This window comes from Haliotis rubra, unplaced genomic scaffold, assembly GCF_003918875.1.
Source record: "Haliotis rubra isolate DU_JTF1 unplaced genomic scaffold, ASM391887v1 Scf17, whole genome shotgun sequence".
Taxonomy (NCBI): domain Eukaryota; kingdom Metazoa; phylum Mollusca; class Gastropoda; order Lepetellida; family Haliotidae; genus Haliotis; species Haliotis rubra.
In genome coordinates, this window is record NW_025765669.1 from 54,670 (window position 1) to 114,664 (window position 59,995).

Genomic DNA, 59,995 nt, shown 5'->3' on the forward strand with positions numbered 1-59,995 from the left:
GAAGATGGGGACTGAACAGAAAACGAAGGCGTTGACGTTGATGTTGACGTTGTGGAATTTGGAAATCCAGAAAATACCCTTACTGCACAGCCATAGCTGTTTTGACTCCTCCTCTTAGACCCGTGAAGACCCGGGTTCTAATTGATCTTCAGCAACCCATGCTTGTCGTAAGAGGCGACTAACGGGATCGGGTGGTCATGCTCGCTGACTCGGATGACACATGTCATCTTATTGCAATTGCGTAGATCGATGCTCATGATGTTAATCACTGGATTGTATGGTCCATACATTGTATGGTATTGCCGAGTGTTGCTTTAAACAACAACTAAACAAAACCACGCCCTCATACTCCAACTTTTAAATTTGAATGTGAAGTATTGTACAATATCCTGTGTGTGTTTTGCAATTTAAAAAAAAAATTATATCTCTCTCATATTTGTGCATGTTTGCATTTTGTTTAAATTGTGGCTTAAAGAAAGGAGAACTAATTCTCTCTTCGTGTCTATGAGTATGCTCTTTTCATTAATATTCGTTCAAGCTTAAGAGCTGTCTGCACTTGTTTACATTCCGCCGCCGCAACTATTGGGGAAAAATGCTAAACTGAATACCCTGACAGATACACTCCTAGTAAAGTTTTACTTTCTCTAGTTATTTAGCTGTGGATGTTTCGTCAAATTATGCTGACTCATGACACAGTCAACTTGTCATACTGGTCTGGTCTCATGAATATTCATACCTAAATCCCTGCAAAGAATTGTTGTATTTCGTGAAGTTTTAGTGTCAAAATATAGCACCAACTAAGACTCGGGGAATATAAACTAATACAGAGGGTACGCCAACCCCTAGAGCTCGAGGAATTATTGTTATTATTAAGGATTCTATGAACTAACACAGAGGGTACACCAACACTTAGGGATTAACGATTCTATGAACTAACACAGAGGGTACACCAACACTTAGGGATTAACGATTCTATGAACTAACACAGAGGGTACACCAACACTTACGGATTAACGATTCTATGAACTAACACAGAGGGTACACCAACACTTAGGGATTAACGATTCTATGAACTAACAAAGAGGGAACACCAACACTTAGGGATTAAGAATTCTATGAACCAACACAGAGGGTACAGCAACCCTTAGGGATTAACGATTCTATGAACCAACACAGAGGGTACAGCAACCCTTAGGGATTAACGATTCTATGAACCAACACAGAGGGTACACCAATCCTTAGGGATTAACGATTCTATGAACTAACACAGAGGGTACACCAACACTTACAGCAACGGATTAACGATTCTATGAACTAACACAGAGGGTACACCAACCTTAGGTATTAACGATTCTATGAACTAACGATTCTATGAACTAACACAGAGGGTACACCAACACTTAGGGATTAACGATTCTATGAACTAACACAGAGGGTACACCAACACTTAGGGATTAACGATTCTATGAACTAACACAGAGGGTACAGCAACCCTTAGGTATTAACGATTCTATGAACTAACACAGAGGGTACACCAACCCTTAGGGATTAACGATTCTATGAACTAACACAGAGGGATACACCAACCCTTAGGGATTAACGATTCTATGAACTAACACAGAGGGTACAGCGATTCTAAACTAACAAAGAGGGAACTTAGGGATTAACGATTCTATGAACCAACACAGAGGGTACAGCAACCAACTTAGGGATTAACGATTCTATGAACCAACACAGAGGGTATAACCAACCCTTAGGGATTAACGATTCTATGAACTAACACAGAGGGTACACCAACACTTAGGGATTAACGATTCTATGAACTAACACAGAGGGTACACCAACACTTAGGGATTAACGATTCTATGAACTAACACAGAGGGTACACCAACACTTAGGGATTAACGATTCTATGAACTAACACAGAGGGTACACCAACACTTAGGGATTAACGATTCTATGAACTAACACAGAGGGTACACCAACCCTTAGGGATTAACGATTCTATGAACTAACACAGAGGGTACACCAACCCTTAGGGATTAACGATTCTATGAACTAACACAGAGGGTACACCAACACTTAGGGATTAACGATTCTATGAACTAACACAGAGGGAACACCAACACTTAGGGATTAACGATTCTATGAACCAACACAGAGGGGGTACAGCCAACCCTTAGGGATTAACGATTCTATGAACTAACACAGAGGGTACACCAACACTTAGGGATTAACGATTCTATGAACTAACACAGAGGGTACACCAACACTTAGGGATTAACGATTCTATGAACCAACACAGAGGGTACACCAACCCTTAGGGATTAACGATTCTATGAACTAACACAGAGGGTACACCAACACTTAGGGATTAACGATTCTATGAACTAACACAGAGGGTACACCAACACTTAGGGATTAAGAATTCTATGAACCAACACAGAGGGTACAGCAACCCTTAGGTATTAACGATTCTATGAACCAACACAGAGCTAGGATAACCAACCCTTAGGGATTAACGATTCTATGAACTAACACAGAGGGTACACCAACACTTAGGGATTAACGATTCTATGAACTAACACAGAGGGTACAGCAACACTTAGGGATTAACGATTCTATGAACTAACACAGAGGGTACAGCAACCCTTAGGTATTAACGATTCTATAAACCAACACAGAGCTAGGATAACCAACCCTTAGGGATTAACGATCCTATGAACTAACACAGAGGGTACACCAACACTTAGGGATTAACGATTCTATGAACTAACACAGAGGGTACACCAACACTTAGGGATTAACGATTCTATGAACTAACACAGAGGGTACACCAACCCTTAGGGATTAACGATTCTATGAACTAACACAGAGGGTACACCAACACTTAGGGATTAACGATTCTATGAACTAACACAGAGGGTACACCAACACTTAGGGATTAACGATTCTATGAACTAACACAACACAGAGGGTACACCAACACTTAGGGTATTAACGATTCTATGAACCAACACAGAGGGTACACCAACACTTAGGGATTAACGATTCTATGAACTAACACAGAGGGGGATTAACATTCAACACTTAGGGATTAACGATTCTATGAACTAACACAGAGGGTACACCAACACTTAGGGATTAACGATTCTTAGGGATTAACGATTCTATGAACTAACACAGAGGGTACACCAACCCTTAGGGTATTAACGATTCTATGAACTAACACAGAGGGTACACCAACACTTAGGGATTAACGATTCTATGAACTAACACAGAGGGTACAGCAACACTTAGGGATTAACGATTCTATGAACCAACACAGAGGGACAACCAACCCTTAGGGATTAACGATTCTATGAACTAACACAGAGGGTACACCAACACTTAGGGATTAACGATTCTATGAACTAACACAGAGGGTACACCAACACTTAGGGATTAACGATTCTATGAACTAACAAAGAGGGAACAGCAACACTTAGGATTAAGAATTCTATGAACCAACACAGAGCTAGGATACACCAACCCTTAGGGATTAACGATTCTATGAACTAACACAGAGGGTACACCAACACTTAGGGATTAACGATTCTATGAACTAACACAGAGGGTACACCAACACTTACGGATTAACGATTCTATGAACTAACACAGAGGGTACACCAACCCTTAGGTATGAACGATTCTATAAACCAACACAGAGGGTACACCAACCCTTAGGTATTAACGATTCTATGAACTAACACAGAGGGTACACCAACACTTAGGGATTAACGATTCTATGAACTAACACAGAGGGTACACCAACACTTAGGGATTAACGATTCTATGAACTAACACAGAGGGTACACCAACACTTAGGGATTAACGATTCTATGAACTAACACAGAGGGATACAGCAACCCTTAGGGATTAACGATTCTATGAACTAACACAGAGGGTACACCAACCCTTAGGGATTAACGATTCTATGAACTAACACAGAGGGTACACCAACACTTAGGGATTAACGATTCTATGAACTAACACAGAGGGAACAGCAACCCTTAGGGATTAAGAATTCTATGAACCAACACAGAGGGTACAGCAACCCTTAGGTATTAACGATTCTATGAACTAACACAGAGGGTACACCAACACTTAGGGATTAACGATTCTATGAACTAACACAGAGGGTACACCAACACTTAGGGATTAACGATTCTATGAACTAACACAGAGGGTACACCAACACTTAGGGATTAACGATTCTATGAACTAACACAGAGGGTACACCAACCCTTAGGGATTAACGATTCTATGAACTAACACAGAGGGTACACCAACACTTAGGGATTAACGATTCTATGAACTAACACAGAGGGTACAGCAACCCTTAGGGATTAACGATTCTATAAACCAACACAGAGCTAGGATAACCAACCCTTAGGGATTAACGATTCTATGAACTAACACAGAGGGTACACCAACCCTTAGGATTAACGATTCTTAACACAGGGGGATTAACGATTCTATGAACTAACACAGAGGGTACACCAACACTTAGGGATTAACGATTCTATGAACTAACAAAGAGGGTACAGCAACACTTAGGGATTAACGATTCTATGAACCAACACAGAGCTAGGATAACCAACCCTTAGGGATTAACGATTCTATGAACTAACACAGAGAGGGTACACCAACCCTTAGGATTAACGATTCTATGAACAACAGAGGGTACACCATTAACGAACGATTCTATGAACTAACACAGAGGGTACACCAACACTTAGGGATTAACGATTCTATGAACTAACACAGAGGGTACACCAACCCTTAGGGATTAACGATTCTATGAAGAGGGTAACACAGAGGGTACAACCAACCCACTTAGGGATTAACGATTCTATGAACTAACACAGAGGGTACACCAACACTTAGAGGATACAAACCAACCCTTAGGGATTAACGATTCTATGAACTAACACAGAGGGTACACCAACCCTTAGGGATTAACGATTCTATGAACTAACACAGAGGGTACACCAACACTTAGGGATTAACGATTCTAATTCTATGAGGGTACACCAACACAGAGGGTACACAGAGGGTACCAACACTTAGGGATTAACGATTCTATGAACTAACACAGAGGGTACACCAACCCTTAGGGATTAACGATTCTATGAACTAACACAGAGGGTACACCAACACCAACTTAGGGATTAACGATTCTATGAACTAACACAGAGGGTACACCAACACTTAGGGATTAACGATTCTATGAACTAACACAGAGGGAACACACAGAGGGTACAACCCTTAGGGATTAACGATTCTATGAACTAACACAGAGGGTACACCAACACTTAGGGATTAACGATTCTATGAACTAACACAGAGGGTACACCAACACTTAGGGATTAACGATTCTATGAACTAACACAGAGGGTACAGCAACCCTTAGGTATTAACGATTCTATAAACCAACACAGAGGGTACACCAACCCTTAGGGATTAACGATTCTATGAACTAACACAGAGGGTACACCAACACTTAGGGATTAACGATTCTATGAACTAACACAGAGGGTACACCAACACTTAGGGATTAACGATTCTATGAACTAACACAGAGGGTACACCAACACTTAGGGATTAAGAATTCTATGAACCAACACAGAGGGTACACCAACACTTAGGGATTAACGATTCTATGAACTAACACAGAGGGTACACCAACACTTAGGGATTAACGATTCTATGAACTAACACAGAGGGTACACCAACACTTACGGATTAACGATTCTATGAACTAACACAGAGGGTACACCAACACTTAGGGATTAACGATTCTATGAACCAACACAGAGGGTACACCAACCCTTAGGGATTAACGATTCTATGAACTAACACAGAGGGTACACCAACACTTAGGGATTAACGATTCTATGAACTAACACAGAGGGTACACCAACACTTAGGGATTAACACAGAGATTCTATGAACTAACTAACACAGAGGGTACACCAACCCTTAGGGATTAACGATTCTATGAACCAACACAGAGGGTACACCACAACCCTTAGGGATTAACGATTCTATGAACTAACACAGAGGGGATACACCAACCCTTAGGGATTAACGATTCTATGAACTAACACAGAGGGGATACAGCAACCCTTAGGGATTAACGATTCTATGAACTAACACAGAGGGTAGGGGTATTAACGATTCATGAACCAACACAGAGGGTATTAAGGATTAACGATTCTATGAACTAACACAGAGGGTACACCAACACTTAGGGATTAACGATTCTATGAACTAACACAGAGGGTACACCAACACTTAGGGATTAACGATTCTATGAACTAACACAGAGGGCACACCAACCCATAGGGATTAAGGATTCTATGAACCAACACAGAGGGTACAGCAACCCTTAGGGATTAAGAATTCTATAAACCAACACAGAGCTAGCATAACCAACCCTTAGGGATTAACGATTCTATGGACTAACACGGAGGTTACACCAATCCTAAGGGTATTTGGTATTTGTGAAAACCCTAAGAGTCTATGGTATTTGTGAATTAACACAGTGGGAAGGCCAACCCCAAGGGTCTGAAGTTGGTACGTCAAAAGGTTGCGATGCTACAAGCTGTGTTGGTAAGCAGGAAAATAACATCGTTATAACGCGACTCGGACTTGCTGTAGCCGCACCAGACCATGTTTCACGACAAATGATCTTGATAGATATTGTTTCTTTTAATTCATAAACATACTCGCAGTTAGCAATCCCTATTATCAATCACTATTTTCAAGTATCTCCCACTTACTACTTCTGCTTCCTGATAAACCCGATGAGCAGCAGTAACACATATATCATTACCAATGTGGACATGCAGGTTCTCGCTTTCCATGGCGCCGGGACAACTTAGAAGATGCTATTTCCACAACAACTAATGATATGAGCAGATAGGTTTGCATAGCGGCGTGAAATGAACGTCACCATTATATCTGATTACCCTTGTTTTTGTTACCCGTGACCGTTTTGTTTCGATGACAGACTGTAAAATAAATAAACAAACAAAACACATCATGTGAGAAATATGCAGAATAATAATAACAGAATGTGTTGGCACCAACAATTAAACAACATATTAGTATATCACACACATGTGTGTCTCCCATCTCTCAACACGCACGAGCTAGGTAATATGAAGCCACTTTTTGACAACGGTAACGTCTTCGTCAGCAAATGAACAATACAAGACGCACTGTGTCTCGAGTCTTTGTAGCATATGACGATCGACATGGGTAATTGTCCGTGTCTATAATGCACAAAAAGCCATAATATTGGTTACACAAAACCTAATGTTTTTCCAAAGGATTCTGTCGCAACGTTAGATTTTTTTTAAAACGATAACCAAACTTCCCACAGCTATAACACGTGTGCACGTTCAATCTGCATCAAAACCAAGAATTTGACAAGCTTAACCAGTACATTTCCGAGTACGGATCGCAGGTTCCGCACCAAATGTCATCTCCTGAAAATATCTGTAGTCACAGCGAACATAGGTCATCATGTTCAAGACGACGGCACTATATACCGAAACACATGGACCGTTTTCGTTGCTTGATGGACGTATGAATACACAATGACATTCAGAAAGTGGTCAAATGTAATATACTGTGTATTATATCTAGGATTACACTTTCTCAGTCAAGTACCGATTCTAGTACTGTAGTTAGGTTGAGTCTCTGTGTCTAAAACCAACAAACTGTACATAAAGTAATCCAAACACAGCTGCCAGAATGTTTTAATCTTCACTGTTTCAACGCCTGATTCTGATTTGTAGAACCACTAACTAAAGGGCATCCTCATTAACACGGCCTGATTACAGGCTCGGGTACAGCCTTCCCATCAGTGAGCAGCTATTTGTGTCTCTGTCTGTGCTTCTACCCCTGTCTTCCCATCTGTCTACAGTCCCCTGTCTGTGCTTCTACCGCTGTCTTCCCATCTGTCTACAGTCCCCTGTCTGTGCTTCTACCGCTGTCTTCCCATCTGTCTGCAGTCCCCTGTCTGTGCTTCTACCGCTGTCTTCCCATCTGTCTGCAGTCCCCTGTCTGTGCTTCTACCCCTGTCTTCCCATCTGTCTGCAGTCCCCTGTCTGTGCTTCTACCGCTGTCTTCCCATCTGTCTTCAGTCCCCTGTCTGTGCTTCTACCGCTCCCCTGTCTGTGCTTCTACCGCTGTCTTCCCATCTGTCTACAGTCCCCTGTCTGTGCTTCTACCGCTGTCTTCCCATCTGTCTACAGTCCCCTGTCTGTGCTTCTACCTGTCTTCCCATCTGTCTGCAGTCCCCTGTCTGTGCTTCTACCGCTGTCTTCCCATCTGTCTACAGTCCCCTGTCTGTGCTTCTACCCCTGTCTTCCCATCTGTCTACAGTCCCCTGTCTGTGCTTCTACCGCTGTCTTCCCATCTGTCTACAGTCCCCTGTCTGTGCTTCTACCGCTGTCTTCCCATCTGTCTACAGTCCCCTGTCTGTGCTTCTACCCCCTGCTGTCTTCCCATCTGTCTACAGTCCCCTGTCTGTGCTTCTACCCCTGTCTTCCCATCTGTCTACAGTCCCCTGTCTGTGCTTCTACCGCTGTCTTCCCATCTGTCTACAGTCCCCTGTCTGTGCTTCTACCGCTGTCTTCCCATCTGTCTACAGTTGTCTGTCTGTGTTTCTACTTCCGTCTACTCGTCTGTCTACAGTTGTCTGGGTTTCTACTCTATTTGTCCATCCGTCTACTTTGGGCTGCCTATGTCTATACCTATGTCTATCTCTGTCTTCCCATGAGGACCTGTCTACAGGTCTTTGTTTATGCTTCTACCTAGATCGTCCCATCTTTCTGCTGTTCTCTGTCTATGTTTCTACCGAGCTGTCTTTCCATCTGTCTAGTGCTGTCTATCTGTTCCTACCTTTGCCGTATCATCTTTCCACTGTACTCTGTCTGTTCCTACCTCTATCTCCCCATCTGTCTAATGTTCTCTGTCTGTTCCTACATCTGTCATCAAATCTTTTTAACTGTACTCTGTCTGTTCCTACCTATCTCTTCCCATCTGTCTACAGTTGTCTGTCTATGTTTCTACCCCTGTCTTCCCATCTGTCTACAGTTCTTTCATTCAATCTACACAGCTTTGTTTTAGATTTTGTTGTTTTGACTATCGTCCCAATTTGCTACTCCGTGGCATCCTTTACTCAACAAAGAAAACAATAAGGTGTTCTAATGATCGCATTAATGGTTATTGAGTGACACTGTCAGTGTCTTGCGTTAAAATGTCTACCTGAACGAATTTACGAATTAACGTTCCCGCTGTAGTAATAAACCATTACTTAAACCAGTAAACCATTTCTACCAGATCAAACAGAGAACACCGCAACAAAGTAACCTACTAACAGGGCACTAGTTGGTCATTGTTATTGAATATATAGAGAATTACATTCCTAGAAGGTATGAAACGAGAACACACTAAGGTCTGGTTTCTCAGGAACAGAGAAATTCGTTGAAATCCCTTTTCCACGAGAAATCCAACTATGCATCAAGTTCATATTGAACGCAGTGAAGTGTTGTATTTATTGTCGGTTAACGTTGCAATAACCCGGCTTTATGACGGTGGTCAATATTCGAACTCCATTTGCGACGACTGATCCACGTCATCAGGGTACGATGACACACATTGATCAATTAAACCATTCGATCCCTTTTCTCGCATCTTAAGAGAATCTAGAAACCTCGTGGTACCCACAATTCGTATTGAGATACTAGGTAGGGCGAGTGAGTGAGTTTCGTTTTACGGCACTTTTAGCAATATCCCAGCAATATCACGGCGGGGGATTCCACAAATGCACCACATTGTACCCATGTGGGGAATCGAACCCGGGTCTTCGGTATGATGAGCAGACGCTTTAACTGCTTGGCTATCCACCGTATAATACATGTGAACAGGTTGACGGAAACATTCCTTTAACGGTGCCAGGGTCGGTGGGGTGGCGTAGTGGTTGAAGCGTTCACCCCTCACACCAAAGGCCCTGGTTTAATTCCCTGAACAGGTATATCTGTTTGGCCCATTTCTAGTGTACCCAGTGATAATTCTTGATGTTTCAAAAAGCGGCGAAAATAAATCTCAAACCGATATACAAGAGCGCTCACACTAAACTGTATGCACAGCCTGATGTCCCTCCCCGACAAACCAACAACATAGCCCAGCCACTTTACCCCATCAATCAATACCCAGATACACAAAAACTCATAATCCATAGAAAACGCCCCCAACAGGAATTGCTAACTTAAACAGACCTTAGAAAAATGAAAACGGTTGCCTTGAAGAGAAACTATTCACACTCGTTTTACCCGAAACTGCCATAGAAACCAACATGTATAAGGGTCGTCACATCCACGTGCAGCAGAAAACACGTCAAGTGCCCCTTTATATTACGACCAAACACATATAATGTCCTATTTCTGTGACACATTAACATGATATAGCTTGCTGCAAACCTTGATAGTCTTCGCAACATGTTTCTAACTCGTTTCCCATTCACATTCACCGACAATTCGCAAACTCTCCGTTGTTATTAAAATATATTCGGGGATGTTCTGAGGAGAACTATTCACCGCTACAAAGACGTAATTTTATGTGCATTGACTTTTCAGGGAAACGGCCTGTATTGAACAATCAGCGTTATTATGATATGACGTTCACCCAGACACTGATCGGTTCTATAAATATCAATTGTGATCGTGTGTGTATTCAACTGCTCAACTGGTTGATGCACATACAAAAAATCGATGAATATATTTTACTTTTTTTAACACACGGTTACTCAGTGGGTATGTTGAATCTTGCTCTGCTATAAACCTCATGATAACACAGAATGGAGTGTTTACGGTATACTCGACACAGTAGAACCGTTCGTTCTGGCGGATATATACAAAGACGGTACAGATCATGAAGTATTGGGTTCAAGAAGTTAAATAAATTTCAACGGTTCAACCCATTCTGTATCCACAGTTATACTAATCCAACAGGAACTTGAACTGGCTTGTCGAATACTTGACATAAATATGTAGGGAACCATGACAACGGTCATAAACAAACTTCTGTCACAAGGAGCGATTTGAATCCCATTTTAAAATATGTGTATTTCAGTTTTACTATCCAACGAATTCGAAGTTAAAGAACACCCGGTGTTTTGATATGTGAGTGGAGTTGATATGTCAAGACAAAGAAAGAGTAACGATGGTCATTTGAAAAAATAGGGTGTTCTTAACCCTTTTGTGAGTAACATACGTGCAACATTTTTAATGAATATTTCTACTTATGAGCATATTTCATTCGGACTTTCTTGAAATCGTTACCACACAACATAAAGTGTTGGTATATTCATGCGTTGTTCATTTTTTTCCATTTCATGTGATTTGCGTTAAGTTATAAATTTGAACGAGGTAAGCTAATATTTACTTGTATGTGCGTTTGTGTGTATGTATGTGTGTGAGAGAGAGAGTATGTGTATGTGTGTGAGGGTGCGTGCGTGTGTGTGTGTGTATGTGTGCGCGCGCGAGTGTGTGTGCACGTGCGTGCGTGTGTGTGTGCCGTTATACTCCAAGTTATCATCATATAAGGGATCGATAGCTATCGTGTTGGTATGGTAATCGCCACACAATAGCATCACTCTTGACATCGTGAATTTCGGCAACACTGTTAAAGTTTAGAAGAATGAAGCCAGTTGAAGGAAAACGTTTTGAAATAGTCAGCGGTACGTTAGGAGCATGGAGTTCATGATACAACACCTGTGAGTAATCAAATCATATACCGGGCAGGAAAATTGTCTGCATTTTGTTTCTGATTTAACATAGTTAGCGTTCAACAACAATCAAAACAAGAACTCCTATACAAATAAAGATGGCAGCCGTAGATACCCACCTCACGTGGGAGGGGATGTTAATACATGCATGTTTATATGCATTATATCGCTCTATGTATTGGCACGTGCATGGGTGTAGGTTGTGTGCATGCAAGGTTATAATGAACTTACACGTTCATGTCAATTGCACTACCATAACACTGTGTATAAACTATGCATTCGCAGATGCAGGGTTATTCAAACGAACAGGTAAAGGACTGTTTTACATAACATCTAAGGGGGCATGGCTATAAAACGAGTGCAGGGTTGTATTTTAGCATGTGCAGACTTCCAAGCATTAGGAAGCTCAGCGTTGTTTGTGTCAACACGTGCAGGGGTATACGTACTAACACATTGAGGGTTATATGTATTAGTACGTGGGGAGTTCGCTATATATATTAGTACGTGCAGATTTATATGCATTTGCACGTATCTCGTAATATGCATTAGCACATGTCTAGTTATGTGCATTAGTACGTGCAGAGTAATGTTCATTTGCACGTGTAGGGCTATATGCATTGACACGTATATCGTAATATGCATTAGCACATGTCTAGTTGTGTGCATTAGTACGTGCAGAGTAATGTTCATTTGCACGTGTAGGGCTATATGCATTGGCACGTATCTCGTAATATGCATTAGCAAATATGTAGTGATATGCATTAGCAAGTGCAGCGTTATATGCAGTATTACGTGTAGGTTTATATGAACAACAACGTACTGGGTTATAGACAACTGCACGTGTATCACGACAGTAGAGTTGTATATATCAGCAAGTGTATCACGGCGGTAGAGTTGTATATATCAGCAAGTGTATCACGGAGGTAGAGTTGTATATATCAGCACGTGTATCACGATAGTAGAGTTGTATATATCAGCACGTGTATCACGGCGGTAGAGTTGTATATATCAGCAAGTGTATCACGGCGGTAGAGTTGTATATATCAGCAAGTGTATCACGGCGGTAGAGTATGTATATATCAGCAAGAGTTGTATATATCACACGGCGGTAGAGTTGTATATATCAGCAAGTGTATCACGGCGGTAGAGTTGTATATATCAGCAAGTGTATCACGGCGGTAGAGTTGTATATATCAGCAAGTGTATCACGCAGTAGAGTTGTATATATCAGCAAGTGTATCACGGCGGTAGAGTTGTATATATCAGCAAGTGTATCACGGCGGTAGAGTTGTATATATCATATCAGCAGAGTTGTATATATCAGCACGTGTATCACGGCGGAGTTGTATAGAGTGTATCACGGCGGTAGAGTTGTATATATCAGCAAGTGTATCACGGCGGTAGAGTTGTATATATCAGCAAGTGTATCACGGCAGTAGAGTTGTATATATCAGCAAGTGTATCACGGCGGTAGAGTTGTATATATCAGCAAGTGTATCACGGCGGTAGAGTTGTATATATCAGCACGTGTATCACGGCGATAGAGTTGTATATATTAGCACGTACATATCTATAGTTGTATTAACACGTGGGGAGTTTTGTGTATTAACACGTGCGGAGTTATAAGTATTAACACTTCTAAGGTTATTCAGCTAGTGATGTTAACACGTGCTGAGGTGTATGCATGAGACCTTGCTGGGTTATATAACTCATGTACCAAACATGTGCAGTGCTGTCTTCTTAAACCGGGTCATGTGTATTAGCAGTGAAGGATTACAGGTATCAGTAAATACAGGATTGTATGCATGAACACAAGTAGGAATATATGCTTTGAGTGAGTGCGTGAGGTTTTACGCCGCTTATAGCAATATTCCAGCAATATCACAGCGGGGGACACTACAAATGGGCTTCACACATTGTACCCATGTGGAGAATCGAACCCTGGTCTTTGGTGTGAAGAGCCTACGCTTTAACCACTAGGCTACCCCATCGTCGATTGACATCTGGAGAGGTATTTGCATTAGTCGGGTCAACTTATAAATATTAGCTTGAAGTATGATATCAACACGGGTATGGATATATAAATGATATATAAAAGCCAGTATTCTTAAATTCTGCTGATATACACATACAAACAGGAAAATATTATATTAATTATATATCAACACACAAACTATTTCATTGCTAAGAGTTATTTAGCAGTACCCTACTACACTTTTTCAATTTACATTGCGCAATATTTCTTATACATTTCATTCATTCCTAAACTGAACATGGACAATTAAACATGCACAATGAAAAGGTGGAAAGTTGAATATTGTTCAACAACTATTGGCAGTGTACAAGGTCTTTCAGGATACAAACGGTTTTTTAGCAAGTTGTTTACTTAGCAGCTCTTAAGCAAGATAGTTAGTCCAAGGACATGGAGGGACAATAACATTATCTGAATGATCTTTGAATATGAGTATATAAAGGAGATTATGATTGCCACAAGTACTAGTAGCTCGATGTAAAACACGTTTCTGCTTTGGGACAAGTAACAACATGAACAGCATGTGTAGAGCATGATCGTCTCCGTTGTATTCACAAAGAAACTAAACGAAATATAATGTACAGTTTGTACAAACTCACGTAAAAAGGTTACGTACAAACATGTGAATAGCGACTCAAGCATGAGGCTGTGTAATATAAAACTACATCCACAAAGAAGTGTAGTACGGAATTTCAGTTATGTCGTATACCTGATAAGGGGACAGCAGTTGATTGTAGGATTGGGGTATTTACTGCAAAATTCAAACCTTTGTTTTGACCGCCTTTAGGAAAAACTTGTGTACTTGCTGACTGAGAAAGTGAGTGAGTGAGTTTGGTTTTACGCCGCTTGTAGCAATAATCCCGTAATATCATGGCGGGGGACACCAGAAATGGGCTTCACTCATTGTACCCATGTGGGGAACCGAACCCGGGTCTTCAGCGTGACGAGCGGACTCTTCAACCATTAGGCTACCCCACCGCCCCGACTGAGAAAAATACACAGTTCTATATTTCTGTGTATTTAATAACAATAATCTCATCACTTGTCTGTGTTAGAAGCAATGGTTAAACTCCGTAACATTACAAATTTAATTTACGAAGTAACTTCCCGTTCACAATTTTAGGAAGTGTCTCGTAATATAATTCCACTCCATACAACCAGTTTTAAAGTGCCGTCCTCAAAACAAGTGAACATAGTTTTCGGTGAATGTTATCAGTTTCAAGTTGTTATCAGTTTCAAGTTCAGAAAACATACCCAGGTTTTTTGTATTGGCTGTCGTCCTTGATTGACAGGTGTCACCTGCAAATGAGTTGTCAATATACCAGTAAGGACATGTCGTCATGTTGCGCCTGAAAAGAGGGGAATCCCCTTCAGTGCTAAAAATAACCATGAAGCTTGCATTGAACGCCTGCCTCAGACTGGCTTATTGCTTGAAAGACCGTGAAACCGACAAGGGAAGGCTAAAACATGTCGTAAGTTGATTTCCGTAGTTTTTCTTACGTATTATTACTTTTGTCAAACTTGTTAAATTATTCTGCTTCTAAGATTTATAGGAAATGGTGAAGGAAGCGGTATTTGATCATGTTCAGTAGACAAAGAGCGTTGCCTCCTACTGCACGGGAGAAATGGTATATATTGCTTGTCATGTGGGAACGTGAATGCATGCTTGGATGTGGAGCCCCGCATTGCGGTTTAATACACGGGCACACGCCTTATCGCTCGAAGCGTTTTGACAGTAATGAAAGAAAATACAAGAATTATTTAACGTTGTCTGATATTGTTTAATTCCTTTTTTCTGTACGCTTTCGTTCATTTTATTTAACGCGAGTATCTTTATAAATATTTTGATTGTTTAGTTTCATTTATTTAAATATTAGATATCGTTACATTGACGACATGTCATTTAGGGTAATGCATTTCCACATCCGAGCATATGTCATTTTATGCATTTCCTGCGATGTTAGCATCCTTTCAGGTGCATGCTCAAGCACTGAGTAAAATGCTGGGATTCATTACGTTGTCTATTCCCGTACTACATGAATAGCACATCTGCCCATGCGCACAATACACTGAGAAAATATACAAAAAAATTATTAATATATCTTCCATGTCATAAATTGGTTTTCTTGACATGTAGAACCATAGACTTATCATAGCAGCGTCTCCGTCCATGCGATTCTGTATTGAAAAAATTGATGCGAATGCTTACATAAAGAAAATATACTCATGCCAATAATGGTTGTCACCCCCCTCCCACCCCCCTCTCCAATTGAAAAAATTGAAGGGGGTGACAACCATTATTGGCATGAGTATATGTTCATGTTAAAACATGTATTTTGTTACATGCGCGTACAGTGATCGATCTATGTTACTGCATTTCCTCTCGATGTTTTATTTTTATATACATGTTAGTAATTTTTCACCTATGCTCTGTCCCTATGTGGTATTACGTTTGAGATGTGCTCTGAAGATGCTCCGGAATATGTCAAAGGTCTCGATAAATAACGAATCATGGGACTCGTCTCACGATAAAAATACGCAACCGTCCACAAAAAATCCTTTTTAACATCTGGAATCGTTCGTTTCCTGTTCGTTTCTGAATTTCTTACTCCTTCACCTTCTCTTACAATCTGTTAATAATTTAGAGTAATCTTTCAACATACATGTGCTATACTCATTACAACTTCCTACGTTTGTTAGCGAACATGTTACTATCCTCACGACAAATAACAACACCGACAGGCAAGAAAGATATTATCTTCACGACAACTCAACATTTAGTTGTCTCACCGAAGATGAGACAGACAACGGTAAATACACGTATGGTGTACAAAAAGATACCAGTGCTTGAAATAATGCATGTATCAAGTTACGTGTTGCAGATGAAAATGCAATTTCCTGTTTCCCCACAATACCTGAACACCTGGCTGAAACAGTTGAAAAAGAGCAACACACACAAAACACTGATATAACGATCAAAGTAGAATAACCTGACGAGGTAATGTGTTTACGTACAGGTAACATTATATCCTTTGAACTTAGTTCAATCCTACGTGTATTTGGAAGAGTTCCGTAAAAGAATATAACTTAAGCAGTAACTCGAATGTTATACATATAATTATTCCACCACCTTTATAACGAATAGACCCGTGAAGATCCGGGGTAGAATAGGTCTTCAGCAACCCATGCTTGCCACAAAAGGCGACTATGCTTGTCGTAAGAGGCGACTAACGGGATCGGGTGGTCAGGCTCGCTGACTTGGTTGACACATGTCATCGGTTCCCAATTGCGCAGATCGATGCTCATGCTGTTGATGACTGGATTGTCTGGTCCAGATTCGATTATTTACAGACCGCCGCCATATAGCTGGAATATTGCTGAGTGCGGCGTAAAACTAAACTCACTCACTTACGCACTCACTTATAACGAATAGAAGTGAACACGGCAAGAACGAATCGAGATAACCGGTTTTGATAATAGGGGGATGTAGAACGGCCTTGGATAACATTTAACACGTATTGGCTTCAATAGCTTGGACACTAAAGTGCAAAATGACGTACTGGTTTAGTCCGATAGTTAAAGTAGCTAAACTGGGCCCACGTCTTTGATGCGATCTCAGCCCGAAGTCGATCATTACTCTCCTTCACCGTTACAGTTACAGTAAGCTTTTAACATTACAACTGAACGTGTTCAGTGTGTTTTGATGGACACTTGCCGAGTCCCATGTCATAAAGTCCCCGGCAGATTGGTCAGATAGAGATGTCTGAAGCAGATGTATTCCCAGGGGATTTTACGCCGGGAATATGGCCGGGACTAACTTGCAACTTTCCATACTTTGATCAATGTCGTTTGGTGGTCCAAACTGGGGATGTCAGTCTGTACTGTATTTTAAGCCATCGGTCAAAACTTAAGAAACAATGTATAATGCTGATTAAAAAAACAAATAAGAAATGGTCATTCATAGGCGATTTGATACAAGTATTATACATTAATTGTTTGTGTTTGGGTCATTAAGTCACTGTTTTGGAGACTATTTTCAGCCTTATTATGTTGGAAGGTTTTCAGTGAAATCCAAGTTTTACTTCTTTTTCCCTTGCAGTTTTGTCTAATGTGCATTCAAATGTAAGTTTTGGCATTCAAGAATTACTTTCGTTTTGGTATCAAAACTAACATTGTGTTTGCAAGACTCATGCTAGTTATGTAAAAAAAAAATTGCAATACAAACGGAAGAAAATATTTCTTTTCTAATGATCATAGGGACGTCAAATTGACCTACATCCTGCTACCACGTGACCATTTGGCATTTGTGGAACAAATATTACAATAATAAATGAAAGCAAATAAAGATCATATGAAAATACTACTGTTCTAAAAATGACATCCACACACGGCTTGACTGAAAACATTTCAATGGGCGGGTCTTTGAGGCTAACACGTTTACGTTGCGTAAACAAAAACACTCGTCTCTCGGAACCGAGTACGCCCTCAACAAGACGGAAGTTTTATCGTATTTTTTGAAATCTCATATTTCTGCTCATCTGTCCCTATCGTTGGAATCTGCCGTCAGGGGTCAGCACTCGGCACGTGCGCTAAGCCAGCTGTTACGTATGTTGCGCGACAGTGAGGATAACCACAGCAGTTATCTCCCTTTGTCTTACGTGTCTTAGTTATTAACCATTTAACGAGACGTATTTTGTAATGTTTTAATAAGAACAATCTTATAAATGTAGCGTAACAACTCTTAACCTCCCGATATTGGAGTATCTAGTAAATTAAAACAAACGACATGGCGTCTCTTATTTGAGCCTAGCACCATCACGTTCAACATGGCCGTATCCGGTTTCAAGAGAAATGTCACTCTTCTGTGTGTACGACCATATTCTCCAGACGCGCGAGCCTGATTCAGTATCTCCAAGTCGGGGAGCCTAGGCATGTTATCGCAACAGAACATTCCGGTCTCAATGTTTACCCGTCCTCGGCGACACAGATTTACCAGAGAATAGTTTCCTTGGTTTATAGTAGGCAAGCAAGACAAACCCATCTGAAGCATATGACATTGATACACGTAGGGTTGCATTGCAGTGAGGCAAAAGACTCAACATTATAAACATCTTTAGGAAACTTCACGTATCTTTATGACGTTTATCAACCTGGCCTTCTGTGTGCATGTTTGGAAATTACTATTATGAACTTTCCTTAGCTATCTGTCTGGGCGTGCCTTATGTTCAGAGTGTTGGGTTTCCAGTTACCATGCAATATGAGCACACTCTAGAGAAAGTCTAAAGCCGTACACTGTGCCTGTTCCTGCTGTTACATGGCAAGATACACAGATGTACAACAGGCGACCTTTTCTGGATCAGTATCAGGACGCACTGAGGGAGTAGTTGTCTCTTATTGTTGGGGTTCGTAGTTTGTGGGTAGATGAAGTTAATTAGTAGGAGGGATTGCTGCTGCTACTGCTACTGCTACCAAAATCACAACATCCCATTACTACTTCGGCTACAGCTGCTACTACTACTACCAAACTAGTACAACTACTGTTGCTGTTTTAATATTACTCCCACTACGACTACTACTACTGCTGCTACTACTGCTGCTACTACTACTGCTGCTGCTACTACTACTACTGCTACTACAACTGCTACTGCTACTACTACTGCTACTACTACTATTACTACTACTACTGCTGCCGCTGCTGCTGCTGCTGCTACTACAACTGCTACTACTACAACTGCTACTAGTACTACTGCTGCTGCCGCACTGGTATTGCTGGTGTTTCTGCTACGACTACATACAAACGCTACTCCCCCTACTACTTCGGCTACCGCTGCAGGTACTACTATCATGCCCCTATTGCATCTAGTACTACTGCTGCCGCCGCTGCTTCTGCTACTACAACTTCTACTACTACGTACCAATGTTACTACCACAAATGTCACTGCTGCTACTACTACCAGATCGACTACCATCACTACTACCACTACAACAACGTTTTCATTTCTTCTACTTCCTTTCTTCGCCCGTCAGCATTGTAGGTTTACACCTTATATTTGTTCGTTGGCGAGACGCCATAACACAATTACGACATCAACGACAACTAACCCTTGACAAACGAACTCCAAGAAACCAGAAAATTAGTACGTGGTAACCACCTTGACACAAAACATTAATTTCAGCTGCTTTGGTTAGATTTACTTCCCTATACGAGCAGGGTTTACAGTTTGGACCAGTCCCAAGATTTGAACCCAGATCCTTTGTATGACGAGACCATTCTCTATCATGTCCTGACAGTCATTCAAAACACGTCATCATCTCATTAGGCTGCAGGTATGTGTTGTAGACCCGGGAACGCCTTGTATTGCTCTACGTGTAGCCTCTGTGTATTACTATCACCACGTGGTCAGTAACAACGTGACTGTTACGTTCTATATTTACACACACATCACCCATGGCGATGTTAAAGTAAGTGTGTATTCCCGAGAAATAGTAATCAAACACTGAAAGTTTTTTCTCTGTGATCCAAACACACACCACATAATACCTGAACTAACCTTGAACAAGATACTTGTATCTGATATAGGTGCGTGTGTAATGCTAAAAAATACCCAGTTCGTCCACAATCAAAACAGTTCGAATACTTGTTCCGGGGGCAGGGTGTGCCGCTTATAAATGTATAGCTTTGCTAATATGATCCAACGATGGTGACTTGGAATACCGATTCCTGTTGATAGCTTGGTATGTTAGCGATAATTTCTGGTTCTCTCATGTGACAGACGTAAAATAGTTTCACCATTTCGGGTATTTTTTTAAACTGGCGTTAATCCAGGCTCACTCTTTAATACTGATGAATATGCATTCAACATATGCTGCAATCATATCCAAAAGATAGGTCAATGTATTTAATTCTTTCCGATACCATTATGAACTTGGCAAGTTTACCAGAGAATCACACAGAATTAGAAAAGACCTGTAACATAAGATGGCGGTACATCTACGTCCTTCACCTTGAGGTGACGTTATTTGATAGTATGTGTAACGTTACTGTTGTCTGAAATTAACTTGAAACATAAGACCAATATTGCACTGTAATGATCGTAATCTTAACATCTGAGAAAATTCCAAGTTCTAATATTATGATGATTTGGTAAAACCGCACCTTTGCGAATTTCTGTTACTCAATAAATTACTCGATCAACCATATTAGTAAAGTTAAAACTCATCAACCCGATCCTCACTGTGGTGAGTGTAGTCTGTCTCACAGTCCCTGAACCACATTATTTTCCCTACTGCCAAGCCTTCCATGCAGTGCTAAAGCCCTAAATAAAGCAAGTCTAGATTTCCTCAGGTTTCCTCTGAATCTCTGGTCTCCCTAGGGCTCTTTTTCAATTTAAATGGACTTTTTTGTTACTATCAAAATTATATATATTCAGAGACTAAGCATTAGTCTATGTTGAATACTGTGTCTCGTCCATATTAAAGACCCGTTTCAGTACCACATCGCTACAATATACTTCATTTCAAATTGCCATTTCTCTCGAGAATAAATTGTAGCATTATGGATAAACGCCACGTAAGACCAACTGATGTCGTTCCTAGAAACAGTTTCCCGATTAACTCCGAGTGTTACGATGCTATCTGATGTATGTGAGTCTTCGTTAAGCCATGTCGCTTCAAGCCAAAATCAACATGTAGAACTGTTTCAATTAGCGCATCTTCGACGCTGTCAATTCCCCCTGGTATGCCATCTACCTTCCTTCTGGCACAGACAAGTATAAAATGATACTCCTGTATCTTTATGGGAACATCCTTATATTTACGTAGGTGGTGCACTGATAAGGGCTGCCAGAGAGACATCTGTGATGAAAAGAGCAAGGTTGTCTTCATGAAGTCCGATCGTGACTCTGTCTCACATACGTATACACAGGACATCTCGATATCTGTAACTCCATTTTATTTACATAATGATATCTCTCACAACATCTGGTTATCTGGAGCTCCACTATCTCCATACATCTCTCACAAACCGTCTTTATCTGGAGCTCCACTATCTCCATACATCTCTCACAAACCATCTTTATCTGAGCTCCACTATCTCCATATATGTCTTACAAACCGTCGTTATCTGAAGCTCCACTATCTCCATATATCTCTCACAAACCATCTTTATCTGGAGCTCCACTATCTCCATACATCTCTCACAAACCATCTTTATCTGGAGCTCCACTATCTTCATATATGTCTTACAAACCGTCGTTATCTGAAGCTCCACTATCTCCATATATCTCTCACAAACCATCTTTATCTGAAGCTCCACTATTTCCATATATCTCTCACATACCCTCGTTATCTGATGCTCCACTATCTCCATATCTCTCTCGCATACCCTCGTTATCTGATGCTCCATTCTCTCCATATATCTCTCACATACCCTCGTTATCTGATGCTCCACTATTTCCATATATCCCTCACATACCCTCGTTATCTGAAGCTCCACTATCTCCATATATCTCTCACATTCCCTCGTTATCTGATGCTCCATTCTCTGCATATATCTCTCACATACCCTCGTTATCTGGAATTCCGTTATCTCCATATATCTCTCACATACCCTCGTTATCTGAAGCTCCACTATCTCCATATATCTCTCACATACCCTCGTTTTCTGAAGCTCCGTTATCTCCATATATCTCTCATACCCTCGTTTTCTGAAGCTCGTTATCTCCATATATCTCTCTACATACCCTCGTTATCTGGAAGCACTACTATCTCCATATATCTCTCACATACCCTCGTTATCTGAAGCTCTATTATCTCCATATATCTCTCACATACCCTCGTTATCTGAAGCTCCGTTATCTCCATATATCTCTCGTATACCCTCGTTATCTGATGCTCCATTATCTCCATATATCTCTCACATACCCTCGTTATCTGAAGCTCTATTATCTCCATATATCTCTCACATACCCTCGTTATCTGAAGCTCTACTATCTCCATATATCTCTCACATACCCTCGTTATCTGAAGCTCTATTATCTCCATATATCTCTCACATACCCTCGTTATCTGATGCTCCATTATCTCCATATATCTCTCCCATACCCTCGTTATCTGATGCTCCATTATCTCCATATATCTCTCACATACCCTCGTTATCTGAAGCTCTATTATCTCCATATATCTCTCACATACCCTCGTTATCTGATGCTCCATTATCTCCATATATCTCTCACATACCCTCGTTATCTGATGCTCCATTATCTCCATATATCTCTCACATACCCTCGTTATCTGATGCTCCATTATCTCCATATATCTCTCACATACCCTCGTTATCTGATGCTCCATTATCTCCATATATCTCTCACATACCCTCGTTATCTGAAGCTCCATTATCTCTACATATCGCCAACAAGCCATCATTATCTTAAAACTAAACTCACTCAATATCTCTATCCATAAAACATTTGGAAAGCTTTGCTGAGAGCTGTAGCGTAGTAATCATGATTGAACACATATTGACTTATATGACGCTCTTCGAAATCTTGGTAATAAGAGTGTGCTCGAGTTTAATGACAAAGGTGTGAAACGTAAATACCCCAGCCTGGAGCTGTTTGAACATTACTCGACATAAAGTGAGTGAGTTTCGTTTTACGCCGCACTCAGCAATATTCCAGCAGTATGGCGGCGGTCTATAAATAATCGAGTCTGGACCAGACAATAGAGAAAGTTGACAACTGGGAAGCCGAAATCTTCCTTGTTGTCATACACAACCATGAGAAGAATTATTTGTCACTCTGAATCTTTATGCACAGATCGAAATATGAAACACATGAATGTTGTAACCCTTATCTTTAAAATCGTCAGTAAAAGAGCACTCTTGTTTGTACCTAAAACGTGGAATACATACGCCAATGACGCAACCTTATTCATAATCGATAACATCTCTGTCACAGAAACAGAGAAAGTGTGTTGAAATTCTATTCTACCAGAACAAGTCCAGCGAAAGTAAGCCACACCAAATGTTGACAACATGCATTCCTATGAAGTTTTAAACAATTGTCATCATATAGGGTGATATAGATATGAGTAAGTGTCAGACAAATCCAGTAAAGGAAATCCAGTAAAGGAATCCAGTAAAGGAAATCCAGTAAAGGAAATCCAGTAAAGGAAATCCAGTAAAGGAAATCCAGTAAAGGAAATCCAGTAAAGGAAATCCTGTAAAGGAAATCCTGTAAAGGAAATCCTGTAAAGATCGGACATGGCCGGAAATATTCTCTTTGTATATTTCTTGGTACTATTAACCCAAGAGAAGTACCTTCAAATCGCAGGTACACAAAGCTATGTCTGTTACAGACATGTCATCGTATCCCGTTTGGGTAGATCGATGCTCATGATGTTGATCACTGGATTGTCTGGTCCAGGCACGATTATTTACAAACCGCCGCCATACAACTGGGATATTGCTGATTGCGGCGTAAAACAACAAGCAAACAGACTATGTCAGGTATATATATATATATATATATTTCCTTTGGCACTGTTCCAGATAGTACGTTTACAATATATTCTGCCTTTGAAGTCATTGATATGTTGGACTTAACTAGTCGACAATACCACTTGTCAAGTTTTCCCAAGGAATGACTCTTTCGACATGTTTTAGCTTGCAACAAATGCCTCTTAATGGGCGTACAGGTCACAGTCATGAGTGCATGACTGTGGAAACATTGTCAGTTGTTCCCAATGCATCTGAGCCATAATAAGAGCTCATATGAGACGCTGTAATCTATGCATCAGAATCATTGTTTTGTATGCAACGTATGCATCTAATATACATAGAATGTATACCTTGTGGACATCTGAGACGCTGTCACAAGTGTCCCTGGGCAAATGGGATATTGTCAGTTGTGCCCCGTACATCTGAGACGTTGTCACAAGTGTACATGGGCAAATGGGAAATTGTCAGTTGTGCCCCTTGTACATCTGAGACGTTGTCACAAGTGTCCCTTGCCAAATGGGATATTGTCAGTTGTGCCCCTTGTATATCTGAGACGTTGTCACAAGTGTTCCTTGGACAAATGGGATATTGTTAGTTGTGCCCCTAGTATATCTGAGACGTTGTCACAAGTGTCCCTTGGCAAATGGGATATTGTTAGACGTATATCTGAGACGTTCACAAGGTGCCCTGGCAAATGGGATATTGTCAGTTGTGCCCCTTGTACATCTGAGACGTTGTCACAAGTGTCCCTTGGCAAATGGGATATTGTCAGTTGTGCCCCTTGTATATCTGAGACGTTGTCACAAGTGTCCCTGGCAAATGGTATATTGTTAGGTGTGCCCCTTGTACATCTGAGACGTTGTCACAAGTGTACCTTGGCAAATGGGATATTGTCAGTTGTGCCCCTTGTACATCTTAGACGTTGTCACAAGTGTCCCTGGGCAAATGGTATATTGTTAGGTGTGCCCCTTGTACATCTGAGACGTTGTCACAAGTGTCCCTGGGCAAAAGAGACACTGTTAGATGTTTCTCGTGTACATCTAGAAAATCATGTGTGCAATATAACGGAAACATTCTGAATGTGCCGCGTCTCCTACATTGTTACGTGTGCCCCGTATTCATCAGAGTCATTGTTACGTGTGCCCCCCGTATTCATCAGAGTCATTGTTATACGTTCATCGGAGACATTATACGTATTCACCCGCGGGCAACTGGCACATAGCAACCTGTGCCCCATGCTCATCTGTGAAATCGTTAGGTATGTATTCGATACGTAGTGCATGAAACCCGTAAGCATCTACGACAGTGTACGTGTGGTCTCTATGCATCTGACACATCGTTATGTGGGCCCAGAATGGATCTGAGAAAATTATTCGTGTCTGTTGTGACGTTTCGGTCGGAGAAGAACGGAAGAAACCTGTTGAAATAGACGAAAAGAGCTTGGCCATTTGACTAACAAGATCCTATAAGACCTTAAAACTGTCAACGGCATCTTTAAAAGGTATCAGCCTACCACTGTTTCTGCCCAGGAAGTGGACATAGAGCGTGTACATCTCCTTGAAAATGCTTTTGCTGTACAAATTCCTTGCAAAGGATGACACTTTGTATGCAGCAAAACTGATATCTCATCTTATACTAAACCGTGAAATACGCGAATCTCCACTTGTCCCAGCGAGTTACATTGTGCGATTTTCTGACAACTTCAAAACATCCAATGTTATAGGCACAATGCGTCTCGTCTGTAAATTCGTACAACGAAACATCCTTTGCTTTTCTGTGGTTCTGGTTCATCCTGGTGGTGATGTATGGCTGCTGTACGTGTTTGAGAAGATCAAAGATCATAATACAAACGCAAATGAAGGAACGTTTACTCGAAACTATCCACCTACAGATGGTGTTTGTCCTGCAGATGCTTGACCATTAACATCGACATTGAGATGCTTGTGATGGACGTTCTGAAATCTCTGTGAAGGAAGTTCCAAAATTTTATAGACTAACAACGACGTTTAGTTAAACCTTGCTTCAGTTCATACAATATGGGTGAGTGAATGAGTTTGGTTTTACTCCGCCTTTGGCAATATTCCAGCAATATCACGGCGGGAGACACCAGAAATGGGCTTCACACATTGTACCCATGTGGGGAATCGAACTCTGGTCTTCAGCGTGACGAGCCAACGTTTAGCAACTGGGCTACCCCACCGCCCTCATATAAGATGATATATTATATCATTGAGCGAGGTTAGTGTGTGCACACATCTATAAATTACGCATATGATAGTTATGACACAGTGCTGTCTCTAATTTGAAGTTGAACATCCACAAAGCGGTTATCAAATAGCTATGTTTCGGCAGTTCACCCTTAAAGAGAATCGCATAATGGACCCCTTTAATTTCATGTGATTATGAAAGGGTTTAAACGATTGCATTCGTTATTATGTATCTGACAACAGTTACTGAGCGATTCATAATGGTAACGTTGTATGGTGACCATTGCAGGTAACGATCTAGGTTAAGTCAATTCAACATCACTGGTTCTTACTTCTAACCAATGGATATGACTATGACTATGGGTATCAGTTACGCAAACCCATACAATTATACCACAACAGCAATTAACCTTGATTTCGTTGAAACGGGGTGTGCTTCAAGGAATTTACATGCATTGATATCCTGCTGTATGTATCTACATGTATCTCTTCATTCTCATGTAGGGGGCGGTGGGGTAGCCTAGTGGTTAAAGCGTTGGCTCGTCACGCCGAAGACCCGGGTACAATGTGTGAAGCCCATTTCCGGTGTCCCCCGCCGTGATATTGCTGGAATATTGCAAAAACTCATGCAGTCAGTCATTCTCATGTAAATTCAAGGTAATCGTGAGACTAAACAGGAATGCGTATTTCCGAAGAACACAAACTCACAATGAATACTTGGTGTAGTGTTTCTCTATGTTGCATAATCAGTGACACATTAATACATCACGCGGGAGGGTTTTAAGGAAACACTGAAACATTCATGTAAAAAATAAAACGTAACACGAGTGTGCCAAGGCCAGTATCATACACACCGCTCCTACTTCAGTTTATAGATGACTGGCGTCTTACCTAAATACAATGTCTCAATTGGTTGGCTGGTTGGTTTGACGCCGCACTCAGCGATATTAAAGCTATATGGCGGCGGTCTGTAAATATATGTAATCGAGTCTGGACTAGCCAATCTAGTGATCAACATCATAAGCATCGTTCTACGCAACTGGAATACGATGACATGTGTTAAACAGGTCATGGAGCCTGACCACCCGTTAGTCGCCTCTTACAACACGCATGGGTTGCTGAAGACCTATTTTACCCGGATCTTCACGGGCACAATGTCTCACTTGACAATGGTAGGCATGTAAACCACACCACCGTAGGAATAATGTGACCACAAGGTTTACGAATGCTAGTTTAGAAGTCTAGATTGAGTATTGGTCTTTTGGAGGCCTTTCATGTTTGATTATACACGACTGGTCACCGTACTGACAATATCACGTTGCTAAATCACGTATTGCACCGGTGAATTATCAGATGGTATGAAGAGGGGGAATTCTGAATCTAGTTAGGGCGGTCATAAAAAGTGTTGGAATGGTGGGGTAGCCTAGTGGTTAACGCTTTCGCTCGTCACGCCGAAGATCCGGGCTCGATTCCCCACATGGTTACAATGTGTGAAGCCTATTTCTGGCGTCACCGCCGTGATATTGCTGGAATATTACTAAAATAGGCGTAAAGCTAAACTCACTCACTCACTGAATCTATCTGTTTTGATTATTACTAGGTTCGAGTTGGGTCTCATCACCCTTCCCAATATCGAGGTGTTCCCAGTATACTCTGATGATGACATCACAGACAGGCTATACCACAGATGGACGGTGATTCTACTGGTATTGTTATCCGTAGTGGTGATGCTTGTCAACCTCGTGGGGGACCCAATCCACTGCTGGTGTCCAGCAGAGTTCACGGACTCTCACTGCAACTACACCGAGGCTTTGTGTTGGATCCAAAACACGTATTTCGTCCCAGCTAACGATTACCTACCGGACAATGTCCTAGAAAGAGAAGAGTTGGAGATAAAATACTACCAATGGGTTTCTATCATCTTACTTTTCCTAGCGCTGTGTTTCAAAACTCCAAATATGTTTTGGAAGATGCTGAATGGGAGGGGTGGAATAAATCTGGAGAAGATGATTTGCTATTGCAATTCAAACCAGATTGGAGACAAGAGAGAAGAAAGTGTTCAGGTTGTTGGAAGGATTCTTGACCGTTGGCTGACGACATCAAAACGAGCTCATTATGGATTGGTACATACCATCATTGAAAAGACTTCCACCTGTTTCTGTTTCTGCCTCGGAGGACGTAATGGGACATATTTAGCAGGACTGTATTTATGTGTCAAATTTAGCTACGTGTTTGTGTCTATTGGCATTTTGTTGTTACTCAACAAATTACTGGCAATGGAGTATACGGTCTTTGGAGTAGAAATGATTGATAATCTCATTAAAAATAAGGAAATGAGAGAATCTCCGCTGTTTCCCAGAGTCACGTTGTGTGATTTTGAGATACGCCGCCTTCAGAATATTCAACGATACACGGTGCAATGTGTTTTAGCAGTTAACCTATACAATGAGAAAATATTTGCTTTTCTTTGGTTTTGGTTAGTAATTATAACTTTAATTGGACTCTACAGTTACATTACATGGATTAAGAAGTTAATGATTCCTTCGGGAAGGACCTTTTTCGTTCACAAATACCTGCACTATGTCGACAGAAAGCTTCAGAAAAATCACGCTAGGGGTAAATTCATACGAGACTATCTTTCCACGGATGGTGTATTTGTGTTGAGGATGTTGGAGTACAACACAAGTGAAATGCTGGTGGTTGATATAGTGAAGGTCCTGTGGGACAGTTTTGGGGAGGGCGTCATGGTCTAACACTGGAAACGTTTGGGTTGATTGTTGTGATGTCGTGTCACGCCAACCTGAATAATCTGGATGTGAATTATTTTTAAAGCTGTAAATGAACATAGGGATTTTCAAAGAAGTGGTGACCGGGTGGAACTTTTAAAAGGCTCCTGATGTGAATTATTTTTAAAGCTGTAAATGAACATAGGGATTTTCAAAGAAGTGGTGACCGGGTGGAACTTTTAAATGGCTCCCGATGTGAATTATTTTTAAAGCTGTAAATGAACATAGGGATTTTCAAAGAAGTGGTGACCGGGTGGAACTTTTAAAAGGCTCCTGATGTGAATTACTTTTAAAGCTGTAAATGAACATAGGCATTTTCAAAGAAGTGGTGACCGGGTGGAACTTTTAAAAGGCTCCTGATGTGAATTTTTTTAAAGCTGTAAATGAACATAGGGATTTTCAAAGAAGTGGTGACCGGGTGGAACTTTTAAAAGGCTCCTGATGTGAATTTTTTTAAAGCTGTAAATGAACATAGGGATTTTCAAAGAAGTGGTGACCGGGTGGAACTTTTAAAAGGCTCCCGATTTTGATCACGTGAACCATTAGGCTACTATTTCATGGATAGGGTGAGTAAATATTGTTTTAAGCCGCATCATTAGTATTGCAGCTATCCGCAGCTTATCTAAGGATAGGGTATAGTTGGAATCGCACAGTGGACTCCACTTTCAGCAACGATTTCTGATAAAATTGATTTTGAGCACCTGAAAGGTATTTATTTGGGAATTGTATTAATGTGTTACTTGATGTTTCCTTCAGTTTGCAAGACACTGAGATGTATGTCAGTTTTCTGTTGGTGGTTTCTTAAGGACAAGAAATCGGAAATTAGATAAATTTAGAAAGCGTAAACGTTTTACATATCAATTGTTAATCCTATATATTTGTTTGTTTGCATTAATCCACGTCATATTACAAATTAACACTATTATAGACGTATCAAAATCTGTTTAAATGTTACGCACTACACATTTAAGTTGAATAGATGTTTCTTTTATTCAAACGCTTAATCAGAACTATTGAAGCACTATGCTAACGCTCACCTGTGTCTGAGTAACAGACTCCCATAAATGTGTCAGTTGCGATATGCAGGTATATGTTTGATATTTATAGATGTAATGCATAAATCATGCATTAAAGTGATGAAATAGATTATATGTACATGCTCAAAGTGCATTATAGAATGCTGTCGTTCGAACTTGAGCTGTTATATATATATTTAAAATGTTATGTTATATTTATTTAAAATGTTATATTTATGTTAGATTTATTTAAAATTTTATGTTCTGTCAAACGTGACACAAAATAAAAAAAACTTAATACAAAATACATTAGCCCATTGGCGGAACCCATATATGGTAAATATTCAATTATGGGGTATGGATTTGAGAAAAAGTTACAATAGCATTACCCACAGCTCAATCTGAAAGGTCCAGTTTAAGAATTCGTAGTCTTTTTAAGGTGTTCTCTGTCTCATATCTGTCTGTCAGATATATACCGCTAGCTTCTTTTCCGCATTCACTTCGGTACTAGTATTATATCTATTTCAGGACATGTTCCAGAGTGTGTTATTTCACACGAAGGTAGACGTCGCCCAATGGTTTATAAACTCTCAGTAGTGTCACATTATTTTGAGATAATACGGTTTTTGTTTCTCTCATGTATATATTAGCTGTAAAATCCAAATGGATGTTTTATAGCTTAATGATTAAGATGTGAAATATTTTTTCATTGGTCACATTCCAAGAATTCCATTTATTGAGTATGATACATTTGACGTGTTGCTCTAACACTGTTAAACATGTATTGTGAATTTTATAATAAATTATGCCGTCAAATATTTTGTTCTATCTCGGTAATCGTGTACATTGTGACTTAATATGACTTTTCTATATCAAATCGAATATTAATACAACTCATCATCAGGTTAAGGCCTTGGTTATCACGGCAGAAATGGTTGCAGAGGGATGATGAGATGAACGGCGATAAACCATCTGTTCACAGTATCATCTGCATGATCACGTCATCGAGCGTGGACATATAACATTTAGCCGTCTTGCATGGAAAGTGTGGTCTGGTTTCAATTGTTCCACATATCATTTAGCTGTCCAAAGTGTGGCTTGATGTATGACAGATGAAATGAGTCAACTGCACAAAATGAGAGAATATATTAGCATGGTAAGAGCATGTTGAAAGAGCAATGAGATGGCAAAATCCTTTCCACTTTCGTAAGAAATCTCTGCTAAAAGCAGAGTCGATAGCACAATTGTTGCTGTATCAGGTTGTGTTTGTTTGACGCCGCATTCAGCAGTATTACAAGTTTACGAGTCTGGACCAGACAATCTACTGATTGACACAATGAGCTATGATGACTGAGCATGTTTCTATGAGTCACTATCAAATAGTGATGAAATCAGGTGTTCGCGAAAAAGTGAGCGTATCGTGCCCCACCGGTGGCACCCATGTGTCTAAATCCTTGTTTTAAGACACGGCGTGTCTGTTTCATATCCTATACGAGATCAAACATGCTGGTCATTGACTTTTGTACCTGGCTGTGCAACAATTGAATTGCAAAGAGATGTACCTCTGCACAAAAGCATGTGGCAGTTTTGTATACATAATACCCGGTAGAGAGGGGGAGAGAATACGAAATATTGAAATGATAGCATAATGTTGCTGAGAGAGGAATAACCAAAACGCCTGGTAATGCTAGCATGTATTTATTTAGAATGAGTGAGTGAGTTAATATTTAACGTCACTATTTATTTAAATAATCGAATACAATATGCATGAGGGCGCAATTGTCACATGTGTCAGTCAATCAACAGTTGACATCCTTATGTGGTTAACTTGTTAAAGGGATCAACCACTCTGGTCATTTGGACAAGGCGTCCGACCTCGGATCTGAATCCCATCAGTGGTCCGAATCCTGTCATGGACTCGGACTTTTTATGACTGGTACATTGAAGCAAAATATGAATGTGTCTAGCCAATACTTCAGCGGTACGTTTTGAACATGGTACACTTCATTAAAATGTATCTGTTGATGATGATGAAGATGCTGATGATGATGTCAGAGATTTAGCGAACGTATTTTCTGGTCTACATCTGAACTCGACAAATGCAGGTTGTTTGTTTGTTGTGTAACGCCGCACTTCTATCCAAAGTAAGCGAACTAATCCTAAAGCCGTAGAGCGTGAGGAAATATGAGGGGTGAGTTTAGTTTTACGCCGCACTCAGCAATATGCCAGCTATATGGCGGCGATCTGTAAGTAATCGAATTTGGACCAGACAATTCAGTGACCAACAGCATGAGCGTCGATCTACGCAATTGGGATTTGATGCCTTGTGTCAACCAAGTCAGCGAGCCTGACCACCCGATCCCGTTAGTCGCCTTTAACGACAAGCATGGGTTACTGAAGACCAATTTCAACCCGATCTTTACGGGTACGAAAACGCTCCTGCTCAAGTGGTCAGCAGACGCGAGCAGCAATGGCATATTATTCTGTTTCTTTGTGTCACTAACGGTACATGTAGATGTAGTCAGTGCATGAACTAGACTAGAATGCATGCTGAACTTTTATTTTGATTATTATTAGGTTTGGTAACATCGATCCTCCTTCCATCCGTGTAACACCTCAAAACTCCGACGACGACATCGCCGACCGCCTCCACCACAGATGGACGGTTATGTTGCTGGCCCTGCTGGCCTTGCTGGTGACGTATCAGGAATATGTTGGCGACCCCATCCATTGTTGGTGCCCGGCTCAGTTCACCGATTCTCACTGTAACTACACCGAGTCTCTTTGCTGGATCCAGGAGAACTACTTCGTCCCCATTGATGAAAGTCTCCCGACAGACGAGGGCAATAAGAATGCTAAAGTCAAGTACTACCCATGGGTGCCCACGATTCTCCTCTTTCTGGCACTTTGCTACAAAGGTCCAAATATCATCTGGACAATGATGAAGACGGCAAGTGGGGCTAACTTGTATAAGATGATCTGTCGTTGCAATGATTGCCAGATTGGTGACCAAAGGGAAGTCGCTATAGAAGAAGTGGGAGACTTCTTACATCGTTGGTTGACGACATCTAAAAGAGCAACTTACGGAACTGTTCATACTATCATTGAAAAGATCTCTGCTTGCTTCTGTTTCTGTCTTGGGAAACGGACTGGAACGTACTTAGCAGGCCTGTATCTGGGAGTAAAGATCTGTTACTTGGCAGTGTCAGTTAGTATGATACTTCTGTTGAACAAATTCCTTGCCATCAAATATACGTTTTACGGATATGAAGTTTTAGAAAGCCTAGTTGCTAACAGAGAACTACCTGAATCGCCGAGATTTCCTACCGTGATATTGTGCGAGTTTGATATTCGTCAACTACAAAATATTCAACGGTTCACCGTTCAGTGTGTGTTGTCAGTGAACTTGTACAATGATAAAATATTTGCCTTTTTGTGGTTCTGGTTTGTGATAATGATGATGTCTGGCCTCTACAGCTACATCATGTGGATGAAGAAAATACTCATCCCGTCAATCAGGCGTGACTTTGTGAATAAATACCTTGGTTACATTGATAAAGAGCTTCTGAAGAAAAAGAATTCGAAGGTCGTGGCAAAGTTTACTCGTGATTATCTCTCAACGGACGGTGTATTTGCTCTCAGAATGATTGAGTATAATACAAGTGAAATGGTGGTTATGGAACTCATGAGACTTCTTTGGGACAAATCACAGATTTCACTTAAGGCCTAGAAATAAGCGTCTGACAGAAACGGTTGACAAAAGATATGGATATATGGAGCCATTGTTCCAACTTTACCTTTTATTTGGAACATTACATTATGATGGAAATACCTGGTTACCGAAATTTGCGCAACAAGGAACCATGGTAAAACTTCCCCATAGACCTGCCAGACCGATCAGTACCGCACAGAGACCCGTTCATGCTAGAATCAGTTTATTATTATTTAAATAAATAATTCTCAACAGTACATTACAGATGAGGGCCGGTCGGATAGCTTTGTGGTTAAAGCATTCGTCCGTCACGCCGAAGACCCGGGTTCAATTACCAACATGGGTAGAATGTTTACAGCCCATTGCTGGTGTCCCCCGACGTGATATTGCTGGACTATTGCTAAAAGAAGCGTAAAACTAAATTCACTCACTCATCATAGATGTGATATTATAATAAGTTCAGTTCATTATACATGACATGTTATATAAAGAACATGTCATGAATAATGTTCATATTACCAATTGTGGTTTATAGCGTCACTTTAATGTGAATTAGTTTATGTTACGTTTATGTTGTATTCAGATTTTCCTTATTTTTGTTTTATTTATATTTTGTTTACGTAGCAGCCTATTTTGGTAAATTAGTTTCTTCCAACGTTGTATTTCCATTCCCAATAGTAGTTTTACAATCAACATTCCACGTATTTCCCATGTTCATATGTAACACTAGCTGCCTACGTCATTGCCATCTATGTTAGGATCCCATGCATCAAGTATCTTAACGTTGCCATAAACAGGGAATAAAGACTGGACAATAGCAAATTTACGTCCTTGCAAATTTGATACGTATCAATCAAATAGCACACTGATTATCTCCAGTTTAATGATAGGCCATCAATCCATAATTAACTAAGATCTGAGTTACCTAAAGAATAAGATACTATGACATACGACATTAATGAGGTATATGCTTAAAGTGGGAACCAAAACATTCCTCAGTTCCTATTCATGTCGAAACTGATAAATCGTAACACGGTGGGCACCGCCTGTCAGCGTAAAACGTGTCAATCCAAAACTGCGCGCAGCCATAACGTATCTATTTAGAATTTTCACATTACCTTTTCTTGAAATGTTGACGATGACCCAGTAGGTTGAAGTCTATAACAAGAGGTCTCTCTGTATTTTATGCTACACCCCACCCCCACACCCCATCACCCCACACCCCACACCCCATCGAAATATAAATCATGTAATCAACTGAAATGATTGAAATCAAATGGTCGTCACATGATCCGACATGATCTCTACAGCGTACTGTGATACTCTACAGATTTGTATGAAAAGTTATTTGAATTTTGGTTTGTTGTTGATTTAAAGCTGTGATACCATATCCGTCTATTGGATATTGGATATTTGAGGTGCGGCATTTTACGACTTTTGTGGAGTTACGCCCCTTGGGTATATCAGGAACCTATGATCGTGGGTCAAGGTCCCAGATTCGCACTGATATATTGCTTGGTATGCCGGCATGTTACTCAAGCATTTCCAAAGCATTAAGTAGGCCTGACTCATTTGGCGTGGTATAAATCACTGCATAAATAATACCGTTCAAAGTAACGTTAACACTAATTTTCTTATGTACATTCCATTACGTCACGCGTTAGAATTTCTTTTTTTTAGAAAGTACTGATAAATTGTGGTCCCTATATGATACTTGTTTTAGTTTTGGATATATTTACGTTTGTTTCATGGATCATTTTTGTGAATTATATTCATGAGTTACTGTTCATGGTTTATATTTTTATGAATAAACTTTAAGACAATTATTCGTTCATTTTGTCTGATATAAGGGAACCTCGGTACTCCAGACACCGTTTTACTAACCACACACACATAACCGAGGACATCCACTTCAGACGGGTCCGTCTCCGGGTTATGTTTCTGCATGTTTCATAAATAATAATTTGAACCTCGTGAAATCGAATTTAAAACAGATTATATATAAAACGGTACGATGAAATTACGATGCACATAAAATACGATTTTGCGTTGTGTTGAAACTTAAAACGTTAACACTAGAAAATAACCAGATTGGAGTGTCTATCATTGGTTGTAAACAACAATTTAAGAAATGAAAGGAGACAATTAAATGAACCCGTAAAGACTTGGTTGACACATGTCATCGTATCCCAATTGCATAGATCGATGCTCAAGATATTGATCACTAGATTATCTGGTCGATTCACTCGATTATTACAGACCGCCGCCATATAGCTGGAATGTTGCTGATTGCGGCGTAAAACAACAAACAAACAAAACAAACAATTATACAGATCGTTCACTGAAAATCACTGATAATATCAGGTGTTCGAGAAATAGGTGGACATGTAACTCCTCATCATATTTACACAATTTGAATACAATGCAAACATACTAGTGATGGTTTGTTTGCTTTCTTACGTCACCCAGCATTTCTCACAATGTGTATGTACACAAACTTGGCCATGACATACATGTGTCCTATGCGCTTCCCGCGAAGTCGATCAAATTCCTTAAGAATAAATCTATTTATTACGCATAACAATCAATATTGTAAGTCTTATATAATCTTTATTAATAGATACAAAGAGAGTCACCAAGTATAAATAAACAAACAGTTTGGCCCTAGAAGGTCCTGCAAGTATGCATTGCGCTACTGAACTGGCCTTTCTTCGCGGACATTTCCACGTGAATAGTGTCCACGTGTCAAATTCTGTTTACAACATAATCCTTTCGTAAACAACTTTTTCCAGTTGTGGGTATAGAAATACAGCAGATATTAAAAATACAGGGTATTCATTGCATTGTGTCGTATTAATACTGAATGGACTTTTTTGCAATTTATTGTTCTCATTTAGAGACAAACGGATTATATGTGTATATCGTATACAAGTGTCATTGTACGTTCATGAAAGCTTTATTTGAACAAATTTTATGAGTGAGTATTCTCGTAGCTTCAAGGTATGGAACAACTGCAAAAAATACAACATTAACATATCTGCGTATATGTATATGTGTATGTGTACAATGACAACATAACACTTTATGATACAATTGCTATGATTTATTTTTGTGAGCGACTAAATATCCTTGTCACTACCAAACAATGGTGACACCAGGTGTTTGAGTGTTGTGTCTTGGCAACCATCACAGACACTTGCAAAGGCAAGTCAAATATACACCTGAAACAATGGTAAATGTGGTACATAATTAGGAATTGAATCATCTTTGTCGATGTGTCAAGTTTGAAAATGTCTTCTAAGCGCCCAACAAATTAAACAGTGTGGAAACTAAGCTCCTAGGCTTCGTGTTTCGTAAAGCTGAGCAAAAGCATTTTTAGACAAAGCCACGTGGATCTCTTTAAAATTTTCGTAAACCCCCAATAGCTAACTCTGTATGTGTAAATGTATACTTTGTTTCAACATTTAACCATGATGTTTCAGCCAGTTCTTGAAATAAACTGTGGCATTGCTAGCCTAGATGTGAAGTAGTCTTTGTATAACCATTTACATGTAAAGTCCCCATAAGCCTCTATACATTTATACTTATGCGGACTTCCAATATAGGAGGGGCGGTGGGGTAGCCTGTAGTTCGATTCCCCGCATGGGAACAATGTGTGAAGCTCCTGCCGTGATATTGCTGAAAGCAGCGTAAAACTAAACTCACTCCAATGGGAGATATATTGTAATATTTCTTTCTTTCCAGGTATGTGGTTGGAGCTGACCTTCCGTTACGGCTATTCCCTCCACATTCCGATGACGACATCTCCGACCGCCTTCACCACAGATGGACGGTACTGATGCTTGCCATCATGGCTATAGTGGTTGGCGTGACCGAGTACGTGGGAGACCCGATCCATTGTTGGTGTCCTGCAGAGTTCACTGACTCCCACTGTAACTACACCGAAGCCATCTGCTGGATCAAAGACACCTACTACATCCCCCAGACTGACTACGTACCCACCGACATACACCGACGGGAGGAGAAAGAAATCAAATATTATCAATGGGTTCCGATAATCCTGCTCTTCTTGGCTCTGTGTTTCAAAGCGCCTAACCTCTTCTGGAAGATGCTGAACACGAAGAGTGGTGTGAATCTTGAGAAGATGATCGCGCTCTGTGATGACTGCCAATTTGGATCCGAACGTGAGCATCACATTGAAATAGTAGGACATGTCATAGATCGCTGGCTCAGAGCATCAAAACGGGCAACGTTTGGTATCCTCCACGTCATCATTGAAAAACTCTCTGCATGCTGCTGCTTTTGTCTTGGAAGAAGAACTGGAACCTACTTAGCTGGTCTCTACCTTGGCATCAAGATCCTCTACATGTTTGTTTCCGTTGGCATGCTGTTCCTGCTGAATAAATTCCTTGCGATGGACTATTGGGTATATGGAGCGGAGGTGATCGAACACCTGTTGACGAACAGCGAATTGAGGGAATCGCCAAGATTCCCAAGGGTAACATTATGTGACTTCGAAATTCGTCAAATGCAAAACATTCAACGCTATACGGTACAATGCGTGCTGTCCATCAATTTGTTCAACGAAAAGATCTTCGCCTTTCTCTGGTTCTGGTTCGTAATCATGATATTCTTCGGGGTCTACAGCTACATCATGTGGCTCAAAAACGTCATCATCCCATCCAAGCGGATCTCATATGTACACAAATACCTATGCAGTATTGATCGTAAGTTGCAGAAGTCTCACGCTGAGGGTAAGTTCACGCGAGATTACCTTGCTACGGACGGGGTGTTTGCTCTGAGAATGTTGGAATACAACACGAATGAGATGGTAGTGTTGGACGTCATGAAGTTCCTGTGGGGAAAATTCGGAGAAAGTGTCGTCGTCTAATTGGTCACATGGAACTGGAATGGAAATCTTTCACCGGTGCTAATAAACTGTTCCCATGAAGTATTTTTGAATCATATATTGATTGAAATCATTGGATCATGGCATTTATACATTATATCGGTACATTCAGCTGGCACACCAGACATGATTTTACCCGTCCTCTAAGTCATCTACATCAATAAGTCGTGTATCAGATATTACGTCTTCTGTTCATCCAACTTTCTAGAGGGACGCCTACATACATGCAAAGAACTCATGCATTCCGTAACACATTCGATATATAGAAATCTAAATCTCTACACTTTTCACTATTCTTTTATCTGGAAAATAAATTGAATGTGATTCAAAAATTAAATCATATCATGACAGTGCAACGTCTTTATTGTACATTCTCTCTGTGACAATATTGCACATATACAGTCAATGTATCGTACTTTCATAAATATTAGTAATTGTTTTCTGTTACAGTTATGTTTTGTTAACATCTTTGTAATTATGTATACCTTCATTCTCAAACCTATAAAATTGCACAAATTATAGCACAAATATATAACGCTCAAATTGTCAGTGGAATAATTATTTTTCATATTTATTTGACAAACACTTCGGCGTGTACGTTTGCGTGTACATAAAATATCATATAACATGTGGGGCGGTAGGGAGGTGGGGTAGATGGTTAAAGCGTTGAAGACCCGTGTTCGATTCCCCACTTGGGTACAATGTGTAATGCCCATTTCGGGTGTGTCCAGCTGTGATATTGCTGGAATATTGCTAAAAGCGCCGTAAAACCAAACTCACTCACTCATAAAACATCTTTGTCAGGGATCCAGAAGAACACTATAGAAGACTATCAATGCCACCCTGAGGATTACCAAAGACGTTGGACAGTAACCGAAACGGTTGTAAGAACTGCTGTCTTTTGGCAGCATGAACTCTTAAAAGTTTTTTCTTTGCCATGGGTTTTTCATTTACTGTCAGAACTGCATTATTATGACATTTATTCAAGAATTGATAGTTTTTCCCTGGTTGTGTTGCATTTTTAACAGTTTTTACCCCACTATATTTTGCTGTGGTAATTTTATAGTTCCATGTTTTTATGTTGTGATAGTGATGTTAACTGGTTGTGTGTTATTTACGTATTTTGATTCAACCCATTTTACTGTACATTAAGTTTTTCACCATGCCCCACTTTACGGGAAATATTCCAAATATTACGTCAAGTGCAACTGTACTTTACCCAAATTATAAAAAACAAAGGGCAGCGCTTACAAGGCAGCATTGAGCTCGAGGGACAGAAGGAAGTTATATTTTCGGGTAGAACGACTGGGGAAGAAATATACATATTAATGGTGCGGACTTCAAAGGAAATGTGTTGCACGTGTTATGCAACAATATTTGGGTTTTCATAGCATCTCTATTCCTGTTTCTAATTTGGACTTACTGGGAGGTATATAATCGCAGAGAGACACGTTTTCATCATATTTTTTGTTTATTTATAGCAATTATTCATGATTGTTGGGGTTTTTTTGCTTTATTTTTGGGGAAGGTATCTTTCAATGCTGGCATAGGTTGAACAAAACTCCAACCCCGCAGAAAAAAAGGTTTGAAGATAGTATCCTTATTTATGAGTGACGGGATTTTTATTTATCATATGATATATATTGTTTGCTCGTGTAATCGTGTCTTTTGCTATTATAGAAAATAATACAAGCATTATGATATATAATATATATGTTTACCTACATCTGTCTATTTTCATATTTATATCAGTCAGTGCTAATTTATCAACAAAACAATGAATAAATCGGTTTATATACGAATGTGTTTTATCTTTATTTGTATTTCCAATGGCACTTCACCGGTTAATGACTGGATAGGTAAATATCGTTAAGCACCCTCTCATGAGACCCGTGAAGATCCGGGTTGGAACTGGTCTTCAGCAACCCATGCTTGTCGTGACTAACGGGATCTAGGGGTCAGGCTCGCTGACTTGGTTGACACAATAACATCGTATCCCAGTTGCGTAGATCGATGCTCATACTGTTGATCACTGGATTGTATGGTCCAGACTCGGTTATTTATGACCGTCGCCATATAGCTTGAATATTACCTAGTGCGGCGTTAAACAACAAACTGTCATGAAACATCATGATTACTCTTACTTTGTAGTAGCATGAGTCATGTACGGGTAACGGAAACCAAGCTATGTTTATCACTATGTTTAACGACATTGGGGTGTATATAATCTCGTTTACTCACGTCATTTATAGCCAGTACATTGTGCAGACACTCTGAAAGAGAAAAAAATGAATCACGCTCATGAACCAGATCGTATGAATCTCTCCTGGGAAATGTTGTGTTCCTTGAGAATGAGACTACACATTGTGTACACGTAATAATAATCTACTAAACCTTTATTTGACTGCACTGAACGCTACTTAAAATTATGGACACTCTTGGTTTGGACAGGAGCCAGACTAGTTGTACCAAGTGACTTCATCGATCACCTACGCGTGATTACGCTCGAAGACAAAGATGAGAGTGTTGCATTCTGCTCTTACTCTCAATGTCAGTCACTTGATTAAATACACACAGGAATCTGCCATACAGCTTGATTATTCCTATTTTGCTTATTTTACGTCAAATATGTTTGGTGGAAAGGTTCCAACTGTTTCCTTACCCGTATGTCAGTGTATTTAAAAAGTAAACACATGTATTAAAATTTCAGTCACGTTAAGAACAGCATCTGGTCTACTAAAATGAGTTAAAAATCAGTTCAAGTAGTCTTAAAACCAGTCTTAACTATCTCAGAAACAAATTCCATTTGGCGTAAAAGGAAAACAAAGCTGTGAAAACTATTTGAATGGATCCCTGAACATCAGAGTTGGCATCAGGTGTTGACACCGGGTGTTCGCGAAAAGGGAAACTACCAACCGTTCTCAAAATGTTCCGAAAAATATCATGTTTATGCATGTGTGAGTGAGTGAGTTTAGATTTACGCCGCGCTCAGCAATATTCCAGCTGTATGGTGGCGGGCTGTAAATAATCGAGTCTGGACCAGACAATCCTGTCTGAGCATGAGCATGGATCTGCGCAATTGGGAACCGATGACATGTGTCAACCAAGTCGGCGAGCCTGACCACCCGATCCCGTCCGCGGACGAGGAGTACAGGGTTATACAACGTCGGCAGACGCTTGCTATTAATGATACCGTTGTTTTTGTTATTGTACATTCATATGAGACTTTAATTAAGAAGGGTTATGAGGCCTTTTATTAACGGGGTTGGCGGGGTAACCTAGCGTTTAAGCGTTCGCTCGTCACGCTGGGTTCGATTCCCCACATGGGTACAATGTGTAAAGCCCATTTCTGATGTCCCTCGCCGTGATATTGCTTGAAGATTGCTAAAAGCGGCGTAAAACTAAACTCACTCATTCGATCATTTGATCAACAATAACGACTATGCTAACAACTCACCCACAAATGACCACTTTCGTAAGTGTCAAGAGAATTTTAGATCAGATCTTAATAGGCAGACCTATTGTAGCAAGGCATTTTTGGCAAAGTAACCCACCTTATAGTTTGAGGAGTCATTTAACATAGAACGTTTATGCAAAAGAATACCCAGTCGTGACGATCTCAGGACTAAAATGTTTATGGAGTAAGGGGTAAAAATAGTTGTGAAAACTAAATGAATGGATCACTTTCCCCACAGGAGCTTTGCCCACGAGGACCTTTCACCACACGAGCAAGTAACTCCCCACTGCCCACACGTACCTGATTCGGAGTTGAGCAGCAGACATGCGTATGAGGAAGTATTGCATAATCATATCTTATCATGATCCACACGTAAATACACCTACAGAAGCGTGCTTCCTCGAATTCAGCCAATACAACTTGCTGAACTGTCACTTAATACCTTCTCGCTTACACCTTACATTATTCCCATTGCTGTTGTCATGTAAGTACACATTTCATTCCTTTGCTCCGCCGTATATCTTTAAATGAACAGTGACTTAAAAATGTACAGTTATATGAACATGGTGTAAACGTATTGATTTTCCTCGCCAAATTGGGAAATGGTATTTTCTAAATATATCAAAATTTCAATAATTGTGTAGGATAAAGTTATCTATGAATTCTTTTCCCCTTGCATAACTTTGATAAGTGGTCACCGCTCACTTTCGTGGAATATGCAATATGCATCAATGCCAAATTCGTTAGGGGCATTTTCATTTAATTGTCGTGGTTCACTGGTCGACCTATTGCTGAAACAGTTTTATCGGAATTCTTTTCTTCCTTCTTTGCGTCGTTTTTAAGCCGACAAGCATTTATGGATATTGGACATGCAATAATGTCCAAGTTAAGTGATTTCAATCTGTAACAGTAGAAATTTAATATAAATTCTCTTATAGCCTTGTGAAACTTTATATCCATTGTGACCCGTGAAGGTCCGGGTTAGAATTGATCTTCAGCAACTCATACTTGTCGTAAGAGGCGACTAACAGGATCGGGTGGTCAGGCTCGCTGACTTGGTAGACACGTGTAATCGTATACCAATTGCGTAGCTCGATGCTCATGATGTTGAACACTGGATTGTCTGGTCCAAGCTCGATTATTTACAGACCGCTGCCATATAACTGGAATATTGCTGAGTGCGGCGTAAAACTCACTCACCCACTCACTCATATCCATTGTGTGTGTATAAAATGATGTTTCATTTTAGGAACGTGCGGGGCATCAACACTGTATTCGCGTCGGTTATGTTTGCATTCACCTTGCATGCATGTGTCAGAACACTCTGGCACCGTCTTCACTGTCAGTGTCCATCTGAATTCAGCGATGAGCAGTGCCTCTTCATGAAACACAGCTGCAACATGCATGGAACATTGGTCAGTGTGAACACATCTCTCTTGCATGGACATTTACTGGACAGCAAACAGAGAGCACAATATGTAACCGATAATAAAATAGACCTTCAGATGTTCACACTGTACTCAGTACTTAGTGTGTTGATTACTAGTACTTTCTGCATGGGGTACAGAGCTTCATTGCGTCATCCAACACGTATTACACTAGTGATGTCTGCGTTGTGTCTAGCAATCCTGATACTCCTACTAGGCTTCCAACCAATTATGGCATCACTGAATCCGTTTACGATCCCTGAATGGAAGTCCTTTCCCAACATGGTACTATGTCCATTCAATCATCCTGAACAGCACCAGACTCAGCTTGTCCTGTGTGTGATACCAGCTAGTGATGTCATACAAACAGCAACGCCTGTTGTTATTGTCATGTTAATTACCATCATGGTCTTGGACTGGAAACACATGTACTCCAGGCTTGTTAACCAACACACCGAATAAACGATTTACCTTTTACTGGTGCTATTGTGAGTGCATATGCATGAACAATATGTAAAAATAAGCCCCAAATCCGCAAATAGCAAAAGGCACCACCTCAGTATCTGTTTAATATATCTGCCAAGTTTTGTTGATAGATATTGAACGGTTTGTGTGTTTTGCTCCGGAAACGAAATCCACCACTTTTTGAGACTAAGTCCAAATTGTTTCCATGGAAATAAATACCAAAAATCTGTAAATAGCAAAAGGCACAACTTTAGGTTCTGTTAAATATATCTACCATTTTTTTGTTGAAAAGTATTAAAAGGTTTTTGAGTTATGCTCCGGAAACGAAATGATTACGGACGGACGGACGAGGCGTTGACTTTATGCCCCCGCATTATATGCCGGGGGAATAACAGAATACATGTTTGTTGCAATTGGCTATAGTGGTAAACGTATGGTTAAATTACATAATAACTGGACAGTTAACATTGACATAGGCACACACCTGTATGATACTACTTAAAGGCACAATATCACATATTTTCGACAATATTTTGGCCTATATTATACATATTGGGGCATATGCACTCACTTTAGCTTCTTATTGTTGCAATAAAAGACTTGCCTGAAATCTATAACTAAAACTTCGAGGCGAACAGCTCCCTAACAGAGAACACTAGCCATATATGGAATGTAAACAATTGCCGAACTCTCCAAGGGACATAACTCTATGGGATCGCTTGAAATAATGTTCGGACGGCAGAGGGCGCGAGAGTCGAGTTAATGCGACGTTGCATTAATTCATTCAAACTTTTGAATTTAATACTGTAATCTAAATACGTAATTGTTTTTGGAATAAATTATATGGTAGCTTCCCTGAGGGCTTATAGTTTAATATTATTGAGAGAAATGCATTATTTATTTTTAGAGATTATTTATTTCTAGGTGTGTGGCATAGTGCCTTTAAATAGTAATCAGTGTTAATCAGTATTAGTCAGTGTATCAGCCTTCAGTGCAGACCAGGCTGTGATTGGGGGATTTTGGGTAAGAGTTTTATGTTTTTTAAATGTACCTCCATCCAGAATACCCCAAAATCCAAGATGGCCGCCAAAAATCAAAGAGTGCTGAAGTCCACCCAGAATGGTCGCCGACTATAAAAAATATTCATTTGTTGCAATATGTGAGATATATTCGCCGTTCAAAGGGCTATTTTTATACTTTCAAGAAACAAGATTTATGTGTAGTAGTAAAATATATAATTCATCATCCAATTAATGAAAAAGTTACTGTTTTGATCTGTCACGTGACATCAATTTGTCAAACATCGATCTCTGTGATTCTGAAGTCTCCTTTAACAGTTCCCATTGAAGTTACAGAGCGATGTGCATAGAAGTTGAGAAGATATTCTCTTTGAACATAGAGGTTGAGACTTGTAGCCAAATTTTCAACAACTTCGTGAAGCTTCTGGCAGTGTCATCCACACCGGTAGCTATGGGTTGTTGTCCTTTGTCCAACCAAATAAATCTGGCTCTGATGCTTTCTGTCTGAGCAGTAAACAAGTAAGCCATATGCTGGCCTGGTACAAGCTCCTGTTTGTGTGCTGTAGCAGAGCATCCTGAGTGGGAGGAAGGTTCTGCATCAAACTTCATCTTGCGGCTTTGGCAGAACATCTCCTGTCGCAGTTCGTTGGCTGTGTTCACTGATGTAGTTTTGTCAGACAAGATGCATGTGAATCGCTCAACTTATGAAAACACTTCTGAGTCTTTGTCCACAGGTTGGAATGGATGCTGTGCAGGAAAAGGAAATCTCTCAGTCACATCCTCATAGGATATCCAAGTCTTCAAAGCAGTTGCCTTTTTGCCTTTTCCACTGAACTGTGATGTTGTGTCAGAACCAGTGAATGCATGGAAAAAGGGAAGCACCATTCATCTTCGACAGCCAAGATTTTGGAATATTCTGTTTATGTGATAACATCTGGCGTTTATCCCGTTTCCTAATGACACCCACAGCTGAACAGCAGACTTTAGTTCAACCAGTTTGGACAACAACATTTGTGTCGACAGTGCTAAACCACGATGTTTGTAGCACCTTTTTGCAAAGCATCTTTGACATGAAGGCAGATTCTGATATCCGCCTCTTCCTGATCAGTGCACTGCATATCCTCTTCACTTCCTACTGTAACCACTGACTCCACATCTGTTAACACAACCTTTCATGGTTTGTAAGAGCTGCTAGCCACATCATCTGCTATGAATGCAAATAGTTCTTCTTTGTCCTTTGATTCTTTTAGAAAAGCTGCAAAGATCATTGGTAGTCTAGTATGACGGGAAACTTTTCTTCTACTGCGTTTCTTCGCTTTTCTCGTGTTGTCTCGAGCAGAGTCATAACCAGGTGATGCAAGACAATCTAAGAGCTCTGATTTGCAGTTTGGTAAATGAAGTTTTCCATGAATTGATATGGATGGTGGCCACGGGTGGTTTTCATGAGAAAAGAATCGGTTTAAATTAGGTTGACGTACCTGGCAATCAATGAACATCTGACTGAAGAGACTGTAGCCATTTTTCAGGTCATTCGTTTGCTGTATGATTTAGACTGAGGGTTTGTTTGTGGTGGCTTGAAAAGGTGATTTTTCTTAATGGGGTTGTGAATTGACTCTGTCCTTTACAAACTTCTCATATTTGTATTTTCCTGTCTTCTCCATTGATTTCATAGATGCTACGACAGCTTCACCAACACATTGATGATCATCAAGGGTCATCAGTTCCGGAGACTCTTCCATAAAGGGATTTCCCATCGAAGCAACTGTGCCACATAAGTGGTTGACTTGAGTCTTAAATGTCTGCGGTGTAGCAAAATCTTGTTCATTGCTTCTAGTATCCACCTTCTCAAACTCTTGCAGAATTATTACTTGTTCTGGTCCAAATATCATCCATCTAGTTAAGGCAACATTTTCTGTTAATGCAACTGCACCACCTGAGTGTTTTACAACTTTGCTGTTTTGCTCATGAGCTTGATCCAAATGCATGGCAGCAAATGTGTTTGATGTTTGGGGGAAAACCAAACCTCTGTGAATGGACTCTCTTCTGTCAATAGGAAAGGCTTTCATATCTCTGATGTAAACTGACAGCCTGCGTGCATAGTTGGTGTGATCAAGAGCAAAGAACCAAGGGACAAGTTGTTCCATTACCTGGATGTACAGAGACATGTTCTTTCGCGATGGGACCTCACACAGATTGGTATCGTTGTCTCGAGATGAAGAATCAAATCTCAGTATTTGAATGTTGGAATGGGACATGAGACGCTGAAATGAAAGATTCAGCTGTTCCACTTGGGCAATACCCGCTTCTGTTGGTGCTGAAGTCCATCCAGAATCTTCAAACAAGTCTCCAACCATTTTCCATAAGGCTATTTCAATGTGAAGACCTCCAAGCTTGATAGAGTACACAACTTCACCAAACACATTAGGCCATCTCCACTGAACATATTTTGCTAGCGCAAAATGTGGTTGGGGTATATCCATGACTGGGAGTTGTCCTGGATTGCAATTTTCTGTGACTGTCTTGATAATAGACATACCATGCCTAACCATGGCAAGACTTGCGGCTTTGTCCTTAAAGAAGAGGAAGAAGAGAACTTATTCCTGCTGCAACCTGTTCCTGGGATTGACGAGAAGCATGAAATGCACCAGGCAACTCAACCTTTTCCAAATGTTCTTCAGCAAGAAGTCCAATGCAGTGCTTGATCCAAGATTCTTCTTAGCTTTGGTGATCTTGTCTTCGACTTGATGATGAGTTATAGGCACATTAACTCTCTCCACATTGCAGGCTACTGCAGGAACTATACAACTGCCTGGAAGTGTAGGTTTGGAAGAGCTTGAAATAGTGTCTATAGAAATAGGTTTTCGCTGGTACCATTATCAACAACATTATCAAATGTGGCTGCAAGTCTCAACCTCTATGCTCAAAGAAGTGCATTTGTAAATCTTCTCAACTTCTGTGCACATCGCTCTGTAACTTCAATGGGAACTGTTAAAGGAGACTTCAGAATCACAGAGATCGATGTTTGACAAATTGGTGTCACGTGACTGATCAAAATAGTAACTTTTTCATTACTTGGATGATGAATTATATATTTTACTACTACACATAAATCTTGTTTGTTATATTTATTGAAAGTATTAGAATAGCCCTTTGAACGGCGAATATATCTCACATATTGCAACAAATGAATATTTTTTAATAGTCGACGACCATTCTGGGTGGGCTTCAGCACTCTTTGATTTTTGGCGGCCATCTTGGATTTTGGGGAAAATAGGCCCAAACATTCGAGCACACCCCAAAAATATGCTTTATCACGATGTTCCCTAGCACTGTGCAAGGTCTTCTGCTTCAATCCTGCGGGGTAAAGTCACAATAGTGTTAGAATTGGAAATCCTTGCTTTTAGGAGGCCATCTTGGACGCCATCTTGGATTTTTCGGAAAATTGGCCCATAAAACCGGGCACACCCAAACAATATGTTTTATCATTACGTTCCCAAGCATTGTGCAAGGTTTTCTGCTATAATCCAGCGGGGGAAAAGTCATATAGTGTTAAAATTGGAAATCCATGAGTTTTGGCGGCCATCTTGGACGCCATCTTGAATTTTTCGGAAAGTGGCCCCCAAAAATCGGGCACCCCAAAAAAATATGTTTTATCATGATATTTCCCAGCACTATGCAAAGTTTCATGCTTTAGTCCGCCAAGTATCTATTTTCACCCTAAGCCACTGCACTAGAACTGATCATATTTATTTTAATATCTTGTAGTGTTTTCTTTACATGAATGTAAACACAATTACTGTCAAGCGGTTGACAGTTTGTGCGGAACTGGGGTTGATCTGGTTATATTCCTGTACTTCGAAAAGAAGCTGGCCGAGGTGATTATTTTATATATTGTGTAATGCTTCTTTAATTCGTCAGACTGTGCACACATGTACATTTAATAGCTGTTGGTTTCTTAGATTCTTTTTAAAATTAACGTCACTATTGAAGTAAATGGGAAATTAATTGTTGTTGTGTAACCCTGAATGGCGGGTTAATTACACTATATATTGCTCAGTGTTAGTGCTGACTGTATGAGGTGGTTTGTACATCATCGAGTATGTTCCCGACACTCCAGTGATTGCTACAATAACCTTCCTTTTGTTTTATTCAAGATTTTGGAAACCCAGATTAAACCTGTTTTACTCTTTATATGTTTTACTGAATATGTCGAATATTTTCATATCAAATTCTGTAAATACGTTTTAGGTGTTGGATATTATGTTTCTAATACTACTGCGATAGGTAAATGTGGTATATATGAATTATTTCATAATTATCACAAGAAATGTATTCAGATTTTCATAAAAATGCTATCTATGCCCAATGTTTGATATCCAATTGGATAAAATGGTAATCACATGTTAAGCAATTACTGTTTTTTGTGTTGAAACATCGTTTTTATTGTCATTGTAATGACATTGAAATTGTACCAAAAATGATAATTTACAAAAGGACATTTCACAAACGATTTATGTAAAGGAATATGTCCGATTTGTTTATATTCATATAAAGTAGATAGGTTAAATACTTAATGTAAGAATCATACAAAATATGCCAATCTTCATTTTAGGATACATGTACGTTCACCTCGACTCTGTCAATACATGTCTTAAACTTCTGTTTCCTTACTGTAGACAATAAACACTCTTCCACCGTACTGTTGTTTCACGTTTTAATGCAAGAATGTTTACGGAATTTGTGCATTTACAGGTTGGATATTGTGCACGTTGTGTTGGAATGATTTAGGTTGGCATTTGAAAACTTTGAACACTGTTACATTGTAACAGGCGTGGTATCTCCATTGGAAGGGAGGCCGTGAGTTGGCGCACACACCACTTTGTTCAATGATTTACGTAGCCGTTGGGACGGTGGGGTAGCCCAGTGGTTAAAGCGTTCGCTCGTCATGCCGAAGACCCGGGTTCGATTCCCCACATGGGTACAATGTGTGAAGCCCATTTCTGGTGTCCCCCGCCGCGATATTGCTGGAATATTGCTAAAAACGGCGTAAAACCATACTCACTCACTCAGTTAGTGGCTTAGTTCGTTTTAACCGTAGTTTACTCTAATCTTTCATCCCTGACACCACCACTCGACATCATCTTGACACTGACGTTTAAATTTTGATTGCGATTAAAAGCGGTTGTCAGGTTGTTTAAAGCAAACAAACAGCTGAAACCAAGTGTTAAATATTTTTATTTTTATTCTATTCATCATTTTATTATTAATATAATAGGTGCAGGTATCTGAGCAGAGCTGCATCCTTGGCAATGTCGAGATAAGCGGATAACGTATTCGAGTGTAAGGTTGGTTGGTTGGTAATATTCCAGATATATGGAGGTGGTCTGTAAATAATCGAATCTGGACCAGACAATCCAGTTATCAACAGCATGAACATCGATCAATTGGGATACGATGGCATGTGTCAACCAAGTCAAGTGAGCCTGACCACCCAATCCCGTAAGTTGCATATTACGACAAGCATGGGTTGGAGAAGACCAATTCTAATCCGGATCTTCACTGGTCTCAAGTATAAGGCCAATTGCGCAGATCGATACTCATGCTGTTGATCACTGGATTGTCTGGTCCAGACTCGATTATTTACAGACCGCCGCCATATAGCTGGAATATTGCTGAGTGCGGCTTAAAACTCAACTCACTCACTCACTCAAGTATAAGGTGTAAATACATCTCTCCAGCATGGACATGGCTCGGATAGGCTACAGATTGCACACCGTGTTACCCAATAATAAAATTTACTTTCAAATGGTACCCGAAGCTCAATGCATACGTTACATAATGCACGTGCTACAGGTGCAGAGCTTTATTGCCTCAGCTAACGGGTCCAACACAATAATATATCGATAATATGACCATGGAATTATTATTTCACGTTTATTACATTAGGAAGTGTGATTCCCCAAGAATTTAGGATTGATCAATAGTTTTTATGTGTCTTTATCATGAGACATTGTAAAAACAGCCTAACCATAGGCGGATCCAGATGGGGTGCAGGGTGCGCACCCTACCTTTTGTCCTGAAAGTTTATTAAATGACCATTGAAACTCGGGTGAAAATGAAGTGTGCATCCCTCCTCTTCTCAATAGTGTGCACCCCACCCCCACCCCCACCCCCAACCCCACCCCTTCTCAAAAGCTGTATCCGCCCCTGCTAACATATATAACAGTGCGGGTATGTTGCTTTTAACATCTTTGTTAATATAATTGTACTCAACAGTTAATACACTGTGAATTCAGTATGGAGAAGACCCATGAAGATCCGGGTTATAATCGATCTTCGGTAACCCCCAGGTGAACCGCTTATACATCAAATACTTTAAACATTTATTCTTATTCACAAAATGGAACTTAAAATATATGATTACAACTGCAGCATGTACCCTTTCCTTTGAAGTGTAATATTCTACCTGTACACTCACCCATGCTTGTAGTAAGAGGCGACAAACGGGATCGGGTGGCCAGGCAGGCTGACTTGGTTGACACATGTCATCGTATCCCCATTGGATAGATCGATGCTCATGCTGTTGATCACTGGCTTGTGAGGTCCCAAGTCAACTATTTACAGACCGCCGCCATATAGCTGGAATATTGCTGAGTGCAGCGTAAAACTCACTCACTCACGTACTCAGTACGGTGAATGAAACCAGATAATATACAGAACCATGGCGTATGGCGTAAACCTGTTGTCTCTTAACAATGTCTCTCAAACGAAAGTAAGAATTAAAAACATTTTTGATCAAACATTCTGTTTGATTCAATATTATCACATGTTTATATGGAAATATGGTATGAATGTACCAGGTAGAATATTACACTTCAAAGGAACAGGTACATGCGTACAGCCCATTATGATTTGCTGATACACATTCATACACGCATAGGTCTGAGATAAACATGTTTGATATTCTCGTCATTTCCAGACAAAGACATAAGTGTGAATGCATGGTATCGCTGACTTTTACTGAAAACAGTAGTTTCCTGGAAAGTCCCCATTGTATGCAAATCGTGTGCAACGTTTTTATGTCTTATCAATAATCAGGACATTACTATATTACATTAGGCCGAGGCAAGCTCACTCATGAAGCAATGTCTATTTAAGGCACAACGCTATCACTCGTGAAATGGCCTACATAATCCGGGGGATCCCCACACGTGAGGGGTAAGTTTCTGCCATGCTATACTTTACTCGCCCATTGCAGGGCGTCTGAAGAGCACAGCTAGTTTGTGTCGGCTTGGTGTTGCGTTACAACAAAAATGTGAGTTTATTTTAAGAATTCTTTACAACTGCAATGTCTGACGTATATCACGATGATGTGCATGTGTGTGTGTTATCAATACGAGGTATCAATATGAAATATGCGCGGTGCCGCGATACATATGCGGTTGGAAACGCGTGTAGCGACCAGAACTGGGGTACGACCAGAACCATTCTATATTGTAACCGCAAAGTGATGTAGACACGGAATTCATTTCAGATTGCCCCTTTCAAAAAAGCATTGTTTGGCATTATGCTTGCATTTTAAAATAACACATTTAAATAAAATGAAACACCAAATAAATAACGAGCACAAGTATAATTAAAAACTCTTACGATGTTTACAAATTATAGTGGATAATTAAATGTGGGTTAATATTGGCTAAGGAATGTGGAAATATGTAAGCGATAATTTTCAGTGTTTCCCCACAAAAACATGAACTAAATCATATTCCGCGCATCAATCGCCTTATGTTTTATAGATAACCCGGATCAGTATCGCAGTAAATAGAGTTTTTTCGAAATTGTGGACTGTATATCCCAAGCATGGTCAGTGAAGAGGAAGCATGCTACCAGCTGGGTGAGGTGTAGGGGGGATGTTGGCTGGGGCGGAGCTGGATGAGGAGTTTGGCTTGTTATACTAGAAGCCATATATCCTGCTTGTGCTTAAACACATCTGCTTGTGTGATAATACTTTCTGTTATGAGTAGAATGATATAAATGCATTCCTTCACAAAACAGTACCAGGACGACACAGTTCATTTATTGCAACATAGGTGACATGAAAGTACTCAACACCTAAAGTAAAACCTTGTTAACACAAACTCCAATATTTCGATACATCGTTTTAAACGATGTTACTTTAGACGTCCCTGCAATACCACCTCGGCTCTGTGGATTCTCGATAACCCCTTTATATCCGGTTATCGATTCTAAGAATCGCTGCAGTGTTTAGCTGCAATGAAGCACTCGCTCATTATTCATTAATTATATTTTTTCAGATTTTTTAACCATTTTTAAATGAAGATTACAAGTAAGCCAATATATATTTTAATTTCTTATGATCCAGTGGTGATTGCCTTTGTTCTTCAGACAAAAAAACAACACACTAATTAGCGATGTGCTTTTACATCTTCATTTTCTTAAATGGTCAGGCAATATGGAATGTAAAGAAAACAATTGTATGCATCTAAGATGTTGAAAAGAGTTACTTATGTTTTATTGGTTTGATTTTGGGAAATAATTCACCATATTGGGAAAACTGTTCATTGCAGATAAAATCGGTCACAAGACGTTGCTCCACGGTGATCTCAGCAGTGGAAGAAACTGCTAAATATCATGTCAAGAATAAAATTATATATTAATCCAAATAGGACTGGTGTCAAATTCGTGGAAAAGGGTTTGGAATGTCCGCGTTATATTTCCCCCGTTGAGTCATTGTTAGCTTCATTCAAATGACATGGGGTTATATTTGATATACAATATTGGCATGTTCATGAGTTGTATCTTAAACGAGCTCAACGTTATTTTGGTCTTTGTTTCTGTTAAATCATTGCACACCAATTACTTCAAAATAGTTATTGTATACATGTATTTTATCAGCGGATCTTACTGTGTAACGAAATACGTCTATTTCTCTGTTAGAGGGAACAAAGAATGTTTTAAACGTGTTGATGCATGCGACTGTTACTCAACATGCTTCCTCCGTCTTTGTTGTACATGGTTTAAGAATCCTATTCGGGTATCAACACGTTTACGGCAGGAAGACGGTTGTCATGGTTCTGTTTCCATGTGACAGCGCATACATTGTGTTTAATTGGTTCAGATTGTATTTCAAACGTGTTTGGGTTTATTTAAACCGACTTGTCTCTCAGTCTTTAGTTTGCAATGAGGATTAGTTGTTGTTTTAAAGTATGTCTCAATATTTGCATTGCCTTAATCAAACTGATGTTTTAAATGTTTCGGAATTTCTCTTCTTTAGTCAACATCTATCGACTCAAAACGAAATGCTATGCATTGCATGGGATCACCACTGAATCCAGTATATATAATAGTTCGCTGTAAATTCATGCGGAACGTCGTGGGTTCGATCCCCGGCTTCGTCATACCAAAAGACGTTAAAATATGGTACTTGTCGATCCCTGTCTAGCGCTCGGCATTAATGGTTACAACAAGGATTGGTCGGCCCTGAGTCAGTAGAATGTGTCTGAGTGGGGTATTCATGCTTGACTACTGCGGCATGGTATCTCAGTGGGCTAGCACTATAAAACCAGCTTAAGGCCTGTACTGTAGTACCCGTGAAGATCCGGTTTAGTTGATCTTGAGAAACCCATGTTTGCCGTAAGAGCTGACTAACGGGATCTAATGTCCAGTCTCGCTGACCCGGTTGAGAAGGATGAATGCTCATGATGCATCACTACATTGACTGGTCCAGATTCAATTATTTACAGACATTCCGTCATGTAGCAGGAATACAACAACAAACAAATAATTCACCAACCAAATACACAATCAAAACACCAATATATCATAATTTGTTTGGGTATCATAGTATTATACAATGATATTAGTTATGGGTGTGTGATGTGACAACTCAAATCAGTTGCCAGACAACGAAGAGTAAATGCCCTTTGTAAGCGCACGTTTATAATCAAACATCAAACATATATATATTATTGTATACATATTCAATTATGTTCAACAAAGTAAATATTTTACCGCTGCCCAGGCAGAATGATAGAATTACCTGATTTCTGAAGAACAATACAATGTGCAAAGCTGAAGGTTCATTGAAGCGCCGTAAAATCTACACTCTTTCGATTGCCAGAGGTTCTTTGTTTTGGTTTTGGGTTTGACTTTGGGATTTTGCTGTTTTGTTGTTTTGTTGAATATCATATATAGAATGTACAAGTTGGAATCACTAGATGGCTAAAATGTTATCCTATTTCTGTTGTCCCCCAACGCGATTTTACTGTAATAAAGTTTAAACGATACCAACGTGGTGGCACAAATCAGACTTCAGTCCTGCCCCACAACGAAGCACATGTGATACATGTGGTCTCACCTTAGGCAAGCGAGTTTGTTCAAAATTGCCTCTCTACACCCAACAGAAATTGGGTACCTCGTCGGATAAAGCCTGTGACTATAACCTTCTACCTTGGGTTATCCGGGGTAATAATAATCAGATTCTGATTAAGCGGCGCGAGCAATCACTTGGTGTTTCGAGACTGCGCTATAGAAGATGACTACTATATTAAGCTGTCCTCCAGTAAATACACTAACATTACATTTTCTTTTCCAGGTATTTCCAGACCCGTATCCTCGACTCTACAGCGGCAGTATTTCTACTGATGGCACTCTTCATCCTTGGTCTCCAGGTGACACAGCCCCCTTCCTGCAGGTGTCCGCGGGGATTCACATACGCCCAGTGCAACTATACAAACATGGTCTGCTTGACGCAGGCATTCTTCGTCAACCAAGAAGCTATTGTTCCCAACTCTGAGCGACCCGGTGCTGAGCCATTGGATGACGTTACCGCGCACCATGACGTTGTACAAGCTGACGTCAAAGCGTTGAAGAGAGAGATATCAAATAACGATGGTTCCATTTCAGAGATGTCCAAATCAAAATCTCAAGAATTCAAACATTCCTCGATTACCAAGCAACACAAGCTTCACGTGGAAGTCGTAACAAGCGGTAAAGGACTTTATTCGAATTCCGTAAATGAATACGATATTTTGAGATCAAAGCTGATTTTATATAACGCTTACGCTGTCATTTTGATAGCTGTTGCGATACTGTTATCGGTACCTAAACTTGTATGGGTATGTACATCGGTTGAGAAGGACATTCTGTGTATGATGAATACTTTCACGTACGCCGGAGCAGATTCCACAACGGTGTCACGACAAAGATGCGTGGATCAGTTGGTTGGAGACATGAAATTCTTCCTAAGATCTTGCCATGGCAGTTTTTACAAGAACATTCTTTTAATGCACGTTTTGAGACCTCTAATTCCATTCCTAATTCCGGTGACCTTGACCTTCATACCAGGGGTCAGTGCCAAAGAAGCCTTCACCTTGAACCCCATGACGTTAATGTCAGCCCTGCATAACCAAAGCATGACTGTGTTTCCGTCAAATGCCTTCTGTCAGTTTCAAGTCATTAGCAGGTCCACGCCTAAGTGGGTATCAACAACTTGTCTTCTCCCCGCAAGCGAATTGCTTCAGATTCTGACGCCAGTTCTTATTGTTTGGTTGGTTCTTCTGTCAATATTTGGGTTGTACAAATACTACTCGTTTATGAAGGTCATGTCCTTCGCCAATCAGAAGTCGTTTTATGGAAGGCATGGTCTGAAAATGGATAAGGAAGATGCAACATCGTTACAGAACGTGTTCGGTAATGACGGTTTCTTACTGTTCACGCTAGTCTCGGAAGTGGATAAAGGCAACATTTTGCCCCACATAATGTACGAGCTGAAAGCATGCATGGATAGTCGAATAGACAGGTAACAAATCTGTCTTCATTATCGTCATAATCCTCCAGTAAATGTCTTCCTTGGCAGGGCAAACACTGTGGACCATTGACTTTGGGAAGGGGTGTTCGGCAAGGATGCATTTTTGCTCACGTTTATTTTTTGTCGAAACCCAGCATTCATTAAGGTGTGGAAGAGTAAGAACTGTAAAATGTAACGTGACAATCACTATATTGTTCTATTGGTCTGTGTTGGTCATTAAGGCAACTAGTCTGCCATACAGACAATGAAACAATTATACCAAATGCAGCCCGAGTCTAGAATATGTGGCAAGTCTAGATTACCCCAGTTTCCGGAAAATGAAGAAAATATCTGGGCTCCTTTTTATGTACATAATTTGGGAACTAGGAAATATTTTATTCTATTTTGCTATGGTGCTTGTGTATTTTCAATTTCATTTTGTGTTTGATATTTTCACATATGTAACATAACTTTGAACATACGTTAACACTGACGTGCGCAAATAACATTTTAAGTGATGCTCTGATATACTTCATATTACTACAAAGAGATAATTCCTGTTCACCACAGAGCGTACGTGTTACATGCAGCGTAACAATCCTTTGTTGGAGATGAATATCCGTTAACATTGTGTGATGTTAATATCCCGATAGTCTCTAACACTCAGTCTGCAACTTGCGGAAATAGTGTGGGGGCGGAGAAAGTGTGAGGTGGGATAGCCAAATATGGTAAAACATTCGCGCGTCACGCCGAAGTATAGGTTCTGTTTCGAACAATGGTGGGTGAAATGTGGATAGGATGGTGTTGAAAGCGGCGTAAAACACAACTCACTGTTCTTCTCCGCTGTAAGATAACAGGTCATTGCATATCATAACAATTCATATCATTCATATCATACCAAAAAACAATTGTGAAGCTTATCCCACCTCCCCATCCCTCCTCAAGAATGGAAGTTAACGGTATTACATAACGTTATTCCCTCCTTGTCAACTTCAGCGATGCATAGTTTTCTTGATAATTTTATGATTTGTCTTTCATATCCTAAATGATGTTTATAATATAATTTGAGTGTTTTCCGGTTAAGACCGTTATTGACATTCAATTTATGATCGGTGATTTATACTTCTTATATATATATATATATATATGTATGATAATTGATAATAATTGATAATATTTTGTATATTTTATATACATGTGTGCATTGGCCGAAATAAAGTCTATTTTTTCATGAGAGGGCTTTTCACGTTTATATTTGGTATTCTAGTTGCAAGAACTTTTATGGCATCAATAGAAAAGGTTGCCAATCTGGAAGTGTGGATTTCAGTTGCTGTAGCAGGGTGATTACAGTAACATGGTGCTGTAGCGCTAGTTTGTTTGTTTGTTTGTTTGTAACGCCACATACAACAATATTCCGTTGCCCTGTAAATAGCCGAGTCTTGACCAAACAAACTGGTGATTGATATTATGAGCATCGTCCAGCGTCGTCGAGGCATGATGGCACGCCAAATCTTTAAGCATGGCCGGCCCATTAACGGAGAATACTCTTACAATTAGCATATGTTATGTGCCTGATATAACACAGGGGTGTTGTAGGAGTAGCAGTAGCAGTAGCAGCATGAATAACGCTCCCTACAGTTGTTCAGTGACATCACAACGTGTGACTGACGCAAAACTGGGGGAAAGGTTACCACCATTCGTAGTTGTTGTGGTAGTAGTAGCAGCAGCAGTTGTAACAGCGGTTTGGTCTTTGTGGTAGTAGTCGTAGTGTAGTAGTAATAATGGTAGTAGTAGTAGTTTTAGTGATGGTGGTGGTGGTAGTGGTGTGGCAGTGGTAGTAGCAGTAGTAGTACCACCACCATCATCATAGTGATGGTGATGATGATGGTGGTGGTGGTATTAGTAGTAGTAGTAATTGTAGTAGTAGTAGTAGTAGTAGTAGTAGTAGTAGTAGTAGTGGCGGCGGCAGCAGCAATAGAAGTAGTAGTAGTAGTAGTAGTGATAGTATGATGGCGGCGGGGCAGTAGTAGTAGTAGTAGTAGTAGTAGTAGTAGTAGCAGTAGTAGTAGTAGTGGTAGTAAAGTACTGTCGGAAATTGAAAAAAACCTGTTTTTGCTGTTACTCTGTATCCCTAAAATGTACACAATTGCAAATAGCATATGTCGAAGTAACCCACATCGGCCTAACTGGGCGTTCAGTGGATGCGTAATAGGATATCCACAAAAGCATGTTTACTCGTACTATCGGGCAAACCTATAAAATACGAATAGCTGCTTAAAACAATAGATCAGACTATAGATGAGAATTTGGTCGCTCGGCCAGGTATGATAACGGACCGTCGACACACCGATCATGGAATGCACGTGCTGCCTACATTTTATGTGTGTTGAATATGTCTCAAATATTGATTAACATCTAACGTGTCTTTTTTCATAAAGTTTATGTTGAGATATGTAAAACAGCATGATACCCATAGAAAGGCTTAAATCAGCCATCGTATTAAATGTCTAAAATTATATAGGTAGCATGGCCACCCGAAGATCGACAGGACTGGATATTATTTGTAAATTGTTACTTCCCCAGTTTAATTCCCCTAAAGGATTATCTTATCCTAGCTGATATCTCTATCCCCCAACCCGACCCCAACCATCGTCTGCGACACCCGACCTGGTTTTGCTTTTGAGACGACCCCCCATGTCTGTTTGTTTTTATAGTGGTAGTATAGTGAGACTCCATGGAAGCTACATCTTTAGTTTCACAAGTAAAAATATTACTTTGTACGTCAGCGCACACTAATTTGCATCAAGCCAAGT

General features: G+C 40.1%; 2 protein-coding genes across 6 annotated transcripts; both read left to right on the forward strand.

The window, feature by feature from the left end:
• Positions 1-15,265: 15,265 nt before the first annotated feature.
• Positions 15,266-39,633, forward strand: LOC124272440 (innexin unc-9-like). Of its 4 annotated transcripts, none has more exons than XM_046707608.1 (2): positions 15,266-15,349; positions 32,962-34,411. In XM_046707608.1, exons 1-2 carry the CDS (start codon positions 15,345-15,347, stop codon positions 34,112-34,114), a joined length of 1,158 nt encoding a protein of 385 aa, XP_046563564.1. In that variant the 5' UTR covers positions 15,266-15,344; the 3' UTR covers positions 34,115-34,411. The 4 variants fall into 4 exon arrangements, with proteins under 4 accessions (XP_046563564.1, XP_046563565.1, XP_046563563.1 ...); XM_046707609.1 differs by lacking the exon at positions 32,962-34,411 and adding an exon at positions 37,841-39,633 and having other exon boundaries at positions 15,270-15,349; XM_046707607.1 differs by lacking the exon at positions 32,962-34,411 and adding an exon at positions 28,183-29,474 and having other exon boundaries at positions 15,272-15,349.
• Positions 39,634-52,372: 12,739 nt separating this feature from the next.
• LOC124272441 lies at positions 52,373-58,413 on the forward strand. Of its 2 annotated transcripts, none has more exons than XM_046707611.1 (2): positions 52,373-52,591; positions 55,989-58,413. In XM_046707611.1, exons 1-2 carry the CDS (start codon positions 52,554-52,556, stop codon positions 57,196-57,198), a joined length of 1,248 nt encoding a protein of 415 aa, XP_046563567.1. In that variant the 5' UTR covers positions 52,373-52,553; the 3' UTR covers positions 57,199-58,413. The 2 variants fall into 2 exon arrangements, with proteins under 2 accessions (XP_046563567.1, XP_046563568.1); XM_046707612.1 differs by lacking the exon at positions 52,373-52,591 and adding an exon at positions 52,598-52,688.
• The last annotated feature ends 1,582 nt before the right edge of the window (positions 58,414-59,995 follow it).

Coding starts and splice junctions, on each gene's coding strand:
- LOC124272441 (XM_046707611.1), top strand. CDS start 52,554: ATGGCCTACATAATCCGGGGGATCCCCACACGTGAGGG. Junction 52,592..55,988: donor GGGATCCCCACACGTGAGGG/GTAAGTTTCTGC, acceptor TTTCTTTTCCAG/GTATTTCCAGACCCGTATCC.